The sequence below is a fragment of the Hoplias malabaricus genome, chromosome 18 (assembly GCF_029633855.1).
Source record: "Hoplias malabaricus isolate fHopMal1 chromosome 18, fHopMal1.hap1, whole genome shotgun sequence".
Taxonomy (NCBI): domain Eukaryota; kingdom Metazoa; phylum Chordata; class Actinopteri; order Characiformes; family Erythrinidae; genus Hoplias; species Hoplias malabaricus.
In genome coordinates, this window is record NC_089817.1 from 15,692,673 (window position 1) to 15,764,761 (window position 72,089).

Below are 72,089 nucleotides of genomic sequence, written 5' to 3' on the forward strand. Positions count from 1 at the left end.
GCAGAGAGAAACAAATTGCAAATTGGAACTATGTGTGTTCAGAACCTCTATTTCTAGCTACACTGCACTGGTCTCCTGCAACTTACAGAACTGAGTATAAAGTTCTTATATGTATATTTACAACTCTATGTGGTTTAGCACCTTCTTACATCACAGTCTCTGTTGTTTTATGTCTCTCCAGGAGCTGTAAGGTCCTCTACAGCAAGCCTGCTTAGTTTTCAATAAAGCCCTCAAAATAAAAGCAGCAAAGCAGCCTCCGCCACCTACTGGAACACTTTACACATCAAAGTATTAGAGAAGATCCACTTAAAACACTCCTATTAACTGGAGCTTATAATTATCTAATGATATTATTACTTGATCTATTATTATTTTATCTATTCATCTGAATATTTTTTTATATCCATATCCATTCTTTTTATTTTTTTGTGTTCTTATTCCACTTAATTTGAGTGATTTGTTTCATCTATTTTTGTTGATATGATCTTGTGCATTTTATCTTTATTTAACTATTAAGATTATTATTATAATGATTTAATTTCCGTTAATTTGTTGGATTTTGTATTATCTATCTGGTTTACTCCTTTTATATTAAAAATGTGCTATGATTAAACATGTTTATAGACAACCAATGAATATGTGCAAAAGCTTTATGAGATTATGAAATTTAAAAACCTATTTATCTGAGCAGTAAGTGTTTATTTGCTAAAAACAAACAAACAACAAATATCACCCGACATTAGAATAAAACCAAATAACATTATTCCAGTAAGTGAGATATTCTGTGTGTGAATGTGTTGGTTTAACTTTTTCCAAATCCTCCAAGTCTGTATTATTGGAGGTTATCATCCAATACCTAGTTTTACCGGTGAATAAATAATGATTTTAAATAATGTGTGCTGTTGATTTTCTTAAATTTCATATTTGTTTTATATTATTATGTTTTTGTATTTACTGATTATATATAACTTTATACAAGCACCACACTTACTGAGAAGGCATTAGTTTAAATACATGTAATTATCTTAAGTGTCTAAGACTTCCGCACAGTACTGTATATAATGTTGACTTAATATGAAATAATAATTTTGGCTGCCTCCTATATTCGAGTCTCATGTTAATCTAATAATTAATCTTATCATCTGTTGAATATTGCACACTTGCGTCCCATGCTTAGTGACAGTGATGCTAAATTGTTGGTGAATGCTTTGATTTTTCCTTGTATTGTTTATTGCAATTCACTGTTCAAACTGTTAAACCATCTTCAATACATCCAGAATTCTGCAGCTAGGGTCCTTACCTCCACTAAACGTACATCACATATTACACCTGTTCTCCAGCAGCCGCACTGGCTTCCTGTTGAGCTTAGAATTAAACTCAAAATTCTTCTTCTCACCTTCAAGGCTCTTCATATCTGTCTGGACTAATTTCTTTGTATTGACCTTCCCACTGTCTCCGCCCCTTAACCTTTGGTCTCTTTACTGTCCCCTAAACACAACGTTCTGCTCTTATTGGCAAATCTTTCAGTGCTGCTGCCCCTAAGCTTGGGAAGTCTCTTCCTCTTCTTCTTCACAACTGTTCAACGTTATCTTCCTTCAAATCACTGCTGAAAATATATTTTTCAAATTTTATTCCCATTAACTTATTTCTTTGTGATTTATTTCCCCTCTCCCCTTTATGTAAAGCGTCATTGGGTTTGGGAAAGGCACAATATAAGTTGAAATTATTATTATTATTATTATTATTATAAGGGAAATGACAATAATATGCCCAATGAAAATGAAAATAATATGCACAAGATCATCATCAACAAATAATAGATAATACATGTATCCTGTGTCCCTTACAGTTTGAATACCTCTGGGTTACATGATACACCCATTCTTCTTTCTTTATATGAGAAGTACCTCACAGAATGCAGTAATGGTACATCGTAACAAAAGCAAGTGTCAGAGCTGATAGATCCAGATTATTACTTTGACACAGCTCTGATCTTTCATCCTCACTTTCAAGTGCAATATACTGCACTGGGTTGAATTCGCAAAGCTGGAGATGGAGCTTTTATTTATTTATTTATTTTACGTGAGGCTAAGTGTGATGCTTTGAAGAGGTGCTTTCTTCTCCATCCCTCTCCTTCTTTAGAAAAAAAAATGTAATCAGCCAGTTTGGCACATTTTCAATACGGAGAAAGCAGGAAGGATGAAAGTGTGCTGCCACTTTAATGGGGTCTTCATTTGGCGGCGGTTGCGGATGTGTGAAAGTGACCTTTGTGCGTAAGACTCATCTGTGTCATTAGTGCGCTCTCATTCAGACGAGTTAAACTAGTACTGAGGGACAAAAAATAAACCTCTAGAAAATATAAGGCCTTCTAGAATAAACACCATGCAGCTGTAAACAACACCATCAGGAGAAGACAATGTTAAAGATGACCCCAAAAGCTATTTTTCATCCACTTTCTGCAATCAGGGTGATTAAACGTGGCTCATTATGTTCATCCTATACTCCCTGCTTATACATAGCCCCTCACTTCCAGAATAACATTTGAGTGCATAATCTTCAGCTTCATAACACCGATTTTCCTCTGGAGAGTACATTCGGAGAACGTCCGTTGCTGTTTTGTACTGTGGTGTTGTGTGTTTTCAAAAAGAGACTTTCTGAAGTTGCTTGGTGGAGTTTTGAGACTTTCCTTTCAGCTCCTGTGGTGCACTCGTCATCTTCAGCTACGTAACACAGATTCTCATCCACAGAGAATATCCCCCGAAGCTGTTTCGCTCTGGTGATGGTGTGTCTTCATCAAATCTGGACTTTCAGTAGAGCTTTCAGACTTTTGCTAGTTCTTGGCTTTGCAGTGCTGACCCTTGCTGCTCTTTCTGCTCAGGCAGCCATGCATAGACTTCTGAGATGTTTGCTTTCCTAACAGCTGTCTAAATGCTCTCAAGTTCCACTGGCCTTGCTCAAAGTTCTCAGTTCTGTTTGGCTTTCCCTCCATCTCTCTCTCTCTTTATTCTCCTGCCTCTTGTGAACCTAAAACAAACACTTGAAGCTTAAAATGCACCTTCATCTTCCTTCCTACACTGTGAGAGTACATTTTGGTTCAGTACTAACAGTGAAACGGTACCCTCAGAGGTACTACAGTGCTCTTATGTTCCAGTGGTTTACCTTAAATAGGAAACATTTTTTTTTATTTTTGGTAACACTTTATTTTAAGGAACATGAATTGTATGGTACTGTGCGGTAAACATTTTTTTCCATATATAATTTGAAAATGTCAAAACTAGTATATTGTATAACCTCTCCTTTGTCACTGCCACAACTTTAGTGTGTATTTGTGACAAGCATTAAATCCTAAATGTGTTCGTATTTACCAAATAAAATCAAGTATGTAAATAGAAAACATTTACTTTTTTTCTGGGTGCTTTTGTCAGTCTATTAAAATGTCAAGAATATTTAGAAATCAGAGTCTTGTTTCTAAAATATTAATAAAAAAAAACTTACAGTAATTGTCTGTAAAATTAAAGCAATTGTTTGACGTGCAAGGAATTTATATAAACATGTTATACGTATACATAACTGTCAGTACTGTGGGGTGGACTGACCGAGGCAGACGCACTTGCTAGAATACAGTGATTAATTTTATTTATAACACAAGATAACAATACAGGGACAGATACTTAAAAGACAGACTGAAAGAGCTAAACCAACTAAAACTGGACAGAGAGCTAAACAGAGAACTAAACAGAGACCCAGAGATGGAGAGCTAAACAAACACCTGGACAAGGAGAACTAAACAAATATACCTAGACAGAAAGCTAAAACAGACAAACCTAATGAGAACACAAAGCATGTGGAAAAAACAGACAGACATAAGCAGGGAAGTCAATCAGGGACCAGACAAGACAGCCATGCAAATGTGGAATGTCCAACAGGAGGAAGATAGACAAGGGAACTTAAATACACCACATTGACAAAGGACACCTGGAACAGATAACGAGGGGGCAGGATTACAAATAACACTGACGAGGAGGAGGAACAAAGGCAGGACTAGGGTGGAGACATGAACAATAACAAACAGAGCCCAGTGCAAGAGCACATGGCAGGGCAAACTGACATGACAGGACAAGGGTGTGTCATGACAGGACAATAACACACACACACACACACACACACACACACACACACACACACACACACACACGCAGTACTGTGCAGAAGTATTATATATATTTAAACTAATGCCTTCTCAGCGTAGTGCTTGTATAAGGTTATATATAATCACAGTAAATACAAAATATATAATATAATATATACAAAATATATATTATAAATATATATATAAAAATATATAATATAAAACGAATTAGAAATAAAAAATTTTTTCTATAAAGTAGTAGGTGTGAGTGACTTTGAAGAACAATGTTTTATTCAGATTGATTCAGATTCATACATTATTATTTAAAATCATTATTTATTCACCGGTAAAACTATTGAATGATAGTCAAATAACATGGACTTCCACAAGGAATATCACACTTACTGGAATAATGTTATTACTTTTTTTTGTAATGTTGGGAGTTGTTTGTTGTTGTTTTTTTCCAGCAAATAAACAGATTACTGCTCAGATAAATAGTTTTGCACAGAACTATATATATATATATATATATATATATATATATGTATATATGTGTGTGTGTGTGTCTGTGAGGAGGTTGGTGTGTTCTCCCCGTGTCCGTGTGGGTTTCCTCCGGGTGCTCCGGTTTCCTCCCACAGTCCAAAAACACACGTTGGCAGGTGGATTGGCGACTCAAAAGCATCCGTAGGTGTGAGGGTGTAAGTGAATGTGTGAGTGTGTGTGTTGCCCTGTGAAGAACTGGCGTCCCCTCCAGGGTGTATTCCTGCTTTGTGCCCAATGATTCCAGGTAGGCTCTGGACACACCGCGACCCTGAACTGGATAAGTGGTTACAGATAATGAATGAATGAATGAATGAATGAATTATATATATATGGAAAAATATTTTGAACACATAACCCATAACTTTTACATTAATTCATACATTTCCTATTTCCCCTTTTTTCCCTAATATTTATCCTAGTCAGGGTCAACCTGGAATCACTGAGTGTAAGGCAGGAACACTCCCTGGAGGCATTGAGGCATCATGCACTCACTCACTCACTCACACACACACCTATGAACAGTTTCACACAGCCAGTCCACCTACCAACATGTGTTTGAACTGTGGGATGAAACTGGAGCTCCCAGAGGAAACCCACAGGGACACAGGGAGAACACACCATGCTCCTCACAGACAATGACCTGAGGCAGGAACTGAAGCCACAACCTGAGAACCCTGGAGCTGTGTGATAGTGATGCTACCTGCAGTGCCACCATATTTTGTACTTTAGCTTATATTTACATGACATAGTAAATATGATGTAAACATAGCACTGAAATAACTTTAAATAAACAGACAGTCTTGCTGTGAATTATGGGTCTTTAGGTCATGTGTCTAGAAAAACAAAACCAACCCCTCCTTCCATTTCTACCTGCAATGTGTCGTAACGCAGGTGACCTATTGTCATGATTTCATTTGTGGATATAATTTCACTATCAGGGTTTGAGAAAAAAGCAGCAAAACTAAACGCCCACAACATTTCTTTCTGAAGGTGTTCACTATGAGAAAATAACTAAATTGCCTTGACATCTCTCCAAATAGTTTCTGCAGGTATTCTACATACTTCTAATCACAATTGTTCCTCATGGTTTTCAGACACTGCCTTGTCCAGACAGAGCTGCTCCGGCTTTTTGGAAAGTGATAATAACAGAAAGGAGTGAGGAGACTCAACTCTGAATCTTCTTCACAATACGACACAGCCGTTCCCCTACTGAGAATTTCATTCACCAGGCATCAGGACCCAACTTTCTATCTCTCTCTCACTCACTTTCTATCTCTCTCTGTCACTTTTCCACTCACTCCTTTTCTGTCTTTTTCTTTCTTCCCTTTAACAAATTTTCTGTCTCTATCTATCCTCTTTCTCTTTTTGCTATTTCCATTTCTCTCTCTCTCTCACACTCTGTTTTTTCACTCTTTTACATATATTGTCTCCATATACCCCCTTTTCCCTTTTAGCTTTCTTTCCATTACTTTTCTCTCTATATCTCTGCCCCCCTCTCTCTTCACTCTCTTTCTTTCATTCTCCATCTATCTGTGTTTCTTTCCTTCTTTAACATAATTTTTTCAACATCTTCCCTGTTCCTTTTTTAACCTCTATTTTTTTCTATTACTTGTCCCTCTCTCTCTTTCTCTCTCTCTCTCTCTCTCTCTCTCTCTCTCTCTCTCTCTCTCTCTCTCTCTCTCTCTCTCTGTGTGTGTGTGTGTGTGTGTGTGCTGGGGAGAGTAGTCAGTGGTGGTGTCAGTCTGGTGGTCTCTAGGGGGCACTAGTTCCCACTGGTGTTCCTCCGCTGTCAGAGCAGTGTTCCAGGCGCCCTGCCCCTCTGCTCACTGTACTGAATCAGAGCTGTATCAGTGCGAGTAAATCTCATAAAACTCATTGCTTTGCTTTTTTACACAGTCATTTCAACAGTGGACTGCTGTGAGGTGTCCAGTCATTTCAGCCATAACATTAAGCCCTCCTGATGTCTACACTCATCAGCTCCACTGACAATACAAGAGTACTTTGTAGTTCTACAATTACTGACTGTAGTCCATCTGTTGCTCTGCATACTTCATTTCCCCACCCCCTCCTTTCAAGCTATTCTTCGCTGGTCAGGATCCACACAGGACCACTACAGAGCTGGTTCATGCTGCAGTGCCACCAATGTGGTAGTGGTGATGTGTTAATGTGTGTAACGCTGGTATGAGTGGATTGTTAAAAAAATTTTTAAACAGAGTGTCCTCTCACTGACACCACCCCTCCTTGGTCCATCTTGTAGATGTAAAGTCAGAGACAGTAGCTCAGCTGTTTGATGTGTTGGTCGTCCTCTAGTCCTTCATCAGTGGACACACTGGATATTTTTGGTTCTCAGTCCAGCAGTGACAATGAGGGTTTTAAAAACTCCAGCAGTCACTGCTGTGTCTGATCCACCCGTACCGGTGCAACACACAGTAACACACCACCACCACGTCAGTGTCACTGGGAACAGAGTCAGTGGGGGCAAACAAAGTATGCAGAGCCACAGATGGACTACAGTCTGTAACTATAGAGCTACACCATGCTCCTGTAAGTTCATTTGAATGTTTTGGCTGATGTACATAAGCAACAATATAATACAAAACATAAATGATAAAAAGACTAAGTGCATTAATGAGAATTGTGATGATGTTGATGATGCGGAGTAAAAAGACAAACATTATGATGATGACAATGGTGCGGCTTGAATGAAGATATGCTCCATAAGCAAAGTGAAATAAAAGGAACAACACATGAACTGAAGTGAACTAGAGACACCCGGCACTATCATCTGTGATTCATTTGTTTTAAATTCATAAATAAATGAAAGAATGTTCAACAAATAAATCAAACAGTTGTTAGAGATCCGGAAGAGAACACAATGCTGAATAATGCAGGCATCTGAAGTGCTGTTGTGCCACTTAGGGTTGAATCAGAGGCTGTTTTTCTAATCATGCAGACGAGAGGCCTGAGAAATGCTTCCCTGGACGAATGCCAAACATTTGAATCCCACCCAGTACGTACATTAAACATTAGATCATTATTTGCCCGGCTTAACCTCGTCCTCTCCTGATTTCCAACCCACATCCGACTCGCTATTGGGCTGCACTTTCACACAGATGTGTTAGAAATGTGATGTTTTGGATGCAAATCACCTCATAGAACTGGTTTAACATTCACAATCATATCATGTATACCCATGTATATGCAAGTAACCTCACTGTGTAGAGTTACTGCCATATTGGACACTTTTATATTGGACTCTTTTATTGCTACTTTCAACACTTCTAGATCACTTATATAGTCTTATAGATCATGTCTTTGGAGGGTGCGAGGAAATGAGAGCACCTGGAAGAAACCCACACAGACACAGGGAAAATACTCTAACTCCAGAGCTAATACCCCGTGTGCGAGTGCACATGCACAGATGCACTTCCCTTTTTGACTGTTGGATTCAGAGCTGGAGCACGATTGAACATTGATTGCTGGAACATGATTAGGATTTCCAAAATATGAAATTGTCCTTTATTTGGACAACAAAAGCTGTGTTCCATTTTGAGCCGATAAGGGACGTGTTTAATTCCTCATTTTTGGAAGCTCCCTCAGCCACAGGGAGGAGCAGATATTTCAAAACTGCTAAACAGAGAATGCGTATCTCATTGGTTGTTACTTTTATTAAGCCAGTCAACAGCCAGAGTCAGCGGCCCATCATTTAGCGCTGCAGCCAATGGGAACACAGTCCCATTTTGCAGCACTGCTAAGAGCAACAGGTCAGTGCTTAAATAGTGGAAACTTTCAGCTCTACTTTTAGATATAACTTGCTGTATGTTAGTACTGTGTCTTGGAGTTACATTTTATACCCCACTTAACACACCTGTGAAATCAATAAATCACATTGGTGTGCTGGCTCTGCCATAACTGAAACCAGTAGCCCCACCATGCCACCCAACATTAATATTAAAAGAGAGAAAAAACAAAGGTCTATCACACCTGCTGCAAACCCAGATACTGGCAAAGAAAAATACACTGCACATGCCTCATCTTAAAGGCAACATCTACAATTGTGGGGAACTGCAGTTCTTTGATTTGTTTACATTATATTTAATGTAATTTAATGTAAAAGATATTTTTTTTATAATTACCTGTACACATTTGACCAGTTTCTAGCACACAAACACATAGGAAAGTTAGCAAACTGTAATGACATGTCCTCAGAATTTTATAAAAAGTGTTTTTGATTAAAATTGGGAATGCTACCTTTAAAGCCCAGTAGTTTCTACCTGATAAACTGCACTGTGTTGATAGAAAGTTTAAGTGCAGGAGATAAAGGAAGAGTATTGTGCGTTTATATCCTGAGTCTGACACTGCAGATGTGGAGTTTGAGCTCTGGAGGCAGTACAATATGCATATCCCTGCTATTAGTGACAGCTGCCAGGTTTTGAGGGTGTCGGCGCATATTTATGCGAACATAAACGCTGTCATGAAGATTCTCCTAACAAAGCCTGTCTCCACTGCCAGTGCTGAGCGCTCCTTCAGCAGCTTTCACTCACTTCAAGACATATCTCAGGATTACGATGACTGACGAATGCCTGAGTGGACTTACACGGTTGACTGATGAACATTCATCATGGTATTGGAGTTGATGTGGAGGCCATTCTGCAAGAACCTCTTGCAATTGACAGATGCAGAATGAACTTCAAACAGGCAGGACTACCATTTCATTTTTTTTTTTTTTTTTTTTTTTTGGTCCCATCTGGCTTTTTGGTTGTTTATTGTAACAGCGGGTTTGTTTGTTATTATCTTTAAATTGAACTTATTTGAAAAGTGATGTTCACGATTTTAATCAAAAAACATGCTTTATACATTTGAGGACATTTGATTTTTCCTCATCATTTGCTGCTCCCCAGTGTGTCTGCATGCTCAAAACCAGTCTAATGTATTTATGAAGCCCTGGTGTTAGTAAAAGCCTATAAAAAAGTTTCTCATTCCAATATGCTAAGCTTTCTCTCTTTCTGCTCATGGCAGAGAAAAGGCATCTAAACAAAGGTGTGGCCTCCAAATGTTAAAAAGCATGAACTGAGGTGAGGATGTTGCTCTATATAATATTGATTTATGTTTGTTGTTTCAGATTACTTAATGTAGAAACATTTCCAAATTTGTGTGAATGCTAACTGCATGAAAGTAAACACAGACAGGGAGTGCTACAAAATGAAACAACTCAAGTTATAAATGAGTTTCTTTGGTAATTCAAACAGTGAATAAAAACCAAAAGGGGCATCTACAGCAACAATTATTTCCTCAAACATACCATTCCACTCTAAAAGACATGGAGCTTCGGAATATAAACAAACCAGAGAGAACAGCATTTCCTACATCCACAGATGTCCCATTTAAAATGATGCTGTTAAATAAGTGAGTCTGAGTTTTGTTTCTGTGGTCCATATTTCAGACAGTAAATAATAATACATTGTGTTGTAGCTGTTGTTCTTCAGGCCTGTTGGTTGGTCTCTAAAATGCATGCTGTAGGTTAGAGTAATGTGGTGGAGAAATACTGGTAAAGGGAAAAAAATGAATGTAATTAACTATGTGCCTGCGATGGAACATTAAATTTAGTCTGCAAGAGGGTGGGCAGTTTGTATGTGTGTACTTTGAAAATATTGTAAAATCCTACTGCTAATTCAAATAGTTGGTCATTCACTTGCTCACTCATTTTTGCAAATATATGTAATTATTAGGTAATAATTAGATGTATATTTTAATAATATTGCAATTACACAATACCAGTTAACTATTGAAAATGACAGAAAAGCCAATAATACACAATCTCACACACACACACACACACACACACACACATTCATCTAGTGTGCAGATACAATATTATTACAATATGCATGCAATGATTGCAATTCATTATATATATATATATATGTATATATATATATATATATATATATATATATATATATATATATATATATATATATATATATATATATATATATATATATATATATATAAGTAAGTAAGTGCCGTGTAGTCCCTGGCCAGCTTAGTTGGACGGTGATGAGATGTGGTCAGAGGCAGTCAGCAGGCTGGTCTCCAGGGTGTCTCTGTGTCCTGTTAAAGCCCCTTTAAATGTCCCAGTGCAGAGGCCATTCATTTACAGGCCATAACCTCTTTAACAGCTGACAGCAGAGCCCTGGGGAGAGACCAGTGATCTGCCAGCCCACTCACTTAATAAGGTCCCTAACTATACAAGGTTGGCTGCCTGCACACACATACAGCTTACACACACACTGACTGGGAACCCAAGAAACCCAATACATGTGCTTGTTTCAAACTTTAACCCCAGACATCACCATTGTTGTTGATGATGACCAAGTTGTGAGGAAGTCTAAAATGTAATTATTCCTCACTCAATGTTCATTGACTCAAGATTCTAAAACAGTAGATTCTCTGTACAGTAAATCAAAACCAGAGCTGTAGATACAGATTATGAAAGGGATTTCAGTGTAATTACTGTGTAAATGTGTAATAATAATGCAATTACATTTGGATTTCATGGCAGAAGAACAGCAACAATATTCGAGTTCCAATGTGTGTATTTTTTCTGTTTGCTTTGTTGTAAATATGATGTTATACAGGCATTTTCAAAAGTTTGGGTAAACATTTTTTGCTCTTCTAGATGAAAAGGGGTCTGTTTACTTCATGTCCAAACACCTTAGTTCATTTTAATACGCTGTTACTCTTCATTTGTTGAATGCAAAATATTAGAAAAAAGAAACTAAGAGTGGTGCATAGTCCCTGTAGACATATTACTTAATTTTTCATTTAGAAAATCTACACTTCTGTACCACATTATATAAGGCATTCAATATAGTGCTTTTTAAATCACTTTATATATATAACACAGGATGGGTCTGGGCACATCAGTGACATGGGTGAGCTGTATGACTAGGACACAGCCTGTACCTTCTTGTACACATCTGAAAACAGCAGATGCAAACACAAGATTGTGCTGGAGGTTATTTATCAGAGAATACAGTCTTGTGTTACAGAGAGTAATGAAGCTGATAGTGAATAGATGAATGGGCCGCTTTCACCCCTATTTGCTATCTTGCTCATTTCTTACTTTCCCTCCCTCCCCAATTCCTTCTTTCCTTTGTCTTTCTCAATTCTGTCCTTCTTTTCCTCATTCTATTTCTTTCTGTCACTCTCTCACTCGCTCAATCACTCTCTCAAAAACACAAACTCTTTTTTCCTTCCCCCTCCCTTCACTCTTGGATTGTCCCATATTCTCTCTCTCTCTCTGGTACTCTCCTGTAGGCAAAAACACAGGGGCATAGTCCTAATGACAATGTGATTAAATTGCTCTCTCTTTCTGCCTCTGCACTAAAGCCATTCCTCACACACTGATTATTTTTTTGTCTCGTGCGCACTTTCATCATTCCTTCATTCTGCCCCTTTACCATCTCCTGCTCCCCATCACTGCTCTCTTTCTCTCTCTCGCTCTCTCTATTTATGTAGATGTTAGTCCACCTTCCATTTGATTATTTTTTTCATTCATTTTATTTAAAATTTTCAATCTAACATACAGTTGTGTTTCACTATTTTGGTGCCCTTTGTCAAACTGATGAATTATGGACGAGTGTGTGGTTCCTTATTATTATTACACAATTAAAAAAAAAAAATTCAGTGTTTTGAGCTCAGTGAATAAACAAACATGCAGTAAAACCATTAGAGTGCTGTGATATTTGTATATTCATTGGTGCGTTAACATATTTTTGTTAGACAATCAACAAAACATGTCATGGCGGTGCTCTGGTTGCATGGTTTCCACTGCCTGGTACCAGAAAAACTGTCACTGTGGTGGTAGTTAGGGAACATAATTGTACCATGTTCTAGAATATTCAAAATTTTTAAGTTATGTTTATTTTAAATGACCCATTTTACCACTAGGACTTATATATCACCACTCATTCTGGAGATGAGATTGTAACTTTAGGGAACTAAACTGGACTTTAAAACCACAGCTGTTCCTTATAAAGGTACACTGTAAAACTTAGATAAGCAATAAGTCTTGAAAACATATTTCTGTCATTTACCTTAAGTTACCAACAAAAGTTCTGTTGAGTTTTCAACCTTTCAACTCAAGTTTTTAAATTACTTCAATGAAGAGGAAATTTGAAGGAGTGAAATGAATTTGAAACTGTGAGTTATGGCTATGTGTGGGGCTTTGGTACGCTCAGGAAGAGCTCCCATCATGCACCGCGGGCCCACCATTTTCACTTTTTTGAGGATTTATTTCCATTGTTGTGTGTTGTAAGGGTGGTAGTAATATGATGCTTTTAGGTTGTTAACTGGTGTTTGGACCTGTTAGGTCTTTCTTAGTGAGAACTGTGTTTGGTCAGAGCCCTCAGAGTGAAACACTGCAGCTTTGGTAAGGGTCCGGCTATGACGCTGGAGGATCTTCTTGACACCGGTAGGTGCAAATAATTAAATTAAAAAATGTAATGTCAATACTTCTTTTAACTTAATTACGTTGGAATGAGTCAAGTGTACTTTCAACGTATATAGTTATGAAAGTAGTGAAAGTAATTCAAAGCCAAACTTGACTTAAGTCATGAGTTGAAATAAACAGTAATTCTAATTGGATTTAACTTAAAATGTTAATGCAGCTTTTGAACTTATATTTTTGAGCTGAAGCTGATGAATGTTTTTACAGTGTACATTTACACTTTGTACCTTTAATGACCAAGAATGTACTTCTACCCTACCTTTTTTATTCCGAGAGTGTACTCTACTCGATTATACTCTGCCCTATTTGCTTTTTGGTCATTGGTACCTGAATGGTACTCCCACCACTGATATGTAGCTGGTGACATTGATAAACCCAATATATAATGGGAACAATGGCAGTAATGTTAAGCATTGTTTACTATCTGTGTATTTGAGTGTTGTTTTTGTGTTTTGGGACTGAACAAAGCTGCACAGGAGTTCAGACAGATCATCATAGTGTTTTCTGTCTTTTTGTTGCTCTGTCCAGTTCTCACTGGAGTCTTTCATTGGCCACTAATCCAAGGAGTGTTTGAACCTCTTCAAAAGGCCATGGTGTACTGCTGTCAGTTGGATGAAACGAATGAGATCCCTACTGTAGCTTGGAGATATTACAGATGGCTAGTGAAAAGTGCAGGACCTCTGCATATTGTTAATTACTGACAAGTCACTCTGGCCAATCCAGGTCCAGGTACTAGGTTCCAAACTGTCCTAATGGAAATGCTGAGTTGATTTGAGTAGGTACCATGCACTGGAAAATTGCTGTTATTATACAATTATAAATATATTATATAAATGAATAGACACTTCAGATGTATTTATTTGTACATATTTACTGTCTCTCTCTCTCTCTCTCTCTCTCTCTCTTTCTCTCTCTCTCATGGATATAGACCATAACTTATCTGTTACATCATCCAGAAAGTTTACATTTTAAAGTCCCCCTTCACCTGAGCTCTTTTGATCTTCTCACGTTTGCCACATTCTCTAAAATGTAATTACGTGAAATTCCTCATAAGCACTCGACATAACAAGAAATATTTTTCATTGCTCTATATCCGCTCTTCATAACTGGCTTGTTTCTATGCAACTGTAATTACGAGGTTGCATTAATTTGAGGAAAAAAAACCTCTTTGAAATGGATTTTGGTTCTTAATTAAAGTTTGATTCTACGTACTGCTCGCTCTGGAGATTGAATTGACCCCTGAGATGTGTAGACCCACCACTGTCTTTGAACAATTCTGAGTTTGGCTCCACACGTAGCGGCTCTAATTGAAAGTTAATGCAAGGCCCTGTGACTGCCTCACACTTGCGTCAAAAAAAAATAAAAAATAGTCTACAGACAGAGTGAAGTGAACTCAATAGGGTTCTTTCCTTAGTTTAATACTGGGGAACTCGTTTTAAAGAGTCGTCAGATCAGAGCCTGTGTTTATCTGCTTCTGAATCATTGATCTACTTCAAAAAACTGTAATCTTACTCTTGGGATGATTCTGCTGCCCCCTACTGCTGCCGCCCCCCAAATCCAACCCCTCTCTATTTTTGAATGGTCAAGGTGACACTCTTTTGGAATCGCTTTTTGCTACAATAATAGCTTCCCAAAACAAGCATTCTCAGAGGATCTGGCCGCTTTATAGAAAAGCTATACGCTTGTGTCAGAGAATGTCAGTTCCATAACAGCTGAGCTTTAGTTAGCAGATGCGTTAACGGTGAGCTGGTCACAGCCTGTTAGACCATGTCTCAAACAGGGGTCATAGGATCCACCCAAGCCCATCTCAAAATATCTTGAGTTTTGCCCTTCAAAGCTTTCAAACACAAGTTGCCTTGGCCATTAGACTGAGCTTTGTCTTAACCTTTAGAAATGTAGGGTTTTTGTTATTGTTATTTGCTGTATTACAGGTAAGTACATTATTACATTATAATAATATATGAATTACACAACAATTTCATTCAACTCATTCTGTATCAGTCAAGTCTTCCTGATGGTTCTACACGTGTTCTTTAGTAAATGGTTCTATATAGAACCCTGAACACTTGAAGAATCTTTTGAATGAGGGTTCTTTGCATAGTGAAGGGATTCTTCAGATTGATGGTTCTGTATAGTACCTTTCAGAAAAGGGCTGATGCTATATGGCAGTGGTTCTCAAACTGTAATACCCATACCACTGGTGGTCCGTGAAGCAGGAAGAGGTGGTACACCAGATGACCAGATTAATAACTGAGAATCTAAAATTTTCTGGTAAATTACATAATATTTCACAGGGTCTCATTAATAATGTTTGTGTTAAAAAAATACAACATGGGCTAGCATACAACCTACTTCATTACGTCTGTAAGGGCGAGGACAGGTGTTCCCACACGCTTTTCCACAGAGGGCGGGAACGCAATTATGAACAATGGCTAGAGACAGATGTGAGCAACTTGGACTTCATTACAAAAAGGGTAAAGTGGAAACGTGAACCACAAACTGAGACCAGCCCCAAGAATTAGTCCCGCGCTCAGAAGGACAGAATCTAGAGGCAAAAAAGAGAGAACCAAAGTAAGAATTATGTACACGTGAACACGAAATAGAAGAAAATGCTCAGCTGAAGGGTAACAACATGGTCGTTCCCCACGTCATTCAAGTCCTAAAACACTGTTTAACACTGCGCTTCTTGACCTCCTGATAGAAGAGCAGAGCGCTGCTGTAAGCCCCTGCTCTGAGCGGCACACCTTTTTCACCTATAGCCTTTTTAAGTGTATAACTGTTATTGAATTGATGGCTCTTCTCACTTTTATTTTATTCAAAATGCCATTTAATACCATTTAACAAATTATATATACTTAAAGAACCTTAAAAGATCCAGAGGTCATGAATGAGGACACATTGTTCCCTGGTTAACTCTCCACACAGGGAGAATGAAAATGTAAGGCTCTACATTTTGGTTAAAGGTCACCTTTGATTTCAGGGTTATTTACACGGTTATTACTCTGTAATTACATGGTTATTGTAGAAATTACAGAAAATAAGTCAGCAAAGGTTAAAGTGTTAATGTTATTACAGAGATGCACACATTATATAATGCAGTATGTTCTTCTGACAGATTGTGGTTGGGGGATAAACGTATAGAAGACCACGATCCTGTCTTTACAGTGAAATCAGGGACACAGGGGAACGAACAGATCGCTCTGTGAGCCACAGTCTGTTCTGACATTTCTGCCTCGTTTTTGGCAGAGGGATCCCTAGGGCCAGGCGTTGGTTTATCTAATGACCATTGGTTGTTGAGAAGCTACTCCAGATTATATAAGCAGTGTCTGCTGAGAAGCCCTTGTGAATAATAAATTAAAAGAAAAAAAAAAAAAACAGTACTGACCATGTGAGGGGGTGGTAACTTCGGGGCAGTTATTGGACCCGTGTGGTGTGGTGAGGAAGATGGACATGTTCTGGTCAACATGCCTTCACTTAGAACAATTGAGTTTCTTATTTTAGACTCAAACAAAGCTGGCAATCAGGCTCTGTCAACCACCAGCATGAAATGAGCTCATTTACTACACCTCTCATTGGAGAACAAATTATTTCCCTCTATTATAGTTACTGTAATGGCTAATAGCTGGAGGCAGGAGTTATTGCACTTTGGCCAAGAGGGTCTAATTTGCCCGTAAAAGAGGAGGGATATTTTCCATCACAGCACTTCTGAGGAGTGCCGTGTTTGAATGAAGCTGAATGGGGAGTTCTCTGTGCTTTTTTGGCTTTCGTTTATTCTGGGCATGTGCTCCTGTTCTTCCTGAGTCTGTCTCTACTGGATGCTCTGCACTGTTTTTGAGCTGAGAAGTGCTGCGGGGGAGCCTTGGAGGAATTGCACAGCCTTGAGACTGCCCCCTGTCCTGATCAAATCTCTGGACCACTTACTGTAGCAGAATGCCAGAAGACATTAACCACCTCTTGACGGAGGCAACTCGAGACAGGCCCACGTGTGCACACACACACACACACACACAAAGAATTTAAAAGGAGAAAATGTGTGCGTGTGCCATTATCTGGGAATAGTTTTTCTGGAAGTAAAAGTAGAACACATTAGAACAACTTGCATCTCTGAAATTGACAACATTACAGAAGAAGAAATTGAGCTTAAGTTTAATGGCTCTTCAGGCCATTTCTGTGCCTTATTTTACGAAACAATCTCTCATTCTAAAGTGCAGCATTTTCAAATGTCATACAAAGAAACCTCCAAAGCCAAACCTAAAAACCCTAAAAGCCAAGTTCAACTCTGCTGAACTTACTACAGGGGCATCACAGTGGTGCAGCAGCTAGTGGGGGCCTGGAGGTTGTGGGTTTGATTCCCGCTCTGGGTGACTGTCTATGAGGACTTTGGTGTGTTCTCCCTGTGTCTGTGTGGGTTTCCTCCGGGTGCTCTGGTTTCCTCCCATGGTCCAAATGGTAGATTGTTGAATCCGAAGTGTCTGTAGGTGTGAGTTAATTTGTGAGTGAATGTGTCGTCCTGTGAAGGACTGGCGCCCCCTCCAGCGTGTATTCCTGCCTTGTGCCCAGTGATTCGGTGGGTCCAGTGGTAGGCTCTGGACCCACCACGACCCTGAAATGGATAAGCGCTTACAGACAGTGAATGTATGAATGAATGAATAAACTTACTACACATGCCCATCACTCACTGTACCCTTAATACACACACTTTCTTTCTACATCATTAATTTCTATTCATTCGTTGCTATTTCACAACTGCAGTAAACTCAGACACAGTGTTTTAAATACAACATTGAGAGAAAGATGATGTTACATGTTGCCAAAGGAAGAACATTCTCAAAAAAATGTGGATGTAACTGAGGCTTGAGCGAGACAGATTTTAAAACATGCTGGGTCCAAAAGGAGGAACTATATTTTGTAGACATGCAGGAATTGTGCTGTAGTCAAACATTTATATGAATTCACATGGACACCAGGCTAGTTGGGAGTAGATGAAGGTAGAAGAATAGAAATATCAGCTCTAAGTTGGAGAAAACCAGAGGAATTATGAACAAACCATTGAGAAGCTTAAAGACCTCAACTGAGAACAGTTTACTCTGCAAAAAAATGAGATCCATATGGTGCCAGGAACTAATTTAATGACACTTTATGATAATATATCAATGCTTGAAAAAGAGAGCATAATTCTTATAACAGCTGTTGGAAAATCTAATTTATGATTATTCAGAATATGAAAAAAAATGCAAATGCAAAGATTTGTCCCAATAGCTATTGTATCTCTACTCCCTTCTGTTCTTCTTCTCAAATGCAGTACTACACTGGATGGGCCTTACAAGCTAACAAGTTTTCTCCAATATTTAGAGTTTTAGTGAAGAAATCAAAGTTTACAAACAATATCTCAATATCTTAATATCTCTGTTTTGATCTGAAAACTATGCTGCTCTGTAGACCATTCGTTTTTTCCATCTCTAGATGCTCCAACACTGAGGTGGAATGTAAATAAAGGGGGGACATACCAAATAAGTGGGAATATTCCATGTTAATAAGTGAATTCAGTATTTGCAATAATTTGTATAACTGTATTTAAACTCTTTTCAGCCATGTTATACTGCCCAGCTCCAGTCTACACCATTCATCATTGGTCAGCTTGTGACCACAAGGTCTCAATGTTAACAGGATATTGTTCAGACGGGGGATCATTCTCCACATCAGTGACACCAAGACACTAAGTATCTGTGTGGGGCTAGCTCAAGTGTATAAGGCACATCTGTACTGATGTGGGGTTTTACGTGGCTCAGATCCAACTAGAACCAACTCTGTGTTCAAAAACTGACCACTGATGCAGCGCATTTTAAGCTTAATTTTCAACCCATATTTTGTCCATTGATGACCCTGACACCACAGAACCTGAATATTTATTAATTATAAAAAAAGGTTATAGCATATTTGTGAGAGTGTGAATGTGTGAGTGTGTGTTGCCCTGTGAAGAACAGGTGCCCCCTCCAGGGTGTGTTCATTCCTTGTGCCCAGTGATTCCAGGTGGGATTCTCACCCCCTGCGACCCTGAACTGGATAAGCATTTATAGATAATGAATGAATGTTTAGTGTTGTTTCTCAACCCTGATCTGTGGGTGGCACGGTGGCGCAGCAGGTAGTGTCGCAGTCCGGGTGACTGTCTGTGAGGAGTTGGTGTGTTTTCCCCGTGTCTGCGTGGGTTTCCTCCGGGCGCTCCGGTTTCCTCCCACAGTCCAAAAACACACGTAGATGGATTGGCGACTCAAAAGTGTCCGTAGGTGTGAGTGTGTGAGTGAATGTGTGTGTGTGTCTGTGTTGCCCTGTGATGGACACAGGATGTGTTCCCGCCTTGCGCCCAATTATTCCAGATTTGGACCCACTGCGACCCTGAACTAGATAAGCAGTTACACATAATGAATGAATGAATGAATGAACCCTGATCTGCACCTCCACACTCGAAGAATTCCTTGACTTAACACAGTTGATCAACTTCATATTAATCAAAGTGAAACTACACAATAAATGTTCATAGTAAAATGGCTGGTGAGGGTGAATTTGTGTGTGTGTGTGTGTGTGGGGGGGGGGGGGTTGCCTGTGTTCCAGTGTGTATTTTCCTGGAGTGAATGTGTTTAAAATGACTTCACACCCCCTTAAGGGACACCTGCTCTTATCTGGAAAAGCTGAGTAAGCAACGCCATCCCAGTGAGGGAAACAAACTCTCCTCCACACTGCACTGCAAATAGCCAGAGCCAGAGGCGTCTACCAACAAACCCGTTGATGATCATTACTTTCTAATTCCTTGGTTGCCATCAGTGGAACACATCTGGGGAGTGGAAAACTAGGAGGAAGTGTTTTGTTTGTGTGTGTGTGTGTGTGTGTGTGTGTGTGTGTGTGTGTGTGTTTCAAGCTCTCGACTTTAAAAGCAAAGAGTCCTGGAAAATGACAGTCTGAGTTGATTTGCTTCACAGGGAAAGAGGCATAAGCTATGTATTTTGCAGCTGTCCCATTTACCTTCTATTTGAAGGAGAGCCACAGAAACAGTGCTGGTTTCTGTTATTAATAGCACTACACAAACACACTGCAGGATGTAATCTTTCGGCGCTTACACTTTTACAAGTTTGTACAATTAAGTTTAGATTTAGTTCATGTTTAGCATGTACTCTCATAAAAAATCAAGGTGCTGTTGGTAGTTCTTTGAGCACTGCAATAGAAGAACATCTTTTGGTTCCATAATGAACCATGTTTGTTTAAAAGATGTGTGACATTTCAAAGGTTTAAAAAGCTATCACTCGATCTTAAGGTTCTTTAACAATTTAAATATTGTTTAAATTTAATTAAATTTAATTAAATTAAATTTAATTTGTTTAATTTAAAAAACAAAACTGTTTTTATGAAACCAAAAGAGGTTCTTCTATGGCACTGATTAAAGATCCTTTTGTAGCAGTAGTGCTAAACAACAACAACAATAGAAACACTATAGTTTCTAACCTTTAAAATCTTACTGTAAGCTGAGCTTTATGTTTAGGGTTAGGGTTAGGAATAAGTGATAATGTTAAACAAGTCCAACACATTGTCCTTTCTAATGTTTTGGAGCTCAGCGTTAGGCTTATGGTTATGTTTAGTGTTATTATTAATCTTAGGTTTAGATTTAAGTTTAGAGCTGGGTTTAGGAATAGCTTTAGCATTACGTGTTAGCTATAGCACTAAACAAGCACAAAATGCTGCTATTTCTAACTTTTTGGAGCTTATGCTGTATTCCACTGGAACTCGGATGTCCGAATTACTGAGATACAAGTACACTGTAAACCCAAATTTGGTTTAAATTAACTTTTTGAGTAGTCTTTAATTATTATTTCAAGTTTTGCTCAAAACATTTGCCATTACTAAATCAAATTAGTTGTTTGAATTATTTAGTTGAAATAATGCAGTGCAATGATCAAGATAAGTAGAGATTACTTAGTATGTTAAGTTTTGTGAGCAAGGGGCGGGGCTTGTTCCATTTTTTTTCTCTCCAGGCAACAGAAAGTTCTGTGAAGAGCCGTTACTGTCTTTTCTTTAAAAAGAGCTGCTCATTGCTGTGACTGAAAGCTGTGGGCTTGTGAAAGCAACATTACTTCAATTGAAAAGGTTTGTATGCAAATATATTGTCTGATAAAATTCATTGCCCCTAAGACCACAAGAAGTCACAACAAGTTAGCTAAGATTTGAAGTTATCTAGCGATAGCTAGCTTTGTTTCAACAAGCTAAGGTTAAGATCCTGTTTTGTTTGTGTTCTCTCGGTTAACAATTTAGCAATAATCTAGCTAGCATTCATTTTACTTTATTTTTACGCATTAACTAGGTATAACGTTAGTTAGCTAATATACAAAGGTTGTTTTTTTCGGCTCAAAATTTTAGCATATGTGTCTGCATGTGCTGGCTAATGCCTACCGTTCTGATTAAAAATTGGGATTGAGTTTACACACGAGTGATATGTTTAATTAAATCAGTAAATTCGCGATTTTCTTTTCAAATGTATGCTTAATTAGACAGTCATTAATTGTGCTGTCACGGTAAGAGAAATTTATCCCCGCATTTTATCGCGAAAGCCCCCACCGCCGCTCTTGGCCGTGTCTCGGGGCTGACGCGACGCGCCGCGTTCCCGCCCGAGCCTCGTGTTTCGGAGCCGCTGAGCCTCATGTTTTGGCCGGCCGCATTATAACTTTAATGCTTTTATCTTTACAGTTGTAATCATTAGCGGAGTTTGGTTAATTTTATGCAATGGGTTTAGTATAATTGTAATTGTTTAAGTGTTCTCATTCTGTTTTTGAGGTTCATTTGAAGATGCAGTGGAAGTGTAAGTATTGTGAATTTATATGTGAGAAAAGGGGTTACCTTTTAAAGCATTATAGATTAAAACATGGGGCCTACAGTAGAACTGTGCCTTTTCCTTGCTTACACCAAGAATGTTTGTGTACATTTAATTCCATCAATGCACTTAAGGTCCACTTGTCTAAAATTCACAAGAAAGGACCGGATGCACAACTGTGTGAAACAGCTCAAGTAGCTCACTGTCAGTTATGTGATTTTTCTTCACCCTGCACAGAAGCAGATTTTTTCAGTCACTTGCGCAGCACACATTTAAAAGTTAATCACAAAGTCCCATGTCCATATAAAGGATGTAACTTTAATACTACTGTGTACTCCACATTTAATGCACATATAAGTAAAGAGCACAGAACAGACAACTGGAGGATGTTCAAACCGGAAATAGTCATTGCTAATTTAACTAAGGAAACAGCCCAAGATGAACATATGGTTTCAAATGACACCCCTGATTTAGTGGACAGTGAGGATTCCAGCAGTGAAGAGCCTCATGATCTAAAGAAACAGCTGGAGCACAACCTAGCAGCTCTTTTTTTAAAGATGCAAACGATCCTTCATATTCCAGAAAGGTCTGTACAAGAAATCGTACAACAGCTTTTACAGATATGTGAACTCTCCCAGCCATTGCTGCATAATTCAGTCAAGGACATTCTGAAACATCACACAAGTGTAGATGATTCAACTCTAAGACAGTTAGTTCGAGTTGTCTCGGAGAACAATGTCATAACAAGATTTTGTGGCAAGGATGGCTCTTTATCAACTATTAAAAGGAGAGCAGCATATGTGAGCAGAAATTTTACAGTGGTTACACCGGTGGAGTATGTTATAGATAGAGGAAAAAAATGTACAGCTGTATACGTTCCTCTAAATGCAATGCTACAGAGCATGTTAAACAGGGCAGACATTTTGGACAAAGCTCTTCCAGTACAAAACCATGTGCCGCATGAGTACAATACATATAGAGATGGTTCATACTGTAAAGAAAATTCCCTCCTTAAAGGGGAGGAGTTCAAAATCTCTATTGGACTTTACACAGATGACTTTGAAGTGTCCAACCCTTTAGGAACATCAAAAAAGAAACACAAAATGAGTGCAGTGTATTGGGTGATAGCAAATGTGCCATCAAAATATAGGTCCACACTCCACTCGATTCAGCTTGCTCTTTTATGTAAAGCATCTGATGTAAAAGAGCATGGCTATGCTAAAATTTTCCATCCTCTCATTCAAGATCTAGTCTATTTGGAGCAACATGGTCTATATGTTGAGAAGTTAGGAGCATCTATCAAAGGCACAGTGTTATATGTGGCTGCTGATAACTTGGCTGCTCATTCACTTGCAGGATTTTTCGAGAGCTTTGCAGTGGACAGGTTCTGCAGGTTCTGCATGGCAACAAGGAGCAAGATTCAAGACAAGGAGGTATGTTCAGGCGTCTTTGAACCCCGAATTAAAGACACTCACAACCGGCATGTGCAGGAGGTACGGCAGGATCCTATTATGTCTAAAGAGTATGGTGTGAAAGGAGGCTGTGTATTGACCGACAGTCTGCAGCACTTTCATGTTGTTCATGGTTACCCCCCTGATATACTGCATGACCTTTTTGAAGGTATTGTTCCTGTTGAGTTATCACTCTGCCTATCAGACATGATTTCCAAAAAATATTTCACTTTAGAGGCCCTAAACCATGCTATCAAAACGTTTCCATATGAGTTTAATGACAGAACTGACCAGCCTCAAACTATTGCTCAAGGCTTTTCTACCAAAGGAACAATAGGTGGAAATGGCCATGAGAACTGGGCTCTAATTAGATTGCTGCCACTTCTCATTGGCCATAAAGTACCTGAAGGAGACAATGCATGGGATATTTTGTTGCTCCTGAAAGAAATAGTTGAGTTGGCTGTGGCAACAAGACACACTAAAGAGTCCATAAATTTTCTTGATTGCAAAATATCAGAACATAGACAATTGTTGCAAAGTACGTTTCCTGATTTCAAATTACGTCCAAAACACCATTTCATTGAGCATTATCCTGAGATGATTAAGGCATTTGGTCCACTTTCAGATGTCTGGACAATGCGCTTCGAGGGAAAGCATAAATTTTTCAAACAAGTAATTCGTAATGCTTGCAACTTTAGAAATGTAGCTCATACACTAGCTGTAAAGCATCAGAAAATGATGGCTTACCATTTAGACGCAAGTTCATTTTTCAAACCCTCAGTTGAAATGAACAAGGTTACTACAGCATTGATCACGTCTTACCCTGAGAATGTCCAACAAATATTCTGCCAGAGAGTGCCTCAACATACAGCAGTCTTTGTCGCATCATCTGTCTCTGTAGATGGAATAAAATATTGCCCAGGCATGATTCTCTCTGTTGGTTCATGCTCTGGACTTCCAAATTTTAAGCAAATCAAACAGATTGTGGCTATTAACACAGAGGTCCTGTTTGTCTGCAAGGTGATGACTGTATGGTACCATGAGCATCTCAGATCTTTTGAACTCTGTGAAGGCATTAACCCCTCCCTGTGTGTAGTACAATTGAAAGAGTTGAATGATGTTTTCCCTCTTCCAGCATACAGATTTGGTGACAATTTAATAGTGACACTCAGACGTTACATTCTGTGTTAAAAGGTCACAAGATTGATTGCTGCAATCCAAGCAACACAGGATTTTATAAATAGGTTTAATGGTCACATTTAGCAGCTTTCATCAATTAAGCAACCAACTTGTTAATCCTGTTAGAAGCCTGGTGATACCCTATCCAGTGATGGAATCAACAGTGGAGCTAAGAAAAAAGACTGTGAGTGTAGAAACTTGGTGGTCATTATGTTATGATTAATCTGTGTATAACCCCTACATAAATGTATATACATTTTCATTACAATAGACCTTATGTAGGATTATGTCAATTGTGATGACAAGCTTATGTAGGTAACATGTAGCCTTATGAACAGGAACCTAAGTTAAAATATTACCCATATTTCTAAAAAGCTAATTGATGATTATTGCTTTTATTTCCAAGATGACAGCACACCAGAAGATGACCTTGAGGGTCATTCTCACAGAGGCAGATATAAGAAAGGTCACCCTCAGTGCGAGGCCTGCTACAGTGGAGGATTTGATATGTACACTGAAAGAATCACTTGGACTTAATTACAACTACAGCCTTCAGTACAAGGATCCTGAATTTAATTACGAGCTATGCAATCTGACAGATATTGGAGATCTTCCTGAAAAACCAACAATCAAAGTCATCCCTGTACTTGAACTGGTACCTGTCTCAACGTCTGATGAAATCTTGAGTGACACACACAGTCCAGCAGATACAGAGGTCCTCTCACTCTCACCTCTTGAGCGACAGACACCTTGGCCAGAAGTTTTTGAAATCCCAACATTTTCTGTTGATGTAGAGTATAGACTTAGGCAGGCAAGTCTAATATACATTAGGGATGGAACACACTTAAAAGTATCAAAAGAGCTAAAGCATGAGATTCTGGAAAGACTGGCAGAGAGCATGTATAGTCACACAGCATACCCAAATAATGCTCAATTTGAAAGTGTCGCAGCAGCACTAATAAGCAAGCACCCCTGTCTCCAAGAACGAGGCTCGTCAAGTCGCTGTAGTGGTTGGAAAAACAGTCTGAAATATAAAATGGCTAATTACAGAACAAAGCGTAGAAGATCAGGATGCCTTGACGTTACAGTAAATGCAGGTAAACGGGGATTGCATTCAGCAGAAGGAGAACCAGCTAACAAAAATATCAAGAAGGCCAAGAAAGGTGAGCTCAACTACTTGCCTAACTTTCCAGAGGGGCTTGATCAGTCAGTCCTCGAGGGTGCCCGCAAATACTTAGTTGATGAAATTCAAAAGAGAACACCAGATGGACCACTTGTAAAACAGAAGATGGATGTGACATTTGCATTGAGGAGGAAAGAGGTTGTTGAATCCAAACCCGCCATAAGCAAGATGGTGGAACGTTGGCCCGCTCTCTTCACAGAAGATCAGGTATGTTCAAGAGGGATATGCCAATGTTTTAGTCTATCTTTCTGTTATAATTTGATGATAATTATGATGCCTCTGGATACACCTTTGTCATCTTCAATTATTGTTTTGCTCATTTATAATTCAAGGACAATGTGAGTCTTTATGGTGAACAGGTGTAGTTGGTTTTGAATGGAACAAGACATTGGTACCACTAGCCTCAGTATTGTTTAGACTTGAAAAGTATAATTGTTTTCTCTATTTTTCAGGTATACATGGAGTTCAATAGGATTGTAGGCAGGAACCTTAAGCAGGACTTCTACGAAAGCATTGATCGGCACAGTCTTCGTCTTATTGAGATATTTCAATCTAAGAGAGGGAACATCGGGCAGCTGTTGACGCACCTATCACAACAGACCAAGGTTGTTCCATATCCATTATACTTATACAATCAAAATCATGCTTGATTGATTCAGCTTTCTTATAGACAGTTAAATTCTTGTCATTGTCATTTTTCTCTCCAAAAGACTAAAGAGCCAACTGATATTCGGACTCTGGTGCTTAGAGGGCTTCCTATTATCCTTGGTGACCACCCCACAGACTTCTATAAAGCATGCTTTGTAAGTAACCTCTATTAAAAAGGACCATAACGGCATAATTTTGAATATTCACCATTATTTTTGTTTGATAAAAACTGAAAGCATAGTTTAATATAATCAAAGAATAAGATGTAATTTCAATCTGTCCATCCAGTTAGTTTATGTAGGATTTTGCAAGGTTTCAAGTCTCCCGATCTTCCAGCATCCAATTACACTGAGGTTGGATAAGTGTTCTTTTGTGAGCTCAAACCATTAAAAACAGACACTTTTACTTCATTGAAACACTTTTTTCTGACCACTTATGTGTAATCTGCTTGTGTAATGTACTCCGGCAGTAATGTCCATTTCCCTCATGTATCTGACTCTCCTGAGAGTAGACTTTTTGCTTAACATATGATAGTTAATTAATTATTTTGCTCTTATGCTTTTAGGATGACTCTGACGAATCATTCCATCAACTTGACATTGGGATCCTGCTTGTTGAACAAGAAGGTGCTGTGCTCTCATCTTCCCTCCATCTCAGTCCAGCCTCACTGAAGATCGTCATTGAAGGAGAAGTTGTTATGGACAACATCCAGGATCTCCCTAAAGCTGTGTGCATTCTTTTTGGACTTACTTACGCACTTCATCTCAACTATCCCAAGTCTATGAAGAACACATTTCACTTCATTCAACAGGTTTTTCTAACATTGGGTCACAGTGAACTGAAAGCCCGATTACAAACACTGAAAAACCAGCTTACACTCTGAAGAAATGCTGTTAATTTAACCATATAATACACCATATGATGAATACATAGACCCCAGTAGCCCTTCCAAAAATTTGCTTGTTTGTGGAAACCTAGATTACAAACCCTGAGAAATGCGGTTTATTTTACAGAGAAAGCATGTCCCCTCTTTTTATTTATTTATTTATTTTATTTAAAAAAAAAATTTTTTGCCCTACCCAAAAAAATGTGTGTATTCATCATATTATTGTGTTCTATTTGACTATAAGTAGCCATTCCAAAATTTTCCTTGTTTTATATTTACAATACATATGGCTTATTTTGAATTATGTCACAAAATATTTCATAAAAAATGGCTGTCTAGCCATTGTATTCTACAGATTTTTCAAGGGTTCTTGAAAGAAAATGGTTCTATAATATTTTTTTATATTATATATATATATATATATAAGGTCTTTATTATAAGCTGTTATTATAACAATACCAGAACCATCTTTAGTGCTATAGAGCGCTATAAATGTTTATATATCTACAGCACATATGCCATCATGCTGAAAAATAATTTCATCACTCTATATAAATGGTAGAATACTTCTATATAGAACCATTTCCTAAAGAATTCGTGAAGAACCATTTTTGTAGATTTAGAAGTGTATCCGCATGACAGTGCTCAGTTGTGTTCAGATAATAACATGGAGTTCATCAGTCAATTTGAAATTTTAAATGCTTGTATCAAGTTTTAAAACATTTGTGTCCAATGTTTTACAAGCATACAGCAGAATTTTTTGAAAATATTCATTCTCAAAGTTAGACTTGTCAAGAAAGCAGTTTAAATGTCTGTTTTTGACTTGTCATTTGGTTGACTTGTTTGTTATTGCTGCAGTAAAACTTTTGAAATGTTACTTCGAAGGGTTTTTACATTAAAATACAATATTGAAATGTATCGTTTAATTTCTTCCTTTTTTTAGTTTTGATAACCAATGTGTAATTCATGATATCTCTATTAAATAAGTCTTTAAATTACAACAAAACAATTATATAAACTAATAATTTTAAGTAGAAATAATTAATACTTTTTTGTAGGTTAAACTTAAAAATAATTACTTTATACAACATAAAATGAAGACAATATTTATGTAAACTAAATATTTCAAGTAAATGCTACTAATGTAAACTTTGTTCATGTGCTTCATCAAATTAAAATGTTAAGTTAATACAACTTAACTTTTTTAGTTTCACCTTGTGTAAAAACTTAATTAATTTAAGGCAACGAGTTTCCACGCAATTTTCTAGTAAACTCAACTAATTCGGGTTTACAGTGTAGGAAACTTCACCTGGAATGGTCCGACAAGTTAAATTTCCTACTCAAAACGTCAGGAGAGCCTCACCAACCTGATTTCAGAATGGCAGCCCACACATCAACAGTGTGCAAGGCATAGGTATAATACAGTATATTAATGCTTCTATCTGTCTCTCCTTAAATCAGTTGTACACACAGCACTGTCCAACTGCTGGATGAGGATGTGTTTCCATGGGATTTGGAAGTGTAAAACCTTGCATAACACACTTATCAATGCTAACTGTAAGTTAGCATTGATAAGTTGTATGCATTCCTAGTTTGGAAAACCTCCACACAAAAAGCCTGGAACAAAATGTGAAGCACTGCAGCAGCTCAAGGTCACCACAATTGATGTCTAGGGTTGGGTAGAGGAGTATATCACCCCCATGCACTGGGCTGTGGAGCAGTCTAAGTTTAAGACACATCAACTCTGATCTGTGACTCAGACTTGCCTCCTGAGCAGCAGCAAAGAGGCAGGATGAGTGTCAAAGGAAAGTGTCTTAGCTGTCATAACAGTGCAGAAATAGTGAGGTCTCATAACAGTGTCATAACAGTGATATAACAGGCCAAAGTAAGGTCTCAATGTCATAACCGTGTGTTTAAAATTTCATAACAGTCGAGTCTGATAACAGGGTCTTAAGAGAGTTGTCACAAAATAGTGTCATAACAGTGTGAGAGAAATGAGCTCTCGTAAGTGTCATTTAGATGTAAAAGAGATTCATTTCTAATAATGCAATAACACTATAGGAGATATTTGGGATTCAACAGCATCATAACATTGTACTAGAAACTAAGATTCCTGACAGTGTCATAAAAATGTGAAGGATGTGGAATATTATAACAGTTTCATAACATCATGTGAGAAGTGGGGTCTCATAACAGTGCCAATATAATGTGTAAGCATAAGGTAGGTGTCAGAGAAGAGTTATTTTAGTGTGGAAATATTGTTGTTAATAACAGTATAATAAGAGTAGAATATGTAATCTCAAGAGCTTTGTAACAATGTCGTAATATTGTCATATTTTATAACAGTATGTAAGATGTGGCGTCTTATAACAGCTGCATAAAGTGTCTTAACAATATCATAACAGGTTGGACGAGAATGTTTCAGAACAGTGTGGATAACAGAATAATAAGTGTAGACCATGAGAGCCTTATATCAGCTTTGTAACAGTGTTGTAAGGATGTCATAACTTAATTTTTTAAACAGTATATAAAAATGGGGTCTCGTATCAGTTGCATAAAGAGTATTAACGGTGCCATAACAGTCTAAAAAGGGGGTCTGTATCATAACAGTGTGAAAGAAGAGGGGTCTCCCCGTGGTCTTAATTTAAGTGACTCGTTTATCATTTGCCCTCCAGCTGCTGGAACAACACCTCCAGCGTAGATCCAAATGGTAATGACTCACTTAAACCCTGCCACAGATAAAGGAACCCACACATACACTCATCAACACACACACACACACACACACCCCTACTGAGTCGGAGTTGCCACTGATTTAATCAGCTGGAAATCGATGAAGGACCAAACAAAAGCTGTCACATTTTAATGGAAGTGCCACGTTGGGCCTTGCTTTGTTTCGAGCTGCTGTTTTGGTGCCATTCTTTAGACCTGGACTGGCTTTTAACACACACACACACACACACACACATACACAAAACACACACGCACACACACAAACACACTAACACATAAAAGCAACTCAGTCACACCTTGCCTAATTTTGTAGGAAGGAAGTGATAAGGTAAGGACACGTTCTCACTTTTCTCTCTTTCTCTCTCTCTCTCTCTCTCTCTCTCTCTCTCTCTCGCTCATATATTCTGGTATGACTGGATCATACACAGCAGTGCAGCTGGAGTTTTTAAACACCAGACACACCAGCCTTGTTGGTGCCCTCTTATAGATGTAGCTCATCTGATGCTTGGTCACCCTAGTCCTTCATCTGTGGTCAATGGCTGCTGTTGGCTGAATATTTTTGGTTGGTGGACTAGTCTTAGTCTAGCAGTGACACTGATGGGCTTAAGAACTCCAGCAATACTGCTGTTCCTGATCCACTCGTGCCAGCACAACACACTCTAACACTGAACTATCCACTACCCAAATCATACCTGCTCAGTTTTTTTAAAAGCCTGCATTCTGTAATAAAAGCAACACACACTATGCAAAAAAAATATTATATACATAAAGATATTGTTTCTGATAGTACCCTGGTGCTGATATTGTGCTTAACAACTATTTCAAATGGGAATTTAAAAAAGGGTGGTCTGTGACATCTGTTTTGTACACACACACACACACACATATATATATATATATATATGTAATAAAGATAATGCATGCGCATGGGCTGGCCTTAATGAACTGTGCCTTGACGTACATACACTATGACATGTTTCTGAGAACTGCCTTTGTGCCATAATGTGTGTATATGAATGTGTGTTACGAGTCCCTACATGTGTATGTGTGTGGGAGCTCTCCATGATGGAACACTTTCTCATGACCGGCACTTTCCCTCGCTCCATTTGGCCAGGGTCACTTTGAAGCGAGTGAATCAGGGGCGTTTCAGCAGTGATTCAGGTTAATTTGATCTGACCTCTGCCTCAATTAGTCATCCTTCTCTCCTTGTTCCTCCTGGATGTGCCTTGTATAGCATTTACAAGGAGATGCATTTACAGACGCAGAGCCACCACAACCAGCCGTGAACCACTTTTGCAGGGGTTAACATTAATGCTGAGGACAGACTTAACAGCTAATGGCTCAAATACCGGACTATAGTGCTGCACCTGGCCTTAACAAGTTTGACCTCTATTTTAGAAAAATAAAGGTCCTAGAATGTTCTGGAACTGTAACAGAACAGAAGATTCTGGAATTGTTTCACTATTGGAAAACATGCACCTGTGAAACTGTATAATTTTGATTGAGCAGAGTTCTGTTTTGTGTTTTAAGTATAAATATCTGTATATGATTGATTTAACTGAACATACATGTTATGAGTTTATGCAGCAAGACATCTGAAGTCACAGACATAGGACCAGTGCAGCAATTTTTAGTCGAGATGGTGAACGGTCTGGGGTTCACTGCTTTAATGAATGTGGATAGATCATGTGTTTATTTCAGTACAAGAGGCAGTAGCCTAACAGGTTGAATCACTGTTATATAGCTCCAGAGTCCGAGGGTTATGGGTTTGAGACCCACATCAGGTCACTGCCCTGAGAAGTTTGATGTGTTCCCTGTAATCTGTATATATATTTTTTTCGTAATTCTCATTCTTGTCACCAACTCAAAACTGGCAAAAGCCACAAATGCTAATCAACCATGCTAATAAGCAACAACATGTAATACAAGCATAATTACTTAATTACATAATTACTGTATTAACTATGTAATTACATGTGTAATTAAACTCTTATAAAACTCATTGCAAAAACTGATAGTAAATAGATCTGTTTCTAAACACTGTGGCTGATCCACATTCACAGATATTGTATAAAGCTCAGTAAACTTGCACATGATCGCTCAGCTCAACTTTACAATGTTCTTCTCATGGGAAATTCAACGTGGTATCACAACTTAAAACGTAACTGTGATTTCATGTTTTTTTCAAGCATGTTTAGTTACATGAAAGTTTCACTGTGTAAAGACAACCTTTGACGTTGTGTACTTGCAACATGGCTTCTTTTTAGCTGTCCAGAAACAGAACAACTAAACCCCAAATTCCCCCAATAGCAATGTCCAAAATGTTTACCCACATACAAGGCTTAGGGCAAGCTTAGTTAATTTGATCACTGATTAAAGCCACTGGCTACATTTACATGTTAGTTAAGATATGAATCCTATCAGAAGAAGTTTTTGAGAAGAACAAAGCCCCCCCACTTTAGCAGTCTTATGTAATCACTGCTTTCTGACCTTTGCACTACTGGTAAGCACCAGTGGACAACAATAAGACAAGGATGTAGAACCTTAGGGACATGTCTCTACCAATATCCAGCCACTAATTAATTGTCTCTATCAATACATTTTGCTGGGTAAGGGACAGTGCATTTTCTTTTTAAATGAATGATTCCATAGTCTGTTATACAGACTTAGTCGCAAACCTAAATATGTGTATGTGTGTGTGTAAGCTCAGTCAGTATGGCATCCAAAAAAGAATGGTGGCTGTTAAGAAAACTGTTACTCTGAGCCCAAATCTCCCCAGAGACTTCACACAAACTGTTTAGCCCAAGCCTGCAGCTGCACAGCCTTAAAGTGACAATACACCCCCAAAATCACAAAAATGAATTATACTGCAGTAAGTAGATAAGTAGAAAGATTCCATGGATTGTACATAATAAATAATGAACGGTAAACATATACTCTTAAAAATAAATAGGCTACAAAAGGTACTTTGAGTGATTCCATAAGCAACCGTTTTTATTAATATTTTTAATGGGTAAATAACCTTAAGATAAAATGATGGATTTTTAAACCTTTAAAAGGTTCCCACTCACACATCTCTTAAACAAACATGGTGGTGGAGCGCCACTCAAAGAAACCTTTGTAGTGCTTTTGTTAAAAGTGTACAACTAATGAGCTTTGATTCCATTTGTAATTAAATTTCTTTCTTTTTTCTTCACTTATGACTTCCCATTAGACACTCGGTTATATAAATTTTATATATATATATATATATATATATATATATATATATATGTTTAGTGTCCTTTTCTATTGTCATAATATAATAGGTGCACTAGTTTCTCATTTGGAGTAAAGGTTGCAACAGAACTAAAGCCATGTCTGTAGACATTCCTGTTGACTTTGAAGATCATCTTTCCACCAATGACTCAAATACGACCAGTAAAGCAGCCCTATCTCTCTCACACAGCTTTCTATTCACTGAGCCTGGTCTGATTCATAGGGTCTGTGTCCAATGAGGTCTGACCCGAGGAAGGGCTGTTGCGTAAATGTAGCCTTTTCCACGTAGCCTTGTTCGGCTCATCCTTCAGGAGGTTCAGCAGACTGAAAGATCTGAGAAGAACAAACACAAACGCCGATACAGACACATTCAAAGCCAGCTAATGAGTAAACAAGTACAGCAGACGCCCTTATTCCGGCCATGTATCTGGCCCAGAGAGCTCAGCTGTATTATTATTTGACTTTGAAGCTCCTTAGATACCATTTTCTCACTTTTCTCAAAAATTCAGGAGGAGAAAATAGTGCATATAAGACAGAGAGAGAGAGATATTGAACAATGTTTCCCTGCTTTTCGGTGATTGCATCAACCAGAAGCCATGACAGCAGGCTCAGAGTACGAGCCCTAATGATTATAATGACACTATCTTTCTGGTGACTTTCAAATTGTCGTGGAGTGGTGTAGTAAATAATTATAAGTTCACCCTGCTGCGCAGATTAAGAGAATGAGAGAAAGATGTTGACAGATGCTCACAAGATGAAAGACAAGCATCTCCATAGCCCTCCATGTTGAACCTTAAACGATATTCCAGTATCTTTTTCCATTAGGACTAGCCATTCCCGTTTAGTTCCCAATCAGTGACACAGATGCCAACAGATCAACGGAGCGACAGAGCCAAGGGGGCAGGCACCCGATGTTAAATTCAGGTCAGGTTCAAGTTGTAATAGCACGCTGCTCAATTTCAGATAACATGACAATCACGGTCGTCCAATAACGGCTTCTCCCCCTGCGCCCCCCTCTGTTAAAGCCCTCAGAGGCTAGCTTTTATCTGCCAGCGCTTTTATCATTTAATTACATTCAAATGCAGACTATTATATGTGACGCACACTGCGAGACGACTGACGTGCCGCTTGCTTCGGTGACTCAGAAAGCAGGATTTGGTGTGAGCTTTTACGATTGCATCACAGCCCCGACGCAAAAATGACATCAAGTACAAACATCACAAGCTCAGAACAGACGGGGTTTTGTTTGCTGAAGATGTGTAGGGTTTTTGTAAACACACAAAAAAACACAGCAAGTGTCTCTAGCTCTTTTTGGTGTGTTTTGTTTTTTTCCTTTTTCTTCTTCTTATAAACACACAAATGAACATAAAGCAAGCAATGCATAATCTAAATCCATCGGTCAGCAACAAGGAAACAAAGCCAAACAAAAGGCTTAGCACTCTAATTAGCGACAACAACAACAGACAACAAAGAATTTTTTTAAGGTACTAATTCTTGGAGTCAGTGAGGTGGACTCATGAGCCCCATTCTGGGTAAGCCCTGGAAAAATGTATGGACTTTGTACGCAGCCCTGGCTCTGTAAATGGGAAACAAACTAAGTGTCTGGGTCTGAACTGACCCTAGCTCTGTGGTGCACTCACCCACGGCTGAGCAATGGCACCTTGACGTGTTTGGATGGTGGAGAGGTCTTATTTGGCCTAATTTAGGAGACTGCTAACGTCATGAATGTAAATGCACACAGAAAGTGCTATAAAACTAAACAGCTGGAGTTGCTAATGAGTTTTTGTGGTAATCCTAATTATATAATTAATAACTTACAGGCAATCCGACAATATACAGTTGGACTCATACTCAAACATACCTTCCGCCTTCCACCTTAAAAGATGCAGAGCTACTAAATGAACATAAATGGGAATAGGTTGTTTGTTTTGCTGTGAGAAAAATAGTTCACAAGGGTCATCTACTCACTAAACCATTAAACTTTCCTGAGCTTAACCAAAAACAGCAGGATGTCCCCCTGCAGAGTGTTCTCCAACAACAGGTAACAGCACTGTTTCTCAAATTCTACTCCAGGTAAATAACAGATGTTGCCTAGATTTATAACTAAACAGCGCCACCAGGAGCTTGATTAGTGAATTTAAATAAGTACAAATCAGAGAAAATAATAACATAAATGTTACATATTTCACAAAGGGTTAAACAGGGTTAAACATAAGACATTTAGTTTGACTAACATCAGTTCCCAGACCACAGTGATCAGTCTCTGTGTAAACATATTCCAAATGTACCATCACTAGGTGTCAGGCCACAGACCTCCATAGTAAACCACAGGTATGGAGATCAAATTAAAAACATTCCTGCTGTGACAGTGTCAGCTCGGATAACCTTTGTACTAGTATTCCCAGCACTAGCACTGCATACTGATGTCCAAAAACCCATAGAAATACAACAACAAAATATGATGAGTCAGACTGGATTCACCTGCCAACCTCATTAACAGCCAAACAATTTTACACTTTGTCCAAAGGTGAGTAACCTCGAGCCTTGTGTATTTCTGTTTGTTATAGAAGCTACACAACTCACAAAGTGTTTATGGACACCTGCTCATTCAACATTCCTTCTGCACTTGTCACCTTTTGCTGTCTCCGTGGTGAAAAGTCCCTTAGGGTGGGCGCCAGTCCTTCACAGGGCAGCACATACACACACACATACACACCTATGGACACTTTTTGAAGCCAATCCACCATCCAACATGTGTTTTTTGGACTGAAGAGGAAAGTGGAACACCCGGAGGAAACCCACACAGACACGGGGAGAACACACCAAATTCCTCACAGACAGTCACCTGGAACGCGACTTGAACCCACAACCTGCTGTATCACTGCGACACTACATGCTGCACCACATTGCCCACACAGCGCTAGATTTTAAATAATAAATAGTAGCATGCCTTGGAATACATGTTTTTATAGACATAATAAATAGGATTAAGGGACTGAATCCCCCCCTTCATATGCCTCACAGTGGTTTGCTCCACTGCCCACCATCACAAGAGTTGCCAGGTTGTATGTTCTTTAAAATAACCATGCTCAGGACTAGTTATGTTGGGTGGTGTTACATGCTCTTAGCATTATTTGCTGGGGCAGAGAATATCAGACTGATTAAGTAATTTATTATGCATTTTTAGTAGGTTATTGTTATAAGTCACAGCATATTGCAATGATCTATCTGCGTCATCTTTTGCATGGCGGACATATATTTATTTCCAAACATCCATTACTCTGTGCAAACAGCCAAACTGAAGCTGCTCTCTACTAAACAATGCACAGTGAGCCTACTAGTGCAGCCTAGCTGCCATTATATCATCCTCGGAAGTGATGGCACATTGCTGGGGGTTTATGGGTCACCCTGTGGAAGCTCTATCTCAGTGTAAGTAATTTTTAAGATAACATGGTGTTTGTCAACTTTATATGCTTCACACATGTACAATCGCTTTGGCATCTCATTTAATAAGTGTCATGACATCAGTGGTGTTTGAAAGTGCTGTCTTACCATCTTGTGCAGTATAAGTAGGACATGTCTGTCTCCAGCAAAAGTTTTAAGAAGTCCCAGGCTGCAGTCAATGGATAAGTGGTCTATGTGTGTGTGTGTGTGTGTGTATATGTGTTTGTGTGTTGGGGGGAGTTTGTATGAGATAGAGAGTTATATGTTTTCAGAGTTGTATGGCACTATAACTCTAATGCTCAAGGGCACCAAAGCATGTTAATCTGGCCTTGCTTCTCTCGGCTATGCTATACGTTATACTTGGTGCTGTGGGAGAGTTGACGGGCAAAGTCACACACATAAGGTTGAACATGAAAGCCTTCAATAAATTACAGCAGTAAAGTTTGCCATCCTAGTTTAATCTGGTCTGTTTTTTTTTTTCTTTTTTCCCTCCCTCAGGCTGAAATTTCACGAGTCATGAGCCTCAAGTACGAGTCGGGTCACGGGTCAGTCATGATATCACTTGAGTGTGATGTTAGTCACGTCCAGACTTCTAGACTCTCAGTTGTTGAGATATTTTGGTACGACTGGAATCAGAAGATCAACAATTCAACCCCTCCCTTTAACACAAAAGGTTAAAAATGAGGGGACAAAAAAATTATTGTCAGTAGAGGTACAAACAGTGTAAATGTGCCTTTAAAAGGTACAGCAGTGGTGTTAAAGTTCAGTTGGGTTCCCTTAAAGTACATTACATTCTCTTCTCCAGTAGTAAAGGTCAAAATGTGTAATCTTTCAGTGTAGATCTGTGTAATATGAACGAACATTATAAATCCTGAATCCTCGCTTTTACTCACATGGAAGCATGTTTTTTTTAATTACATTTAAATTATGATGTCCCTTGTATTTTGTCTATTTCAAACAAACAGAGCAGAGAGCCTCTACTTTTGACTGAAACTGGCAGCAATTCTCAGCATGTTTTTGTTTCGATGCGTCTAGTTTTGAACCAGGGCAAATCGAATAGCAGAAAGTTGAGAGTGACATGACATTCATTCATTCATTCATTATCTGTAACCGCTTATCCAGTTCAGGGTCACGGTGGGTCCAGAGCCTACCTGGAATCATTGGGCGCAAGGCGGGAATACACCCTGGAGGGGGCGCCAGTCGAGTAAAATGACATGCAAACAAAAAATATGTTTTAAAGCCCTGGTAAAGCTAAACTATGATATGTAGAATAAACACAAACTACCCCCGACATTGTACAGAGGACCTGTATTCTATGCAGCCACAGTGCACCAAATACTGTGTAGAACGAAGTGCATTTGTACATATTTTACTAAAAGACAATTCCCATGATTTTTACGTGTACTAAATACATATTAGCAAAAATGGTTATCTATGGAACAAAAAGAGGTCCTTTTGTGGCATAGCTCGAAGAAACTTTGTAATTCTAAACTTAACCGAACCCTAACCCTAAACCTAAATCTAACCCATAGCTCCAATATGCTAAAAACAGCAAGATTTTCCTAATTCTAACTCCACACCAATACTTACTCCAATCCTAACTGTAATCACCAAGTTTAGAAACAGCAGTGTTTTGAGTAACACAGTTTACAGCACTGTTTCTGTGACTCTTCTTCAGGTACATGAGAGTGTTTATGTGGGTTTAGTAAAACAACACCACCAGTGGACAAGAGCTCACTTAGTAAACCTAAGATATCTATCAATTATAATGAAGTAAAAAGTACAAATGTTAGAGCTATCTCGAGTCCTCTCCAGTCCTCTTGGCTTAGTCATTTTTGGGAGATCTTGTGGTTTTGGACTTTAGGATATACGTGCTAATCTCGCTTGAGCAGTCTAAGCCACCAGACAGCAGAAGGAAAAGGTGCTGAGGTAGATTTTCAGGTTTTTTAACGTTTTCCCAAAGCCCCTCAGTGTTCCATGTGAAATATTCAAGTGTGGTATTTTCAAGCTGGGCCTCTGTAGCCGTAAACCCGTTTGCTCCCATTTTATCAGCTCGTCCGTTGGTGAGATGTGCTTCTTAAGCTTTTCTCTTGCACAACAGAACGGGAGTCAGCCAGCACACATCTCCACTGAGAAGCTCCCTCCAGGGAGGAATAGAAAGGATGCTTCCTCTCCCTTTCTCCTTCTTCCCCTTTTCCCTTCAAGTCCATTTCCTTCTCTGGGGCTTTACCTCCTCGTCACGTTCCCTTTTCCCTTTCATGTCTCTTATGATGACTAGCTGCCTTCATTTTATTGATGTATGACTTTCTTTCGGTGCCCCTCACTCCCTCTGTCTCCTTCTCTGTGCCCTTGTCTCTGTTGCTGTGTCTCAATACGTACCTGCTGCTCTCAGGGAAGGGAAAGGTGAAAGCTTCAGGGACAGGAGTGACATGCACAGCAAGACCAAGTTCAGTTTTACAAGGTGAGGAAGTCTGGACTGTGGTGAGGGCAGTCGGTTTTCTGAGAACAGCTGCATTGTTTTATTTGGAAGTGTCTTCTTGATAGATTCACATCCTTTCAGACCCACTGCATTCTCCCAGAGGAAGGACAGACACACGCCTGGGGATTTTTTCCTCAGAACTCAGATTCTCTCTTTCAGATATAAAAGCTTTAAGCCTGGATTAAAGTGGTGTTCAAAAGTTTGGCCACATGGTCAAATACTTTATTGCTTGCTTTATTAACTTTCTAAGGACAATTTCTCAACAATCAGCCATAACATTATTTTACTCCCCGGTTATGCACTCTTCTACACACACACTGTCCATTTTCATGCATTTATTCATTATCTGTAAGCGCTTATCCAGTTCAGGGTCACCGTGGGTCCGGAGCCTACCTGGAATCATTGGGTGCAAGGCAGGAACACACCCTGGAGGGGGCGCCAGTCTTTCACAGGGCGACACATACACTTACACCTACGGACACTTTTGAGACTGCTATCAACCTTACTAACGTGTTTTTGGACTGTGGGAGGAAACCCACACAGACACGTGGAGAATACACCAAACTCCTCACAGTCACCCGGAGTGGGCTTTGACTGCGACACTACCTGCTGCACCACCGTGCAACCCACCCACTTTCATCCAGTTCAACAATTAGACTGTAGTGCATCTATTGTTCTGCATATGTTGTTAGTCCCCTTTCGTGCTGGTTAGGACCCCCAGAGATGGTGGATACTTCATATTTCTGCAGTGACACTGATGTGGTGATTGTGTTTTGAGTGGATCAGTCCTGGGTCCAGTGACTGTAGATTGAGGACTAGAAGGTGACCAACACAAACTGTGCAGCAACAGATGAGCTACTGTCTCTGACTTTATATCGACAAAATGGACCAACAGGGTTGGTTTCTTACAAAGTGGACAGGGAGTGGACACAGTGTTTAAAAAACTCGAGTCGCAATGCTGTGTCTGATCCACTCGTACCAACACAACAGGCACTAACACACCACCACATCAGGGTCATTGCATTGCGGAGAATGATCCACCACCCAAACCATACTTGATCTGTGGAGCTCCTGGGGTCCTGACCATTGAAGAACAAGGTGAAAGGCGGTTAATAAAATATGCAAGGTAACAGAGGAACTACAGCCTTAATTACAGAACTTCAAAGTGCTTTAATATAGTCAGTGCAGTTGCTCATGAAGTCATTTTAATATTTGGACTGATTATTTTTCAGTTGTATATTTTCAGTTGCAACTTAAAAAATGTACAAAACTTCCAGGCATAGAAAGCACATGTTATTTCTCTATGGAGAAAAACTAAACATGAACCTTGGGGTGATCAGAAGTCAGCCTCCTGCAACTCTGTGAAGTTGTGAGGGGAACGTGTAGGGTGTCTGTACAGGAGTGACATTAAGCCTGCAGAGCTGGCAGTACAGCAGGGCAGCACAGCGGGCACATGCCTGGTTCGCTTGACTGGCTGGAGCAGCATCTGATTGGCACTTCTAGGCCAGTCCTCTAGGGGCAGAGGAGGCTCATTTTGTCTTCAGTGTAAAGGTGTAGGAAGCTTGAGTTGACAGAGATACAATGCTGTGTCCAGTCATTCAGCAGCGCAGCCTGTCCCAGTGTGTCTTTGTCCATATTCTGACACCTGCTGCAGGAGCCTGTGTTGTGTCACTGGATGAGAAGCACAGCCAAAGCCAGACAGTGGCTCACAGCTGAGAACTATTGAAAGAATAAATATCTGTATCTGTTTCAGATCCAATAAACAGGTGCATAGGCAGGATATTTTAGGTAAGGTACTGAGGTTGGACGATTAACTCTGGACCACAAATGCCAGTCCAGTTTAATTGGAAAGTGTACCACTTTAGAATAAGTCTACATTAATAAATGTGTATAAATAGTAAAAATCTGTTTATATTAGACAAAAAATTTTATTAGACAAAAATTTAGACAAAAAAAGAGGTCACTGTTGCATTTTTTATTTCAGTTTTAAAAATGATAATTAATTATATTTAATATGTTTACCAACAGGGCGGCACGGTGGTGCAGCAGGTAGGTGTCACAGTCACACAGCTCCAGGGACCTGGAGGTTATGGGTTCGATTCCCGCTCCAGGTGACTGTCTGTGAGGAGTTGGTGTGTTCTCCCCGTGTCTGCGTGGGTTTCCTCCGGGTGCTCCGGTTTCCTCCCACAGTCCAAAAACACACATTGGTAGGTGGATGGGTGACTCAAAAATTGTCCGTAGGTGTGAGTGTGTGAGTGAATGTGTGTGTGAGTCTGTGTTGCCCTGTGAATGACTGTATTCCCGCCTTGTGCCCAATAATTCCAGGTAGGCTCTGGACCCACCGCGACCCTGAACTGGATAAGCGGTTACAGATAATGAATGAATGAATGAATGTTTACCACCTAACGAATAACCATGTAATAAACAGATTTTAAAGACATGTATAATCCTTTAAAAGTGATAAAATAATAAAAAAATAACCAAAACAGATGCACACAAAGAAAGATGCACATGAGAAAAGAGATGTGCACAAAAAAGATGCACACATAGAAAGAGATTCACACGTAAACAAGAGATGCACACAAAATAATCTCATGCATGCACAAAAGATGAGCACAAAAAAAACTGATGAACCAAAACAAAAAAGATGCTGTCACGCCCTTGCCCTGTCTTGTACTGCTGTACATCTGTTTCCCCACCATGTGCTCAGTTACCACATGGCTCTGTTTGTTTGGGTCCTTGTCTCCACCTTAGCTCCGCCCTCTCGTCTTATTATTGGAAGGGTAATTTGATTTGAAACGATGTTGTTAATCAAAAGTTGCTATAACGAAGAGGTTATGTCAATATACAGGATACAGCACTGATCACAAAGCAGGTTATTCGTTATATTCCGGACCTTGGCTTGAGAAAATTGTCTCTAACTGGACTTTAATGAATTTTATTTAATTACCACTGTTCTATGGCATCACTAAAACAACATTTTGTAGCACCTTTACTTTTAAAAGTGAGAAATGTGTTCCATTGTGGGGGGGGGGGGTATAGTTTTTTTTTTTTTTTTTTTTTGATTTGAGAGAGGACTGAGAGCCCTAGGAGGCACAAGCACCTGAAAAGACCCTAGGTTCACCCACTGTCAATGTCATTTCCTCAAAAGAAGCAGATACAGAGCTCCAGGGTGGACTTAATACATGGAAACAGCGGACAAACCTGAAGAAGAACTTTTCCAAACCCCAGGAGAAATCCCTAGACATCTTTGATGAGATTACTGTAGCTGCTTCCTTCATTTTGTCTGACCGGAGAAAAGGCTGCAGTGGACAATGTTCCAACCCCTGTCCATCCTGAGAAGACAAGATCTCTGAGAGGAACAAGGGAAAAGTGCCGTAAAATTCATTAGAAATAGCACACTGAGGAGCAAAAAAGTGAAAAAGGAGGAAACCTAAGGCCACCTTGAGACTAAAAAGGAGTGGAGAAAGAATACAGCTCTGGTGGGTGAGCAGGGTAAGTAACCACCTACAACAGCCCCTCATCAACAGAGAAATCCAAAAACAAACAAACAAACAATTAAAAAACGACACAGACTCTCCAGGACTGTAATGCCAGGATCAGACTATTTCAGTGTCAGAACCCAACATTGGGGGCAATGTTGTGACATAATCAAAGATCAGTGACATGGCGTCTGGAAAGTCTCGCATGTTAGAATTTTTTGGATAGTTTCACCTAGTCTGATATTTCCTACGGCATGTTCCTTAACGATGACCAACAGGAGGACAGAGCGCTGTCTGGCGCAAATAGTAAACACAGAGAAGAGAAAGAGGGAGGCTGCTGCTGCAGCTGTCAGGTGGAAAAACGAAACTGAGGAAATGCTTTTGACATGTTAACACGTTATCTCAAGTTCTCTTTGCAGGAGACAGTCTGTTTTCTCCTTGAAAGAATCCATGATCGTGTTTTGTTCTTCTTCTTTTTGAAAAACACAAAACCATCAGCAGAACACATAGCGCTTCTGTAGCCATGATCGACAGTTTCTTGACCCGCCTTTGCAGGGACTTCTGAACTCACGCAATGACGTGAATGAAGAATGGTCTGTGTTAAACGTGTAGTGTTGCCAGTCTCCCGACCATAGCGCTAATCTGACATAGTGAACGTTGGCAAAGACAAAAATAGCATGCGGTCTGATCCCGGCATAAGACAAGTAACCATGTTATCATCATCCAGAGTTTGTGATATTATGTTTGTGTCTGTCCAGTCTGGTGCGCAGGTAACATCACTCATCCATGGAGTCTAAGAGCATGAGGAATAAGTCCCCACTGGTGGCAAGATTTTGAGTGATATTTCGAGTACAGACACATCTACACAAAGAGCTCCGCAATGACCATAGACTGTGACCTGTACAACTGCTGAATAAATTAATTTCTGTGTCTAAAATAAGTAGGGGCGGCATGGTGGTGCAGCAGGGACCTGGAGGTTGTGGGTTTGATTCCCACTCCGGGTGACTGTCTGTGAGGGGTTGGTGTGTTCTCCCCGTATCTGCGTGGGTTTCCTCCGGGGGCTCCGGTTTCCTCCCACAGTCCAAAAACACACGTTGGTAGGTGGAATGGCGACTCCAAAGTGTCCGTAGGTGTGAGTGTGTGAGTGAATGTGTGTCTGTGTCACCCTGTGAAGGACTGGCGCCCCCTCCAGGGTGTATTCCCGCCTTGCGCCCAATGATTCCAGGTAGGCTCTGGACCCACCGCGACCCTGAACTGGATAAGAGGTTACAGATAATGAATGAATGAATGAATAAAATAAGTAGATAAACCAAAATGCCATGAGTGGGCTTTAACCCACACTGCACAATACGTCCAGTCTATTGTGTAAACCAGCTCTTTCCAGCACCAAATTCATATTGGTCAAGGTCCTGTTTTTTACAGCAGGACACCAATGTCCAAGGAAAGGGACATGACAAACATCTGTGAACATCTGCATTCAATGACACACTCCAAGATATTTACTATAAGTTTTTTTTCTGCCAGAGAAAGTAGTCACTAGTCACTTCCCGGGCAACAGAGGCCCGCGAGCTGAGCAACTGCTGAGCAACAGCAAGATTAGTCCATGGGATACCTTCCAAAGTCAGTGATGGAACCAGGGTGGGTAAAACATATCAGCCCACCTGAAAACATAATATCTCTCTGTGTTAAGACGGCTCACTGTGGGCCAATGTGGGCCCCAATTACAGAAAGTGTTACAAGAGTGTTACGTGTGGGTGTGGCTTGTGTGTGGTGTGTGTGGTGAGGATTTCGAACACAGACTGTACATCAGCAAATGAGCTCCAGTCTCTGACTGTGCACTGGCATAGAGGAGAAACAGGAGAGGGGGGCTTCTGATAAAGTGGTCATGGAGTGTATCCTCACTATTTATCCTCTCTCTCTCTCTCATGTACTTTCATAAGCATGTGCACCCTGTTCCCTTGACTGGGAGTATGAGTCGTATCTTGTGAGGGGGGGGGGGGATTATTTTCGTTCTGTTTGCTTCTCTTTGTAAAATTCATGAGCCTCTGGAGCTACTTCTAAAAGTTGACAGCTCTTATTACACAGCTCCTGGCCCTATCGCAGTGAGGGTCTGTGTGATGGGGGTCCATCGGCTGCTCCAGCAGCTGATCTCACATCAGAGTGTTTAGGACAGAGTAGCTGCAGGACAGAGAGGCTAGCAGTGGGTGGTCCGTCTTTCCCCAGCCAGGGGTCCACGTGCCCAGCCTAAAGAGCTACACACACACACACACACACACACACACAAATAAACCCAGCAGCCTTCCCTTTCTTTCACATGTCACACTCCTCAGCCTTTATTAGCTACCACACTCATACACACCATCCCATGCCAAGAGTCCATCACTCCTCCATCACTATCGGGTCTTCTTTTGATTGGAGGTAGCTTAGTTAGGGGTCAGCTTTTGGATTTATTTTATGACTTCCTCTGTGGGAAATAGCTGCTGTGGAGCATGTGCCTTACTAGAGGATCTGGAAACTTTTTCAAAGCAAATAATTGCAGTGCTAATGCGGCTTTAAACCAACAATTGGCCTGTTGCTGTGCAGCTTTTATATTAACAGCATGTTCACCTCCTTTTGTAAAGTTGCTATTTTGAAGGTACACTTCAACTGATGCCGCAAAAAGTGTGTAGACACCTGCTCATCCAACATTTATTCTGGAAGGTAAGGTATTATTGCGTAGGTCTTTTACCTTTACTGTAGTAACAGTCACTACTTTCCTTGGTTTTGGAACATTTTGGTGAGGATTTGCTGGATTAAAACACCAAAAGTTGGCAGATGGTACTTGAAATAACACAGCTTTTGTCTCACAGCCCAATGCTGGGGGTGAAAGCCCTCCAGTCAACATGTGGCTTTGGGTATTGTGACCTAAGGCTAATGTACAGTACAGAGTACCATTTCATTTCATTGCTCTGTAATACAACTGTGCCAAAAATATGGGTACCTTAAAACAGCTGGAAACCTTTGCTTATGAAGTGTATTATTATGACCTTTGCATTTAAATGCTAGAAGCATTACATATTTAAGTCTAAGTTGGTCATATTTGTGTCCAAAACAATGACCTTGAACTGTGGCGTTTGTACTTCACACCTGCCTGGTAGATAGGCAAGACTCTAGGGACCTGTAAGAGATAGGGTTAACTACATTTTTGCTGTTAAATTGTTCATAGGCTTGTTTACAATTTCAGCACCTGACAGAAAAGTTGCAGGTTAAAAAGCCACTTTAAAGTTGGCCAAAAAGTACAAAGAGCTCAATGCAGGTATCTCTCCCCACACCCTCCCCGCCAGGAAGATTGGGATTCAAATTCACAGGAACTTGTCAGGCACACATTCCATGTTAGTGGCTGAAATGCTTCTGAAGCTTTGCACTGAGTGGAATATGCAGGCACTGCACACTGCCCCTGTACAGTGTTTAAGTCTGCAACAGTATCTAATGTATATTGGTGAAATCTTACTATACAGTAATGGTATAATTATATTAAAATATTTTTATAACATTATTAACAAATTTAGCACTGCATTCAGTGTGTCCTCAATAAATGTAATATTCAGAACAGTTTAAAAAAATGTTTTAGAATTATAAACCCCATTTTCAGAAAGAAATCTGTAATGTTTTTATTTTCTGAATCATTAATTAAGTGAAAATAAAACATGAAAATAGTTTAAGATGTTCTCACTGAGCAACCTAAACACTTTTATATATATTATTATAATTGGGCACCTGCAACACTTCCAAAACTAGTTAGGACAGAGGTATGTTAAGCATTGTTACATCAACTTTCCTTTTATTTACAGTGTAATCATTTGGGAACTTGGGATAACAATCGTTCAGTGTTCAGTTACAAAACACATACAAGATTCGTCACTGATGAAAAACACTGAACAGCTGACCTTGTTGAGGCATTCATTCATTCATTGTCTGTAACCGCTTATGCAGTTCATGGTCGCGGTGGGTCTGAAGCCTACCCAGAATTACTGGGCACAAGGCAGGATCACACTCTGGAGGGGACACCAGTCCTTCACAGGGCAACACACAGACACACACATTTACACCTATGGACACATTTGAGTCGCCAATCCACCTACCGACATGTGCTTTTGGACCGTGGGAGGAAACAGGAGCAGCCGGAGGAAACCCACAACCTCCAGAACCCTGGATCTGTCTCCACCAATATCCAGCGATTATTGTCCCCACTAATAATTGTATGCCCCCCCCCCCCCCCCCCCAAAAAAAAAAAAAAAGATCTGTCAACATCTCATTAACCTAGAGGTGCAGAAAGGGTTAAATCACGATCTCTACTCCCGTCCTACCTCCCCATAACACATATGACCAGTGTGATTGGCTGTGCCTTTCCCTGCTGTCACTTGAGTCTCTGTAGTTTGGTTGTGAACAGTGCCAAAACTGGAAGGAAAACTTTCCAGTCATAATAAAGCATTACTGTGAAAGACTCAGGTGAATTGTGGGTGACACATGGGTGCCTAAAGCGAGTGAGACTGGCAGCAAAAAAGAAGGTGGACATAAGGTGCTATTTTTCAAATAAAAGTGTAAGTCACTTAAAGTCAAGTTCGCTAATCAAATGAGTCCACCATAATAACAGCCGGCTTAAATCGTCTGTAGCTATGAATAACATAGTTTGGAAATTAACTGTACAACAAACTGCCAAATTCAGTTCTCTTACATTGTCGTGCTATCACGGAGAAAAGGAAACTAGATTAAAACTATATTTAAATCAGAAAACATACAATGCAAAAAAGGATAGCATTTGCAAATTAAATAAAGACCACTTACGTACTGACCCAAGAGCCCACATCTCAAAATCACTGCATGTGATTGCTTGAATGGTGAATGGTGAAAACCGAACTGTGATGAAGGCAAAGCCTGGACACACAACACTGAGAACCACAAGGTCACGTTGTGTTTTACCAGGTCCTATATAATTTTCTGTTTAATATATGGGTTCTGGTATTTCTCAAGCTCCTGAGAAATTATTTACTTGTACTTAGTGACCATAATCCACTTAATTCTAAAGTTGTCAGGTCAAGGAATCTGATTTCTTCTTCATTTACACTTTGGCTCCCAAGTGGTATGGATTATCTTTAGATCATGGGCCAATAGGGAGGGAGTGAACAACGTGAAATAATTGATCCATTAATTAGAGTAATGCCACTGTGAGGTCCCCAGGGCAGTCTGCTGGGATAGATCATATAGATTATAGATTATCCATGCAATTTAAAAGATTGTGAATCATTAACTATATCCTCATACCATGAACCATCATCATTGCCATTATTTGTATGGGAGACGTCAATTACAGTTTGTTCTTTTGCAATAATGACTCTTTAATTGGGTTGGGATGGCCTCTTGTGCCACTGTGACCAAAGGCAGCCAATGACAATGCTCGGATAGTGTCATAAATTTTTGACTCAGAATTCCACAGACTAACTGCTGCTACAAAACTAATCTAAAATCCACCAATGAGAGAACAGCAACAAAGCGAGATGCTGTTAAATATTCATTCATTCATTCATTATCTGTAAGCACTTATCCAGTTCAGAGTCACGGTGGGTCCAGAGCCTACCTGGAATCATTGGGCGCAAGGCGAGAATACACCCTGGAGGGGGCGCCAGTACTTCACAGGGCAACACACACACACACACACACATTCACACCTACGGACACTTTTGAGTCGCCAATCCACCTACCAACGTGTGTTTTTGGACTGTGGGAGGAAACCGGAGCACCCGGAGGAAACCCACGAGGACACGGGGAGAACACAGCAAACTCCTCACAGACCTGGTTAAATATGTGAGTGTTAAATTTAACAGCACTGCTTTTCTTAGAAAAAGAATACAAGTAAGGGGGGGGGGGGACCATTGCATGTTCTACACTTTACTCCAATAACATAAGGCACGTGTCTTGAGAAATTTTAATTGCCGGATTCTGCCATCACAACCAGCAAGGCAACGTGATGAGGTAGTGTGCTGTTCACCTGCTGTCCTTCCCCCCCACTGAGCAGCCAATTGCATCCTCAGTGAGCCTTGACCTCGGCCAATGTCTAGCACAGCTGGAATCCCAGGGGTGGAGCTGGCCTCTGTGACCTGTAGATGTAGTCCTCTATCCACGTGAGCTTCCTCCAGGCCAAACAATCCTTTATCTTATTGTTGTCATATTAGAGAGAAGAACTCACTGGTTTGGAGATGAAGAAGCCAGGGATTTACGATTTCAAGTTCTTTAGATGGAAATCAAATAATAAGTAAATGAATAACCTTCCTATCATGACTCCAAAACTGGTACCATCAGATACAATACTTAAATCCTTCATTTATAAGAAACTGTCAAGCACATTCTCATTTCAAATCTAAGAAAAAATCCTCAGGAATTTTTTTCCATCCTTCAACTGTCTCTTTTTGTCTGAGGCCACTTGCTCTGAAACCTGATGTTCACTTACACAAGATCTGAGACATGAGGATGGCGTTCCTGAGACTCTAAGTCATTTAGTACAAGGAATGATGCCATTCTATTTACTGTCTGAGACCTGACACTGAGGTCTGAGGATGTCCTAAAACGTACACCATACACCAGTCTCTAAAGTGTGAAGTAGTCAAGAAGCTGTTACTGAGAAAAGGAAATGGACAATAAATAATATTTAGAACACTAAATTCATGCCCATGTAAATCTGTGATTGTCTTCCCTTTCTTTTTGAAATTATGGCCATCCAAAGGAATATGAAAAAGGTGGAATTATCATGCCAGTCCAGTAGGGGGCCACAGTACCTCTTAAAAAGAGACATCAAAACATCAATCTATATCTTAACAGTGCATTATTACTAATGCAACACAATTTATATTTATTCATATGTGGGAATCTGAAATCTAGTGCTATGTGTGTGTATACATTGTAGTATAATGACTTATACAATTACTAGGGCATGGCGAACTATTTGAATGTCAGCTAGAAATAGGCACGCTGTGTGATGTCAGCATTTCACAAAACCTTCCACACGAGAACACTGACATTAATGTTTTCAAAACCTTGGAGAGTGTTTCCTAAAACCTCTGTTTTCAGTGACCTAAAACTTATTGTGGTTTTTGTGTGGACAGGAGGCCAAAATGCACACAAAACATTGGTTTTGAAAATGATCAGGTTCTGGGTGGATAGGGTCTAAGCTAGTGCTATCAGGGCGTTTTCATACCTGTAGTTCGTTTGTTCTGGTTCAAATCAGTTAAGAAGCTCATAATCTTGGAGCATTTACCCTTTGGTTTGGTTTATTTTCACACACTGATTAATCCAAGCGCACCAAAACACATCACCGCAAACCACGTGAGAATGTATGAAGCAGTGCTTATGAATCTGAAGTCTAGAACAGTGGTTCTCAAACTGTGGTACCCATACCACTGGTAGTATGTGAAGCAGGAAGCGGGGTGGTACACCAGATGACCATGAAAAATGTATTATAATTAAGGGATTAATAAATAACTGTAAATTGGATAAATTATATAATATTTCACAGGGTCTCATTAAATATTGTTTGTGTTAAAAAAATACAACAAGGCCTAGCACACAACAAAGTTTATTACATCTGTAAGGGAAGGTGGCGAGGGGCGACAGGACAGGTGTTCCCCCCGTGTTTTTCCACAGAGGGAGGGAATGCAATCCCAGAGTATTTTGTGAAATCCATGAAAACAAAGCCCAGTTTCAGCTCCTTACCGGTCATAAACAATGGCTAGAGACAGATGTGAGCAACATAGACTTCATTACAAAAAGGGTAAAGGAATAGGGAAAGAAATAGTGGGAAAGGGAAAAGAAATAGTCCCGCGCCACAATCAAGAGGCAAAAATGGAGAGAAACAAAGTGAGAATTATGTACACGTGAACACGAAATAGAAGAAAATGCTCAGCGGAAGGAAAACAACATGGTCGTTCCCCACGTCATTCGAGTCATAAAACACTGTTTAACACTGCACTTCTTGACCTCCTGATACAAGCGCAGAGAGCTGCTGTAAGCCCCTGCTCTGAGAAGCGCACCTTTTTCACCTATAGCCTTTTTAAGTGTATAACTGTTATTGAATTGATGGCTCTTCTCAGTTTTATTTTATTCAAAATGCTTAATTACCATTTAAAGAATGCACATTTCAAATAAAAAAGGCAAAAAAACATGCAAAACTTAACCCAAGACTTGGTCTTATGCCCCCAACCTTTCCCCCTGGACATAGGAAGAACGCGGTGTGCACATGTCAGAGCCTGAAGACTCAAAGGTGGTGCTTGGAGGTTTTAGTTGGATAATGGGTGGTACTAAAAACGGATCTAAATAATTTAAGAACCACTGGTCTAGAATATCAATATTGAGGGTATATGGCAAAATTTTGATCACATCTGGTCAAATTACCTTTTTTGTTGGTTTTCTAAGTGAATAACTGTCATCTAAATGCATGGAAAAGGCTATTCCCCTGTCAATTTTCCTGCACACTTTCCATTTATTTGTAGTTTAATATATAACCAAAAAAAAAAATGGTTAGAGTGTGTGCATTATTTTCACATCAAGAATATGTCATTTTGCCAGGAGCAACAAAACATAACACATGATTGCATTCTGCTAGCAATTTGTGGCTAAAAGACATAGGTGCACCCAACTGTCATATGCCATACATGAAATCCTGACATGGGAAGGCTAATGTATTCCCCTTTGCAGTGGTAACAGCTTCTACGCTTTTGGAAAGGTTTTACACAAGATTTTATGTGAAGACGTTAAGGCATTCAGTTACGAGGGTGTGGAGGGTGGGGCAGGGGGCGTATCTAATCAACCATGTCTAATCAACCCTTTAATCAAAGCCATTGGGCATACTGATATTAGTTTCATGTACAGCAGCACCCAGGATACTATATGATTACCTGCATGCTTAGAATTCACAGGTGCAGAACATGCTATCTGAAATGCTATCTGAAGAATTATGTAACTCTTGGTATCACTGTTCTCATTCACTTATCTATCCATCCATCCATTCTTCCTGTCTCTTAAGGATCTAAAATATGTTTCAATGCCCAGTTATTTAAGCGCATCACAGCATGGCGGTGCATCTTTTAGACAAGCAGCCCGCTGAAGAGGCCCATTGTAGAAGATCAAAATGACAAATGTAATGTGACATTATGTCATATAATATTCAGCATTTATCAGAGCTCATTATGATGTCGTGAGTCAGTCTTATCAGTGAGACAGGGTTCAAACACAATGCAGTGGCCCATTGTGAAAAGAGATGTTACATATGCCTCAGTGCTCTGAAAAGCTCCAGGATTAATGAGAGTCATAAAAAAGTCATGTTGCATGAGTAGGTCAGCGTATGCACTTCATTAACAAGAACAAGCTCCACGCAGAGGGGCTTATATTGTGGCTGTCAAGACAAAACATCTCGGTTTTTGTCTTATTTGGTAGAATTGTTTTCCATAATGATAAAAAAAACTGTTATATTCTGCTAGCCTGATTAGCATTTTTCTCATAGGATCTAATGGAAAACTGTTAGCACATTAGAGTCCAATGATTTCTCTGCTCTTGTCTTGGGACTAAATATGTCAGAGTTATTCATACACAAATCATATATAGGCTTCAGTAATCATCTTTCACTGGTGTTTTGTTTTAGCATTTAAAAAATACAGACAAGCCATATATTCTTTTATCTCATTCTTTTCCCCCTGCTTACAGAATAAATAATCTGATCACACTGTCCCTGTGCTCTGAGAGTAGAACAGATTTTTGGCGGATAATGTTTTATCACGACTGTCTGCTTAAACTATTTCTTTGGTTTGGCTTTAAGTATAACAAAGTAGCTGTCCTTGTCTGAAAATACGATTGAGCAGTAAGAAATATTTCCCCATTACATCAAAGCCCAGAATGAATCTCAAATATCTTTTTACAATCTCCGTAGGGCAGAGTGTCAATCTTAAAATTGTAGTTCCTGCACTCATGTAGGGCATTAGATGCCAAAAATTATTTTAGTCATCGATAAGGATCATGTTTCCTGGGTGGATTAGTGTCTAATTACTGAATGTGCATAGTATTATTAGATTTGTTATCTGTGATATGCCCAATGTACAGAGTTTGAAGCAATTTGGAACATGGCCTGAGCTCCTAGCTACTGACTGACACAGAAAAACAGAGCTCAAACATGATGTGGATAAATGGGTCATGAAGCCATTTACTTATTATAATTAATAAGTATATTTTAACGTCTAAATGAGACCTAAAAGTGATGACAGAAACAATAAAACAATTTAAACATCAGCGTTTTTTGTGTGTTTAAGTATTGAGAAGGTACCCAATATGGCGGCTACTATACACATTGATGTGAGCTGCAACCAATGGATAATATATGGTTTATGTCCCCTAACTAAAAGTACTGAATATGTACTCGAGGTACCACCATAGTGACAGTTTTTCTTAAAGTGCAAAAGAAATGTTGGACTAAAAGTTTTGCAAACGTTTGGCACTGTGTTGTTGGTTGGGCTCACCTTAAGTGATAACAGACAAAACAAGATCCTCTATTAAAATAAGGCAGTTATAATGTATGCCCATGATACCATGGAATTAATATCTTCAATTATCTTCTCATTTGCTCCTCACAACTTCCCTAAATGATTTCTATATAAGCCTGATATCATTTGTCTGCTTCTCGGCTCTAATCTTGGTACATGACATTTCCTGAGGTTCCTGCCGCTCTCGGTTACAGTTAATCACATGGCAGTGGCCCTGTCAGAGGCCAGATTAGTTAAATTAGTGTTGTCTCAGCTCTGATGAACAGTCACAGATTATTTACGGATAAATCGCGGCCTCCCGTCTGATACAGCAGGCTCCCACAGGAAGGGGGTTAGCAGCGAGATTTAAGGCAGAGATTTAAGGTGGAGATTAGGGGCTTGGCGAGCAACAGGGACAAACGTTTAAAGGAAATGACAAGGGAGTCTTGCTGCCAGTGGGCACGTCGCAGTCTGTTTAGGTGTTTAACTGATGGAGCGCAAGGTGAGGAGAGACAGACTTCACTGCTGAGTGATGGGGCCAGCATTAGCCCCCCGTAATGCCTCTAATCTCCCATGCATGTGCTGAATAAATGTGATTTAGCCATTAATCCATTCCCCAAAACTAACCCCCTACCATACATTGCCATCTAAAAACATGAAATACATGAGAATACTGCAGGTAGTTTTTGGAGTACAGGAATATTCCAAAAGAGCCGAGAAGTACAGGCGAATACTGCAGTTGTAGTCACAATAATTTAAATAATGTAAATGTAACATATCATCAATGTAATCTACATTTTTGTCCATTGTTAGTTTACTCCGTTATTTGAACCACAGCAGTCGTCCTTCACATTGTGTGAAACGTTTACGATGAATACACCAAATGCTCCAAGATTACATTTAACCAAATCTTTTGCCATTGATTCTCATTTTAAATTATTATTATTATTATTATTATTAGTAGTAGTAGTAGTAGTAACAGTATTTGTGTGCATGTGTGTTGATGTGTGTGTGCAACATACAATTACAATTCAATTCAAACATTCTCCTTTTTATCCTTTTATAGTAACTGTTGTGTATTAAAAATGAAATGGTCAAAACAAAAAAATATATATATAAATAGAGGGAAGAATGTACTGGTCATTACATTCATTATGGGTTTCATCAAGGAAAAAGCACTGCAAAAGCATGTGTGTCAATTTGATTTTATTTGCTTTGGTTTATGAGGTTGTCTGATTTTATTATTCTTGGGAATAATACTGTATCCAATAGGTTTAGACAATATAGGAATATAAGTTTAGAAAATGTAAAGAAGGCGATTTTGTGAATATAGCGTATTAATACTTAAAACTACCAAATCGCTGGAGAATGTTTAAATATTGAAATATAATTATATATTTGTCATGTGGTAAACCAGGTCCCCCATCACCAACCTGGAGGACATTATGCAAATATTATTTGTGAACTAATATATAAATATGACTTACCTATAATCCTTGGTAGGAGTGTTTTCTTCAGAAGACACCAGTGAGCTTCACTCCGTCACCAGACGGAGAGATGAGGGGTCACTCTGCACTCTGTGCATCATTACCTGTAAAGAGAAAAGATTAAAGACGGGTTAATGATCCTTATCATGTGACTATGTAAATACTTACCAGTAAATGTAAATGTTGCAGCTGTGTGTATGAAGCTGAGCTGAAAAGCTAGTGGCCTGTGTAGTTGTGTCAGTGTGTGTGTGTATTAGAATGTGTGCAATGTTTCAACTTCACATCTGATACTCATTTTCATGGACTGGGTTGAGGCTAGAGTCAACCCCTTGTATATATATTGAAGTCTTTTTTTACACATCACATCACATCAGTCTTTTCACATCACACCAATAAAGCTCACCCTTTTTTCACCTCACTTCTCTACTTGTCATTTCATCATCTGCTTGGATCTTAACTACATAACTAAGCCAAAATCCTTCTTTTGTGTTTACGGGAATTTGTTTTATCATTCTTCCAGAAGCGCATTTGTGAGCATGAAATTGTCCAAAATCCTTTGGCATGCCGAAGAATTAAGAGTTCCTTTCAGTGGCTCAACTCCATAATCAGCCCACACCATAATCCCCCTCCACCAAATTTTACACTTGGCACAATGCTGTCAGACAAGAACCATTCTCCTGGCAACCTCGAAACTCAGACTTGTCCATTGGATTGCCAGATGGAGTAGTGTAATTCTCCACAGAACAAGTCTCCACTGCTCTAGAGCCCAGTGTGCTTTACACCTCTGCATCCAACGCTTTGCATTGCACTTGGTTGCATGCAGCTACTCGGCCATGGAAAGCCATTCAATAAAGCTCTATACACACTTTTCTTGACCTAATTTGAAGGCCAGATGACGTTTGTAGGTCTGTAACAACTGACTGCAGAAAGTCGGTGACCTCTGCACATTATGCATAATTTTGCATGGCCACTTTTTGGCTGAGTTGCTGTCGCTCCCAACCGCTTCCTCTTTGTTATAATCCCACTGAGAGTTGACAGTGGAATATTTAGTAGCAAGATATTTTATGACTGAACTTGTTGCACAGGTAGCACAGATACTAAATGGATTGGCATCTATCTACAGTACAAAAGGCTACTGTCAGGCAACAGCAAATTATGGATGCCTGGGATTTGTGGGATGTGGGAGAGGAGTGTGGGGAATGTATTCAGAGACAAGATGACAGGTGACCCTCATCAACAGGGAGTCAGAGACATGAAGATGATGGAGCTCTGTATGATGGAGCACTGCAGATGGTATATGTACATGGTTTATGCATGATGAAAGTGTTCTACCCATATACTTAAATCTTTAAGGAATTCTCCCGGATTTTTCAATCATGTCTTTATCCGGTTGGATCTTCTCATTTGCTCCAAAGCACTATTTCTTTTCATGTCTTCCTCTTCAGAGATTATACGATGTGTGTACAGTGGAACATCTGTGTCCACAACTAATTATGTACACTGATGGGGGCTGCATGAATATTCATTTTTACTTGTTGAATCAATCAATTATTTGTAATTTTACTAGTTTTTGTAATTAAAAACAATTGAGGGATATTTTTTTTATCACCATACTTAAATATTACCTCTGGATATATTAAGCTGGAAATCCACTCCAGTCCAAGAAGTATCTGTCAGTCACAGGAGACATTAGGTTCCAGTTAACATTCATGATTTTCATCAAGAAAACACCTTTTATGAAATTCTGAGGATATTTCCTCCCCATTTGCTGCTCTCCAGTGAATTTGCATGCTAGAAACTAGTCTAATGTGTTTACAAAATTACAGTGTCTGTAAATGGGTATTAAAAAAAAGGGTCTTGACCCAGAGAAACAGCATAAGAATTAGACAACAAATAGAACTCTAAATGCTGATAACATGAACCAAGATGAGGTTCTCTATTCCTGCTCTATAGGTGAGTAATATTTACTTATGATAACTGCATGAAAGTAAACACAGACTGAAAATTCTGTAAAACTAAACAACTCAAATAACAAATGACTTTCTTTGGTAATACTAAACAGTGAATAAAATCTATTTAAAATATTTTAAGAAATATAAGAACTGTTTAAGAAACTGTTTTTAAGACAAATCACCTACTTCATATATCAAGGTGGAATGAGTAGGTTTCTCTCAAAGTGAGATAGACCGTGATTGAGGACAGAGACAGCTTTCGCAGGAACACCACATTGAATCTAAGAAAAAAATATTCTTATTTACACTAATGTTGATTACTTGTTTTTATACAAACATTTCTAACATTAAATGCTGCATGCATTTCATTGAAGGCAAAACTGTATATTTTTTAACACTCTGATAAACCTGTTCCACACATGTGAAAATGGAAATATATTGATAAGATGACTAATGTATAATCTGATTTATATCTTTCACTATCTAAGTATTTATTTCACATATATCCTAACCCTTGCCTCCTATAACAATAAAAACAACAACAAAACGTGTTGTTTTGAAAGGCTCTCATTAAGATAGGGAAAGATTCTCATTAAGAAAGGGAGCTATATGAGTCAGTTCCCAGAGAGCTGTAATTCCCAGCACTATTAGCAAGCAATTGCATCTTTCAGAGCGATATACAGGCATAGTGGCTGAACTCAAAAGTTATTATTGAACTTTTCTGTGTTGTAGAGATGTGCTAAAAATCAGGTCGACCAATTTGAGCTGTGGTGTAATGGTTGCAGTTCAAGAAACAACTGGTGCTCCAAATTCCCATACTGAATACACCTCTGCATTTTGTCATTCAGATCCTGAGCTGTGGTGGACTTCACATTGTTTTGGAGATGGATGTTTTCACTGTATGCACATGTGCTTTAGAAATATGATACGGTAAATTAGGCTACTTTTCATCAACACAATAAATGTGTTAATTCCATTGAATTCCATTGTGTTAAAATAAGTGTTTTTTTATGCTTGACACTCATACTCTGCTGTGTCCCACATATGCACTTAAAACTAACTAGTTTATGTGTATAAATAATGTAGTATAGTTAAAAAGTGCAAAAATAGAGTACACCCCCCCCCCCCACCAAAATAAGAAAAAGTAATCCATATTGCTTACTTAAAATCATTCGATATTTGAGTACGGTAACAATGGCTTCTACTGTTCCATAATCCAATGGAAAATGGGTAATAGAAAGGGAGGTTCTTACGCCACAGATATGTGCAAAAGTGGTTACATTTTCTTAAATAATAAAATGCACAAATTATAAATAATTACACTAAAATGGATTAAACTGTACTTTTCAATTCACAGAATACAAATCATATATACATGTTCTTTGACAATGTTATAAATTATTATCAATTAAGATAATATTTAAATGGGGTGTGCAAACTTAATCAGCATTTAAATGTACAAAAAATGCCTGTGTATGAAATTGTAATAAAATAACATGAAATCCTTTATGACATTAACTTGTTAATGCTTGATATCATGTAACAAGTGCTCGGAAGCTAGCTAACAACATGCATCCATTCATTAAGTCATTGTCTGTAACCGCTTATCCAGTTCAGGGTCGTGGTGGGTCCGGAGCTCACCCAGAATCATTGGGCCCAAGGCAGGAAAACACCCAGTCCTTCACAGGGTGACACACACTCACACCTACAGACACTTTTGAGTCGCCAATCCACCTACCAACGTCTGTCTTGGACTGTGAGAGGAAACCGGAGTATCTGGAGGAAACCCACGCAGACAGGGGGAGAACACACCAAACTCCTCACAGACAGTCATCTGAAGCGGGACTTGAACCCACAACCTCCAAGTCCCTGGAGCTTTGTCACTAGCTAACAATGTAAATCTTAAAATTATTTTCAACATTAATAAAAGGAACTCTTCTACAGGAATATCTTTGCTGTTTCATAGGCATTTTAATGCATTTGTGTCAAAGAAACCCTCCACTAAAGCAGCCGTCAGCATCATGGCTTGGTATTATACGTGTTGTCGTAACAACAGCTCATCACTTCCTGTTAGTAGGAAACGGTGTGATATGTTAATATTTTGTGTACCAGCCTACTGAACTAGCTTTAAAACTAAATTTTGACAAGTGTAATTTCACATGCTTTTCATTTCTCACAAAACATTATGAACAGGTTCCTGCAATCTGTCCAAAAGTCTCTCTTTGAATTCTTTCTCACAGAGAAATGCATCAAAATGTTTGTCACAGTATACATTACAATGCCCTAACTCTGTAGTACAGATGCAGCAGAGGAATAGTGGATTATTGGTTTTATAAAACAGACTCACATACAGCCGTTACTAAAACATCCTCCCCTTCTATCAAACAGACCTCGACTCTTGAGGTTACTGATAAAGCAGTGAGAGCTGACAATTGAAAACCATGGTTTATTTGATGATCTTAACAGTGGGCAATGATGGATGGATTTTTCTTGTCATATTGAATTAAAAAGTGAAAGAGTATTATATTTGTGTCACGACTGAGGTTTTTACTGTCAGAGAGAGGCTCTACGCTCCATGCCATTCACTTCTGTTTTGGTCTCTCGGCTCTACTCTTCATCTTTGGAGGAAATTAGTAATGCCATCTGTGGCCTCAGTTAGAATATAATCTAAATAACATTGGATTACGTGTTGTCTGCAAGGGTTTAAGCTGTCATTTGTCCTTTTTTTTTTTATAAATGTCACCCCAACTAGAAAACCCAGACACAATGTTGTTGAGGGGAAAAAAGGCTGGTTGCACAGAAAAATGAGAGGAATATTAAAATGACAGGTTTGTTTGTGTTTGTTTATTTGAAGGTATTGAAAAATAATCTAAACTGAAAGAAACCTTAGGCAAAGAAAAATAAAGGAGCTATTGGTATCACTGGAATTAAAATGTTAATTTATTTACTTTTTAAGCAGTATAAATTACATATGAGTGCTGCACGACAGTATTCAAAAAACTTAGAGACATCAAATGATAAAGTAAAGGAAAAATAAAGCTATATTTTGTGCTTGGTTAACTTTAGTTTGCATTCTTACCATGTGCAGTACTAAAATGCTTAAAAAATGACAGCCGCTCTGAAGAAACAACTCAACACCAAACTCTAGTAGCACTGCTGTGCCTGATCCATTTGTATAAGAACAACACACACTAACACATCATGTCTCTGCTGAGAATGACCCATCATCCAAAATCATACCTATTCTGTGGTGGTCCTGTGGGACATTGAAGGACAGAGTGAAATGGGGATAAGAAAGTATAAAGAGGAACATGTGAAATACAGTCTGCAATTGTAGAATTACAAAGTGCTCCTGTATGGTCAACGGAGCTGATAAAATGAACATTACAGAACTAAGCAGTTTGTGTCCTCTAAGTTGAGATTCATTAACACTGTGTTAGTGGCGGTTTACTGTGGACAAATCAGATGAAGCATATTGTAGTCTTTGTTGTTTGGGACACTGGGGGAGACTGAGCAAGTAAGTGGAGTCTAGCAAAGACTACAAATATGGAGAAAACTGAGTAAATATCCCAAAAAACTCTGTTTGACATTATATTAACAAAACGTTAGTGTAACCAACACTCTTTCTCTATCTGTATGTCTTGACTCAAATGAGTGTATGGGAAAGAAAGGCAAAGAGAAAGACAGAATTCACAAAGAGAAACAGGGCTGAAGAGAGGGGTCACGTGTGCTTTGTGTTTTCTGTCCAGGCCCTAGAGCTGGCGGAGGCTATTTTTGTTAAAGCTGTTATTTATTTTATTTTTTTGAGATTGCTCCTGTCCAGATCCCTGGCCGCCTTCTCTTAGCCCAATCCCATCTGACCAGTCCCTCGCCCTGGTCCAGCCTCTCATGATTTTGCTCCGAGAAATGACATCTGACACTAGAGCAAATCTTCTCGCACACGACTGCCTACATATAATTATGTGCTTGCTTAATGTGCCTGTGCGCTTCCTTTAGAGGAGTATAAAGCTTCTGTCCGAGTGTAGGGCGTCTCGTGAGATCTCACCCATCATCTGGTGTGTGTTTGCGTGAGGTCTCTGTGTGTGTGTTTTGTCATTATGGAAGAACTCTCTGTTCTCCCTCTAATATGTGGCAGCTCATCCCGGCGTTAGTTCTCCAAAGCAGACAGGATTGCATAAGCCTTCACAATCCCCGGCTTCAGCCAGAGGGCATGAGGATGACAGGCTTGTGGCTGGATGGGAAATATCATTATTTCCTTGCCAAAAACAGGGAGGGATACCTTTTCTAGGCCTTTGACAAATAGGAGGGGGTGACAGTGGTGAGGGCAGTGGTAGGGTGAGGGGGGGATCAAACTAATTCCTCACAATCTTCAATCCAAAAGGTCCTATGCTAATGAATAAATGTGCAAAACAACAACAACAACAATTCAGCTCCCATTGGCTTACATAAGCAAGATTTACGCTGCATCGTGGATATATTATACAGATATCACTAATTGCTATACTGCAATGCAGTCTTGACCTCCCATTACTAAGTGTAAACTATATGTTTTCTTGTTTTACTTATCCCAATTTTGATATATGAGTCACACTTTCCTCAGACATGCCTTTTGCAGTGGAGAAAGAGGACATCATATGGGGAAAAAAATCACTTGTTCAACATAGTTTTACATTAATTTGGGCATCTGGAGCCCCTACCAACATAAAATGTTGGTTTAAAATTTCCTTAAATCAAAAGGAGAGGTGCAAGTTCATTATTGAACTGTGTAAAATTAAACAACATAACACATCCTGAAGATGAAATTGGATATATAAAATCAACACAACTTAGAAATGTACAATTAATATTGAACAAGCTACACTTGTTTCTAACTAAGGGTACTGCATATGTGCCCACGAGAGTTCCACCATAGTGACAGTTTTTCTGAGCGTGTACAGTGCAGATACTTTACAGTTGTTCCACCCCTTTGGACCCCTGTTTATGAGACAGCACAAAGATAAGGTTAAATACAGCAAAACAAACATAAGCACTGGGAAGTGAGTATACTGATTAAATATGGAGAAGGCTAGATTGGAGAAGAAAGCAGTCAGTCAAAGTCATCATACCCAATGCCAAGGAGGCAGGTGCTTTTGAAAGCAAATAAAGATGTGCATACTTCTGCATGTACAGTATTAATCTTTGTGCAAAACACAGAGACCACTTTTCATTGCTTTGGTCTTGTATACAGGGATATATAACAAAGCAAGCATTTAACAGTGTCCAAATATGGAGCAGTGGAACTCTGTGTGAATGATGATGCAGCATTCAATACCTGCGGAATGATTATTAATGTGTGTGTTAATCTGAAATAATCATCTACCATCAGTAACTGACCTCATCAACAGTGCACATCTGTGAATCTATATTTAGCAAAGTTAAAGGAACAATATGTAATATTTTATATTGAAGTTACAGCTTCAACATCACCGTGATGCTTCCCTGGCCTGTAATATGGAGAACAGAGACTCTAGCATTGCAAATCCAGGCTCAGCACTGTAGAAAACAAACTTTGTAACTATTGAAGGAAGGTAGAGCACCCCCACCCCTTCCCCACTCCAATAGATGTCAGCACAGTGCTGGAAAAACCGAGAATAAATTGGGGAAATCCTAGAAAAATAAAGAAAATTATTGTCCACTATCATGAGCCAGCCAGGTTTCAGACTGACTAAACTACCAATCATGTATCACTATTTTCATACATCTTACAGAAGTAAACAATGCCACAGAAAAGAGAAACCACATGCAATAAAACTGATTTATATATATTAGATATTATTTGTATATATTCACATTATCAGTTTTTTTTTACCAAAAAGTTTAAAGATTTTAAAGTGAATATTGTGAAGGCATAACGAAATTTTGATTTTAAACGACTTTGGGACATAGGGGTGTCCGTTTTGGCTTGTTGAGAATGTGGCAACTCTACATCTGTAAATATTCCCACTATAATTGACTGTCAACGCAAGATGCTTTTGAACTCAGATTAGCCCTATGCAATTTTACACATGAACTTCCCCTGTCGACACACTGCTGTGATTAGCTCTGTACATGATATTTCAATTAGCAAACTTTACTACTCTCCGCAGATAGCAACCAGGCGTTAAATATGCTCATGTTCCCCACGCACTTGAATGACAAGATTTTTTTTGCTTCTCTGTTTTCTGTCTTTTCCCTCTAAAGCTCAGTTTTGGTATCTTCCCTTGTGTGCAGCACCCACTATCATTACTTTCAGCCTATGTCCCTACAGAAGCATAATATATATCCACCATGTTACCACAGCATGTGTCTAGATCACCATGTTTTAAATGTTGTAAATTAAAATAAAGTACTATATATTGGAACTCTATTAAATTACAACTAATTACAACTTAAAATTACAGAGTCTGATGTTTTGATTTAAAATAAATAAATAAATAAAATAAAATAAAATAACACATCAGGATGTGCTCCACAACTTCTTTCCACACCACTCCAGAAAGAACAATCATGAGTAACGAATAAGATTAAATGACAGCACTCATCAGCCACAAACATCAACCTGCATGCTGGTGTAGGCTTGAGCCTGTACGATTACTATACGTTTTTGATTTTACTGTTTCTAACAATAAATGATAATACCAGTAGTTATGGGCAAAGTATATAGTCCCTTGGGCTGTGTATCAGATTATACAACAAGATATAACGCTCAACAGGCCTACGATGCAAGAATATAATGACATTTTTATTTAGTCTAGCCCCGCCCACCTGTAGCTGGCAACATGCTGTGTTCCATTTCATTCCATGGATATTTAAAATCGCAACCACTTTCTGACATATTTGAGCAACATTTCTGATATCCAGTCATTAGAAAACCACTCGGCAGCCCTGGCCACTGGTGTGCCTCTATGGTTGAACAAAACTACCCTAAAATGCCCTCTAGGGTGGCAAAATGAGACAAAGTGCCCTATTGGTAAATAAATATCTGTGCCCTCGTTGGTGCTGCCCCTTGCAATGAATTATGATGTGCCCTCTAGAGTAAGAAAATACGATAATGTGTCTTCAGAAGTGCCCTCATAGCATTACATCACAGGTTGTGGCGTGATAGGGGGGCCCTAGGTGCCCTTTGATTTTTTCCACCCCTGCCCTTCAAACAGCCTGAGTCCGCCACTGGCCCTGGCCAATCTTCAGCGAACAGTATCCGACTGAAAAGTGGCCACTGATTTCTTTGCCAAATGCTTGAGGTTTTTGGCTCTTAAACAACACCACTGGATCTGACACAGTGCTTTTAATTAGAGTTGGCACTCTACAATATAAGAGAAAATTAAAACTGAATCAAAGTAAATGTATTTTAAAACTGCAATTATTTCATACTATTTCCTAACTGACTAAATAACTATGTCTAACGTGCTTAACCTACTGTTTAATAAAATAACAACACACTGGTCTGTTGCCTAAAAGGAAACCAGTATAATTTGATTCTGGCAGATATAAAAACTTTGATCTAACTGTTGAAACCTTACAGTCTCCCCTTTTTAAGCTCAGCATAAGAGTCTTAAATCAGATTACCATTTGTTACACAATGATTGACATGACTTTTGACCAGTCACTGCTCTCTGCCTCCTTGCCGTATGAAGATCCAGTGACTGAAAGATCAACTAGGATTTATTAATAGTTACAAGGTTAGCACATTTAGACCCATTACATGCACTCATTTATTCATTTCCTCTAAGCGTTTCATCTTATAAAGGAGATATAAGTAATAATGATGTTCAATTACTAGTTTTAAATTAGAAAGCTGCCCAAAAATTATAAACTTTTTTTTGACAACAAAAAAAGTTGGTACATGTTCTGTAAGACTCAACCAACCAAACACACCAAACAGTGAATGAACAACTGAGCTAAACAATGCTCACTCAATGCGTGTTTGCTTGAATCCACTAATGCAGAACCTGTGGATATGGAGGACTCACTGTGTTTTAAATTTTAATGCCATATCATGGGAAAAAACCCAGTGCATTCTTAAGAACACGAATGAGAAGAGATCATCGTATATTCACTTTAAACTCTTCAAATAGAGACCAGGTCAATAAACTGAGAGTGTGAGGTACATTTTCACAGAGGAAATGTCAATGAAAGTCAGCATATCTGTTTATCGGATATAATACAACAGAAAGTGGTGTATAATGATCAATGATATATATGATATAATGATTAATCATTTGCACACATTATGGAGTATTTAGTTCCCCACTTTCTGTTTTACTACAATGAAGTCAATTTAAGTTTGCTTCTGGACACTGTAGTGTAGTGGTAAGGGGGATGTCTACAATTGTTAGGGAAACGCTGTTCCCTGTGGTTTGCTTACGTTCAGAAGCGCTAGATATTTTAAAGTGGAATGTTGTGTTTGAGATAAAAAAAGACAACAACAGTTGTTTGTATGCGGCAGAAGTTGAAATTGTCTGTACGTTTTTATTCACAGTGTTTATTCACAAAGTTTTTATACCACAGAAACTAGAGTTGTTTAGTTTTGTAGCACTCTGCAGTAATGTATAGTATTAAAAAGTATAAATAAATAAATAAAAAAATAAGTCAATATAAGCGACCTATGTATGGAGCAGGAATAGAGCTATATCGTCATCTCGGTTTGTGCTTTCAAAGTTTGGAGTTCTCTGAGTTTTCTAAACAATTTTTTTTGCTGTGAGCAGAGAAAGAGAAAACTAACATACCAGACCTATACACTGTATTTTTTCCGGTTTCCTCCCACAGTCCAAAAACACACATTGGTAGGTAAAAAAAAGTGTCCGTAGGTGTGAGTGTGTGAGTGAACGTGTGTGTGTGTGTCTGTGTTGCCCTGTGAAGGACTGGTGCCCCCTCCAGGGTGTATTCCCGCCTTGCACCCAATGATTCCAGGTAGGCTCTGGACCCACCGCGACCCTGAATTGGATAAGCGGTTACAGATAATGAATGAATGAATGAATAATGGATGCCACCTTTAAAAATACTCCCTTCACTTTTGCAAATGCAGTCCCTGCTATTGTGATTAACCAAACATTAGGTAAGATCTGGTCATTTTGCTACTTGGCTACTCCTACAGTTGCAGAGTGTAATTCTCTTTTACAGCACTTTTCTGAAATCAAGGTTGAAGCAGGGAGTGTCCTACCTTACACTAAAAGTTACATAATGCGGTTTCTGCAGTGCTGAGCCTGTTCTCTACTCTACAGGTCAGTGAAGCATCACAATTTTGAAACTGTAATTTGGTAGTAAAAATACTACCTAGTGTTTCTTTAACACTCAAATTTGATGACTAACCTCTTTAGATGAGCTTGTTCCAGCACCACCTACGTACATTCAGTATCATTTCAGTGTCACTGCTGTGATGAGAATGACCCACTAAACAAATAATATCTGATCAACAGTGGCCCTGTGGTCAGAAACTATAACCGAAATGACTGGATGATCATTGAGTTGAGAACATACACTACATGACCAAAGGTCATAAGAGAGAGTTTGCCCAACATTGGTTGCAATAGCACTTTCCAATCTGCTCTAGAAAATGGTTTTACACTAGCTGCTGGAACGTTTCTGTGAGAATATGATGGTTTTCAGACACAAAAGCATTAATGAGCTGAGAATAAGAGATGGTTTAATCTGGATCAATCCGGAAAAAAAAAATAAAATCTCCATATGCCAAAGCTCAGCTGGGCCAGATCCCAAAACTGGGGCTTTAACCACTTTATTTTGAAACACAGAAGTGAGTAATGGCTCATATTTCATTTTGTGGGCCAAACTTCCTGTTCATTAGATTATAAGTAGTTGTTAATTGTGCGTTTTCTTGGGCAGAGTTAAAAAGAATGTATCAAAATAGCATACAGAATGAAATATCAGCTGCATCCTCAGAGTTATCATCGAGAGGGAGAAGGACACAGAGGTGGGTGGACATAACACACAAAGGCTTTATATATATAATATATAATATATATTATATATAATTTATATATATATTTATATATATATAATATATATAATTTATATATATAATATATAATATATATAATTTATATATATATATATATATTATATATATAATAAATTAATACATTAATACAATTATTTGTTATTTTTTTAAAAAAACAACACTATAATTATACAGTGAAAACCTTAATACAGATATGTATGGGTTTGGTCACTTTGGCAGTTTCTTTATATTCAAAGCTTTTAATGAATGCTGAAAAGTGTCTTCACTGTGGGGGTCAGATGGGCATTGTAAAAAGAATACGTCTTATTTATGGCAGTGATTCTACATTACTATCTGTACTTTAAATTATTACTTTTCCTGACACGATCTCCACCAGAACCTTGGGCACACGCCCTGAGCTCCGTATAAAATTGTGGAGATTTGAATATGGGATTTTAATCTGGGATATATTACCCGACAAGCGTTGTGTGATGAAAATAGGTAATTCTACCTGTGATATTCCTTAGAGGAGGAGAGGGGGGAAGAAACAAAAACACCCACATGGTGAAAATATCTGGATGGAAAAAAATGAGTTGCAAGACCTAGTGGACTTTTAATTATGTCTGAATTAGTAATTAAAGGAACAATACATAATCTTTTCCCCTTAAAATTACAGCTTCAAAACGTCTATGATGCTTCACTGACCTGTAATAGGGGGAGTAGAGTGTCTGTCCTTGCTATTCTAGACTCACTGCACTAAACTACACTATGTAACATTAGAAAGATGGTAAGATTGCAAAAATTGATTATGCCGTGGGGTGCCCCAGGAGCAGAAAACCCAAACCTTAGTGTTCCTTTAACTGCCAGTGAACTGTGAAAAGTGAACTGCGTTGTGTCACAGCACAGAGTATTAGCAGGTACAATAACAGGAAATGCAAAGATCTTGAAAAATGTGAATACTCTTCTACTCAGACTTGGCACTGAGCTTGTGAACTTAGGCTCATGTACAGCTGCTCCAGGTTTCACCAGGGTTCACAAAGAGTGCACATGAACACTTTTACATGTAATGGGTATTTATTTTGTGAGTGAAGCAGTTGCGACATGAGTGAGTGTGACACAGTATAAATATTTTTTGAGCACTGAGTGGCAGGATGTGTGGTGTGATGTGTATAGGGTGTGATATGTGAGAGCACCTTTAAACTTTCAATGGAATGCTATGTTGTGCTGTTGCTATGGTAACATCCTAGCATTCCATCTCTCCACCCTTTGCTGGAGTTATTTTTATTATTATTTTTTTTGTGTGACATTGCAGCACACAGACGCACACACACACACACACACACACACACACACACACACACACACACAAAAGAATCTCTCTCAGTGGCTGATTGAACTAAGTGGGGGGTACTGTGTTTCACATAGAGACGTAATCTTCCCTGGCATCTCCTGCGCACTGCATCCCTAACGACGCTGCCACTTCTTCTCGGCGCTGGGACGTTTCTACAAGTGACAGAATAACAATGCATAGCTGATGAACGGTTAGGCCTCCTCACATGCCATGCCATAAATAAATATCTGATACGTGAGAGACGGTGGGAGCGTAAGAAAAAAGAAAGTCTTCAGAGTTCCTTGACGCCGTGTGAAAGCTTAAACGTCGCTCATTGTTCAGGCCAAGCAGAAGCCGTGAATTATTGAACCCCTTTTCGCTTCCCATCACCAAGAATGGCCAATCAAACCCGGGGGGCCTCCAAGCAACCCAGGAAGACAGCAGCAAGTATACAGCGCGTAATGGTCCATACCTTGCCTGAGCTCTTCTAGTCCATGAACCCTTATACTGCATGTCAAACTTCAAAAGTTGGAAGACCTAAGAGACTTGGAGAGGGAAGAACTGTCTCAGTGGAGTTCATAGTTTATACATGATGTGTCCTCAGGTGTCAGGACTTAGCACAGGTCTCCAGATGGCTTGGACACTCACAGCTGTCCCCATCACTGTGGTGTCACTCAGGTTTAAATGTCTACACAGTAGTGATAGCTGTGATTCAATATCTGTCAAAAAGTAAAAACTGCCTCCCTGTTTCTGGTATTTTTTTTTCCCGAGCTCCACTGACCATGTTTCTACGATTAAACTATAGTACATCTGTTGCTCTGCATACTTCGTTAGCCCACTTACAGCCTCCTCTTCAATGATCAGCACCACCAATGTAGTGGTGGATCATTCTCAGCGCTCATGTGACACTGACATGGTGCTGATGTGTATGAATAGATCAGACACAGCAGTGCTACTGGAGTGAGTGTGGTCCTGTGGCTACTGCTAAAGGCCTAGCAGGTTAAAAAACCCAAACTCTGCAGCAACAGATGAGCCATGTTTTCAAGATGGAACCACAAGGTACATGTTTCTGCAAGGTTTCTTTAGCAAAGAAAATGGTTTTACATTTAGAACTCTTGAAGGAATTTTGGCATAATTAAAGGGTTCTTTGCATTGTGAAAAGTTTCTTCAGAAAGATAGATGGTTTTATATCACCTTTTTGAAAAGGGTTCTATATGGCACCAAAAATGTTTTTTCTATTGTTACAAGTTTGACAATGTAACAATAGAAAATCCCTCTTTGGTGCCAAATAGAACTCTTTTCTAAAAGGTGCTATATAGAACTGTCTATAGCACATTCTCCATCAATCTGAAGGAAAAAATAATAAAGCCAAAGATTCTTCAAAGTGTTCAGGGTTCTATATATAGAACCATTTTCTTTACCAAAGAACCATAATTTTTAAGTGTATCTACAAACCGGATTCCAAAATGTGGGACACTAAACAAATTGTGAATAAAAACTGAATGCAATGATGTGGAGATGGCAAATGTCAATATTTTATTCGTAATAGAACATAGATGACAGATCAAAAGTTTAATGTGAGTAAATGTAACATTTTAAAGGAAAAATATTTTGATTCAAAATTTCACAGTGTCAACAAATCCCAAAAAAGTTGGGACAAGTAGCAATAAGTGGCTGGAAAAAGGAAATTGAGCATATAACGAACAGCTGGAAGACCAATTAACACTAATTAGGTCACTTGACAACATGATTGGGTATAAAAAGAGCTTCTCAGAGTGTCAGAGGGTCAGATGAGTCACGATTTGAAGTTCTTTATGGAACACTGGGACGCCATGTCATCCAGACCAGAGAGGATAAGGATAATCCAAGTTGTTATCAACGCTCCGTTCAGAAGCCTGCATCACTGATGGTATGGGGTTGCATGAGTGCTTGTGGCATGGGCAGCTTGCATGTCTGGAAAGGCACCATTAATGCAGAGAACTATGTTCAGGTTCTAGAACAACATATGCTCCCATCTAGACGTCATCTCTTTCAGGGAAGACCCTGCATTTTTCAACAAGATAATGTCAGACTACATTCTGCAGCAATCACAACATCATGGCTGTGTGAGAGGAGGATCCGGGTACTGAAATGGCCAGCCTGCAGTCCAGATCTTTCACCTATAGAGAACATTTGGAGCATCATAAAGAGGAAGGTACGACAAAGAAGGCCCAAGACGATTGAACAGTTAGAGGCCTGTATTAGACATGAATGGGAGAACATTCCTATTTCTAAACTTGAGAAACTGGTCTCCTCTGTCCCCAGACATCTGAGTGTTGTAAGAAGAAGGGGGGATGCCACACAGTGGTAAAAAATGGCCTTGTCCCAACTTTTTTGGGATTTGTTGACGCCATGAAATTTTGAAACAACATATTTTTCCCTTAAAATGATACATTCTCTCAGTTTAAACTTTTGATCTGTGATTTGTGTTCTATTCTGAATATAAAATTAGGTGTTGGCTCCTCCACATCATTGCATTTAGTTTTTATTCACAATTTGTTTAGTGTTATTCCAACTTTTTTGGAATCCGGTTCGTAATTTAGTGAAGAACGTGTGGGCACAGTGTTTAAAAACACACCCCAACACGTCAGTGCTACTGCAGTGCTGAGAATGATCCACCACCCAAACCAGACCTGCTCAGTGGGCGTCTTGATCATTGAAGAACAGGGTGAAATATAGGTTACAATGTATGCAGAGCAACAGATTGACTTCAGTCTAACTTAAAGTCCTACAAAGTGGACCTATGTGGTAAGTGGAGCTGATTAAATGGACAATGAGAACTACAGATTAGGAAGTCATTTTAATATTATGGATGATCTGTGTAATTTGCAGCATCAAAATAGCACACTGTTCACTTACTGCTTTCTGCTTTCATTTAGAAGCGCTGCACCTTTTAAGTTAGAACAGCACGTTTGAGTTAGAAGCCGACTACAGCTTGAACGTGGCTGAAGTTGAACTTGTCTGTAAGTTTTTTCCCCAGTTTTATTTAACACAAACTAACTGGAGCTTATAGGTTTTAAGCACTTACGGTCTGTGTTTACTTTCACTTTTTACTTCAGCAGTCTCTTGTATTTAGAGTCAGTTCCATTTTAAGTAATGCAAAACTTTAGTGTGTTTCCCATTTACAGAGCCAGGGCTGTTTATCAACAACTGAGCTTTTTCCAGTGCACAAACACACCCAAGAGATGAAGTGTACTGGATTGAACATCACCTTTAATAAAGCCATATTCACACTTGCATCCGGGGATAGTATAGCCACATTCATTACCTCAAAATAGAGGACATTATACCACAAACAGGGAGGCATGACACTACAACACACATAATGAAAACTATAACCAGTATAAATAAGTTTACAAATTTCAGAAAGAAATCGATCAGATAAATTATTATTTTATGGAATAACTTGTGCTTTCTTGAGATATTAAAATAATTTCCTCACTGTTTTGGCCAGGAGTTTTTGGTGATGCACATCTTTCAGCAAGGTTCACCCAGACCTGAAACTCTGCTGAGACATTATCTACCCCCATACGATCCCTCTCATTTCTCCATGCTGTGCTCATCACTGAAAACACACAATGAGGGCAGACTTCCTGCGGTGAGCCAGCGGGTGGGCACATTACCCTGTTAAACCAATTAAACTCAAGGTAATCCTTGTGGAATTGCGCATAAGGCAATGACCAAATATATCACCAGTCCAAAGTGAAATATTTAACTCATTTGCTCCAAAAAGAACTCTTAAGCGTCTAATACAGGTGCTGCACCAGACAGAGGGCTGAGAGCTAAAAAACAGAGAAACAATGACCTGATTACAGTAGATTTTCTAATGTACCCTGCACTGATTTCACACACACACACACACACACACAACACCAATTACAAAAAAAATTGGCAACAACATGCCTCATAAATTTGGGACAGTGCTGTGTTCACCACTGTACAGCATCCCCTCTTCTTCTAAAAACAGTCTGGAGGTTGAGGGTGAG

General features: G+C 39.1%; 1 protein-coding gene across 2 annotated transcripts; it reads left to right on the forward strand.

Annotated features, from left to right (window-relative positions):
- Positions 1-21,213: 21,213 nt before the first annotated feature.
- Positions 21,214-27,689, forward strand: LOC136675029 (sterile alpha motif domain-containing protein 3-like). Of its 2 annotated transcripts, none has more exons than XM_066651411.1 (6): positions 21,214-21,320; positions 23,398-23,474; positions 25,078-26,061; positions 26,307-26,459; positions 26,565-26,657; positions 27,068-27,689. In XM_066651411.1, the coding sequence occupies exons 2-6, from the start codon at positions 23,442-23,444 to the stop codon at positions 27,383-27,385; spliced, it is 1,581 nt and encodes a 526-aa protein (XP_066507508.1). In that variant the 5' UTR covers positions 21,214-21,320; positions 23,398-23,441; the 3' UTR covers positions 27,386-27,689. The 2 variants fall into 2 exon arrangements, with proteins under 2 accessions (XP_066507508.1, XP_066507507.1); XM_066651410.1 differs by lacking the exon at positions 21,214-21,320 and adding an exon at positions 24,687-24,855 and having other exon boundaries at positions 23,420-23,474.
- Positions 27,690-72,089: the final 44,400 nt, after the last annotated feature.

Bases quoted from the DNA above. Each gene is read 5' to 3' on its own strand.
- LOC136675029 (XM_066651410.1), top strand. From the start codon at position 24,742: ATGGTCACATTTAGCAGCTTTCATCAATTAAGCAACCAACTTGTTAAT. The intron at 26,062-26,306 runs GTATGTTCAAGA...TCTATTTTTCAG, and splicing joins CTCTCTTCACAGAAGATCAG to GTATACATGGAGTTCAATAG. The intron at 26,460-26,564 runs GTTGTTCCATAT...TCTCTCCAAAAG, and splicing joins ACCTATCACAACAGACCAAG to ACTAAAGAGCCAACTGATAT.